Here is a 71,313-nt window from a genome sequence, read left to right as displayed (position 1 = left end):
TATATGCAGCTTCTGTGACTGCATGAGATGACACCACAACATAATGAATGATGTGAAGCATAGTCATGTGGGGCAAGCATATTTACATAGCAGATGTTAGACTTCATGGAGGTCTGCTACTTGAAAAGACCGTTGATTTACACTGACTGTCTCAAAAACATTAAAACAGGTCTACAGAGCACTGAAACAAACCAAATGAAATAGTTATGGTTGAGCTGGCAGTGAGCTCTGCATAGTCCAGTCAAAGAAAGTTCTCATTTTTAGAAAACATGTCATGGACACACTTTAGTCATTTGTGATATTTGGTCAAATTTCAGTTGGCCCTAATTGTGGCGAAGAACCACATTTGTCATGGTGGTTTTGACAACACTCGAATACTCGAGGGGTATTGGGAATTTCTGAGAGGCATGCTGACCCATTGCCTCTCCGGGGAGTTGTTAGATGCAGATGTGATGCATATTGGGCATGTTTTGTTTCTCAGTCACCGTGCACATGCTGTGGCTGGAATTCTGCCTCGAGAAAGTGAACAAAGTGTCTGTGGTCAGGCTCAAAGAGAAGATCCATTCCCCAGGAAACATCAGAGGAAGATGATGTCCCTTTCCTTGAATGTAAATGACACTCAAAACATTTCCCAGAATTTTGTTTTTGTAATATAAGACCTCTGGGCCATGTGAAACTGAAACACTTCACCTTCATTACATATTGATGACTGCGCTAAATTAACCCCGTCAGAAAAAATGTGTGTGGACTCTGAGTGTAGACGAAATTCGAAGCTACTTTGAGACCATTATAATCTATGTTGCATTACTTTTAGCAGATGAGTGGAAGTGGGGTTTTTTTTTAAATAAGATTAAGCATAAAATATTTTCAGGAAAGCTGAACAAAGACGAAGCAGATTACAGGCCTGATATCTAAAACCAGGCCAGTAATTACCAGAGGAGATGATGTGTTTGTGCCGTGGTGGTAGTGCTACAGAGAGGTCAATAACAACATGGGGGACTTGATTTTCCTTTCTTTTTTTCTTTTTGAAGAAACATTTGTGATGTGTTTGGTTCAGAAGACTCACGCACAGCTCCCCTGCAAAAGTATTTTTGTAGTCACTCAGAGTAGCAACTAAACTATATTCAGATTACGCAATCACTTAAATAGTGTTCATACCTTTATCTTCTCTTCTACTATAATGAGTGTAGCATAGTAACACTTATAGGAAAATGCTGCTGTCAGGCCTCATCTTATCAGAGAGCACTTCGCACTCATACTGTTGGCTTACTTGTATTTCCAATGTATTGAAAAGTAGAATGGGAGGCAGACCCTTCAGCTTTCTCCCATTCTACCAGCTCCCAGTTTGGATTCAGGAGACAGGCAGCCTCCACTTTTAAGATTAGGCTTAAAACGTTCCCTTTTGATAAAGCATATAGTTAAGGCTGGATCAAGTGTGATACATCGATGTGTATTTAATCAAAAAGTTATTATCAATCTCTGGCTGTCTTCCACAGAGTGTCATTTTTCTTGTTTCCTTCCCCTAAAAGGGAGTTTTTCCTTCCCACTGTCTCCAAGTGCTTGCTCATATGGGGTTGTGCGATTAATGGGATTTTCTTTCTATTACTGTAGGGTCTTTATCTCACAATGTAAACCAATTTGAGACAGCTTTTGTGATTTGTCGCAATATAAATAAAATTGATCTGAACAAAAGTAAAGAAGCAATGTTTACAGCTGTTTTTGCTGAGATTTAAAGCAATGAAAGTGGGCCGCAAAGTTGCATTTAAAAATGTTCAGTCTTCATAGAAAATCCTGAAGTAAATTAAATTACTTCATGGGGATTTTCTTTTTTCCTCATGCAAGTGAACAGACATATTTCATCATCAGAATTCATCATTAACTTGTCAAATGTGGTCATAGAAGAAAAAGAAACCTCAACCTTTTGTTAAAGTCTCCACCCATTTTTTTTTTTACTTCATCAAAGAGCCAACATTTGCATGCTGCTGTTTTCCCCCAATGCTTTGTTGATTATTGTTGTGAAATTTGTTTGATTATAAGGATCTTCTTATGACAGCTGGGATAGATACATAGATAAATTCGTTATTGATCCCACAAGGGAATGTGTTCATATATTAAAAGTATAACAAAGATTGTATCTGTGTTCTGAGGATATTTTTAACGTAAAGCACATTTACACAACAGAAGTTGACCCAAAGTGCTTTAGAGACAGGCACATTTACATTCCAGGTCCCCAAAAAGTCGAGTTTCAAAATACATGAAAGGCTGAAAGGTGGGTTTCATTGTGGAAGGTAAAAATCAAAGTGATTCACTGGTCACTAAAATGTGTTCAGAATTTGCAAATTGATCTAATAAAACATGACACACTATTGTCCCCTATAAGTTAACGTACCCAGCCAATGGCTGAACCTCACAAACAAATAAAAAATCAGCTGTGCAGCCACCAAAATGTGAAAATCAGTGCTTCCAAACACAATTTCAGAAACCAACTCCTGAAGTCATTGTGTCCATCTTGTATAAAGTGTGTACAGGGAGGCTCAAAATCTTTTTCAGACCTCAGACCATAAAACAATTTTCCTTTTAACTGATTACACTGTATTTTATTACACTTTTTAAAGTTTAGTGAGAATGACTCATTAAACATATCTGCACATTTCATGTTTAGTGCAAGTCATTACGCTGGAATAAAATATTTTAATAAAATTAATCGTTTAACCTTTTTAACAAGCTCTTTAAAGTGTTTATGAGCTTAATAATGTGAAGCTACGAGAAGCATCTGTGAAACAACCAACCCAGCTACAAGATGGTCCTACAATCACCTTTAAATCTCATAAAATAACAATTTATGTCGGTTTTACTTAATCCATACAAAAGTAGAGTAAATATGCAGAAAAATAAAATAGCATTGTGATTCTAAGAAAGCTTCTATACAGGATGAAGTCACTGTACGCCACAGTAACCTTCTTAATGTCCTCACTATCTGCCAGGCAACTTTATAATGTCATCAGGTCTCAATGAATTAGTCCACCCTCATTTCCTCTAAATACAATATCACAAGGTTTCACCTGTGTTTCTGAAATTATATCTGACTGAGCATGGCCGTGGCAAAAACACCAAACTCAGCTTCTGAGGGGAAAAAAGTCACAAAATCTGTTATTTGTTTATACAGTGTGTGATGTTACCGTGCATATGTATCTATGGTACATGTACACCAGGTGATAGAGTGAACACCTACCGGAGGTCCTCATCCTAAGGCTAATGCAGGGTAATATTATAATTCTGAGGTTCAGCCTGTGATGCCGCAAAAGATTAAACTGAGCCTCAGGCACAAAACTGCAACCACAGAGAGTAGGATAAATGCTCTCTTTCTGTGGAAGCGTAAACCAAATTACAGGTTAACATATTAATGTAAGCTCAATAAATTTTATTTGGGATGTGATGCATTACAGCAGCATGTTTGTTTTTTAGTAACCATGGAGAATACTGGGGAAAATAGGAACAGATTTCTTTGGAGGGATTTTGGTTCAAGTCCAAAAAAGAACAGTTGAACACTTTTTTATTATTATTAAATTGAATTGATTTTTGTACAGCTGTATAGCTTTTTTATGGTGGTGAATTCTTTTATTTATTATTTCTTAAATGTATTTATTTTTGTATGTGTGTTGGTGATACTGGAAATGGACCCAAATTTGCTGTACCAATCATCTCAAATGCTGTTTTCAAGTCTTTATCTCTTTAATTTACTTTGTCAACAAAATTAGATCCTATTGGCATTGATTTTTTTTGGAAAACTTCTGAAAAATCCAATTTATGCTATACTGGCTGGGGAACAAAATGCAGCATTAATTGGCTAGAATCTAGAAATTTCTCTTTGGACTTGGTAGAGAGCAAATCAGAGCCAAAATGAGCAGTGGGTTTATATTCATCAGTTTGGAGTTGTTCTGAACTTGTTGGTTGAATAAGCAAACAATCTCTGTCTGTGATGTCTGAGTGCTCATTTTACCTAAACATCTTCTGAAACTTATGAAACATCTTCCTACTTCCTAGTTTAATATCTGTTCCAGTGTGATGGTATCATCTGTAATTCTGACTCTGATTAGTTTCCAAAACAAATATTTTATAACTAAAATACAGAAACAAAAAACAAGTTGAGTCAATTTGGGTGGTGGTAGAATTGAAGAATATGATCTCGTGATGTAGTTTCACTGATTTTCAGGATATTAAAAATCAAAGTTTTAAACAAAGGTCGACTCAGAGCTCGGTGTTTCAATGACAACAAGGCTTTCTTTTACTCGTGTGGTAACAGGCGAAGGCAAACTGATCTGTGTGAGCAATGTGAAAATCTGGCCATGGAAATGTCAGGAGTATTTATCTTGAACTGCAGTGTTTGCTTGCAGAAGACAGTGAGCAACCCATCTCGAGGTGCATCATTACACGCTGGCATCTGAACACACCACATCATAAAATAATGACCTCCCTCAGGATACACATCTGATACTGTTGGTGGGTGCATAGTTCCCTCCCTGTGTTCTGAGGATGTTTTCCAATAAGAAATCAACTCAAAAGTTGCACAATACACTGCAAGTTTGGGGCCTCATTCCTAAATCAGCTTTGTTTTGGGTCACAGTAAGCTCTTTAGAGGTGCTGGCAAAGACATACTCTGCCAGCACTCACCATGTTTTTGACATGTCAAGAACCAGTAAACTTTAGTAGCTACTCAAACAGTACAAAAAGTGGCTACATAGCCGTGACTGCATATTAAACATTTTATCTCACCTGAAACTTCATCCTATTCTTTTTATTCTCAATATATTACTGTATGGAGTGAGATCGCAATATAGGCTTTTCAAAAACACCAAAAAAAAAAAAAAAAAAAAGATAAATAAACCTACATATTCATTGTATTAGACAAAGTAATCAAATACAGGCACTATTAGCATCACTATTTGATGAACACATTCCAGCAACTCCAAAGTGACACAGTGTGACGGTTGCCAGGAGAACGGTACTTGTCTGACCACATTGTGCCAAGTGTAAAGTTTAGTGGACGGGTGGATTATGGTGTGTGGGGTTGTTTTTCAGGAGTTGAGCTTCCCATGAAAGGATCTCTTGATGCTTTGGCATAACAATACATTCTTATACAGAAGCTTTTAGGACATTCTCATTAATATGGCGTCGGCTCACCCTTTCCAGCTATAACAGCTTCCATTCTTCTGGGAAAACCTTCTGCAAAATTTTGGACGGTCTCTGGGACTTTTCATCCAGTCATCAAGAAAACCATTTTTTAAGGTCAGACAGTGATATTGATGAAAGGGTCTGGCTCACAATCTCCTTTGCGGTTCATTTCAAAGGTGTTCAGTGTGGGTCAGATCGGTGCTGAAGTTCTTCTATGCTAGACTCATCCAACCGTCACTTTACGGATCTTGCTTTGTGTACTGGGGCAAAGTCCTGCTGGAACAGAAAAGGGCCTTCCCCATCCTGTTACTGTGACGTTAGACGCATAGAACAGTCCAAAGTGTCTTGGTAAGCTAAAGCATTGAGATTTACCTTCACTGAAAGGTGCCAAGGTCAACCCCAGAAGAACAACCCAACAGCATCATAACTTCCTTACCAAACTTTACGGATGGAGCAGTACAGTTAGGCAGGTAATGTTCCTCTGGCATTCAAGCCCAGACTCTTCCATCAGACTGCCAGAGAGAAAGGAATAATTCATCATTTCACAGAACTCATTTCCACCACTCTAACGTCCAGCTGGGGTTTTCTAAACCAAGCCATGAAAAGCTTGGGCTTGGTTATGTAAGGCTAGCATGCGGCTCCTTGGCCATGGAAACCCAGGCCATGAGGCTCCTGGTAACCAGATGCTATGCTGATGTTTATCCTGGAGAATTGTTGTGGTTACTAAATGCTAATAATACCACATACAGCTGATTGTGGAATATCTAGCAGGGGAGAAATTTCATTGTTTTATTTCCTTGTGTTACAGTGCCACGCTCAAATTCAGTAAGCTCTTTTGAGTGACGCATTCTTTAAACGTTTGTAAAGACAGACTGCATGCTGAGGTGCTTGATTTCATATGCATGTGGTAATGGCAGTGAAAGCACCTGAATTTATAGATTAAGAGATGTGGCCCAGTAGTTTTCTCCATTTACTGTAAACGGTGGTTGTGATTTCAAGAAGACAGGATTTAGCAGGTTTCTGTCTTTTATCAGTTTGTGTCACAAAATAAGTTTGCACTGAAAAATGCAATGATGCTAAACAAATTATTGCCATATCTAACAACTTCATCTTCAAAATCACTTAATTACTTTTACACAGATTTTGTATTTGACTTATACCAACATCTTTATGTTAATCTTGCTGTATTTGCAGCATTAAAGTATCCTTTTAATTCTTATCTTTGCAATGTAATGTATTTGGAAGTTTTGTGCTGATTGTAAACTTTTGTCCTGATCCTGATGTTTAGTATAACCGCTTCTTCCGTTAGCTGGTGCCAGTACTTATTTTTCCTGTTTGTTGTTGTTGTTCTGCTCCTTCTGCTGTGATGCTTCTCTGTTTGGGTTTAAAAAAAAATACGACATTCAGTTTCAGTGCCAGCTGCAAACTTCTTCAGTCTGGACAAAAGTTTACAGCATATGCACAGATTGTTTCAATTCCCTATTAAAACAAAGATATTCAAATGATCAAAAAAAAGTATTCAGTTTTTACAGGTTCGTCTTTTTGGTGGCACATACTGACATGTTTTTGATGATCAGTAAATTAAAAGTTTCGTGAAACCTCTTCTTTCCTTAAACAGCATGGCCAATCACCACTGGAAGGGTTAGAGCTCACATAATTAAAGGTTTTATGGTTATAAATGGAGAATTTCCGGAATTTCTGTCATCATATTTTTGGATAACCACAGTGAGGTTCTACTGTGGCCAGATGTTTAATTCACAGAGGTTCAAGATCTTCCAGGAAGTTACAGTGGCGTTTCACAGGAATCCTAATTACCAAATATTATCACGGTATGCACGCAGCGTTTGGAATTCAAACATGTTTGTTTCCTGTCAAAGGGAGGCTACGATGGACTTTTTGGCCTCAGCCTTGTGGCAAGTGGGGGGTTAATTCTACCCCCACCCCCCAGATAAAAATGAGTCACAGCTTGTTTTTAGTTTTGATTACTGCGATTTTCCAGAGTTTATCATGAACCATTTCCTGTAGTCAGGTATTGCTCATTTATTTGTGACTTGACCTTTGGAATAAAAGCTAAAGGAAGGTGAAAGGGAAGATATCTTTTTAGTTTCGGAACACCGATTCATTACCGCATCTGTACTTAAGTGATGGACTGCTAAGTGGCTGCATGCTGGTAGCTATGCAGCAAAGCCTGTTGTGGATGACAAGCATGAAGGCTGTACTTAATCAGGTCCATTTACTCTCTCCCACATACACTCGGCCCGTGTCAGTGCTTTTGTACACACTCTGGATTCTCCTGATCCAGCATTGTTTCCAGTGGGAAGGATAAGGCCTAGAGTAATTACTGCAATTTATGATCAAAGCTAGAACAACGTCCAAGAGAAACACAATGGTGGCATCGGGTAGTGGTGCGTGTGGTTATATGGAGCAACTTGAGATTTCCTGAATGAGCGGTGGCAAGGAGAGGGTGAACCCACATCACTGCACTTAAGAGCAAAAGCGTGTGGAAGTCAATCACTGGTACTTGTTATGTCTTTATGAGTCAACCTCATGAACTCAAAATGAACTGAGGCGCATGATGTGTGATTCCGAGAATAATAATAAGGGTCAGCAGCAGATGGGCCACACTGCAGAAACCTGCTAATTTGTAGCGTACGAGAATGGTAATTAGGAGTAGAATTTGTTTTCCTAACATCAAGAACTACAAATCTCATATCTCGTCATCACATAGTTTTTCCATTACTAGCTTGCAGTGTTTTACTTTTGGTGCTGTCTCACAGAATGGCCTAGAAATCACTGAGGAGTATTTTGTGAGGACTTTTAAAGGGAATTTTCTGCATGTAATAGGAAGCCAGAAATAAAGACATTGTGGTATAGTGATATGGGGGCACCTAGATGAACCCCCGAGAGTTAAAAAGTAAGTTGATGTGTCATTTTAGATACTGTTACAAGAATGTATAAGACGAAATAGAAGAAACTGTGTTAGCTTTGGCATTTTTTACAGATTCGGCTAAAGAAGTAGAAGGAATTTGTGCTTTTATGACACACTACAAGTAACAAAGGGTCTAAAGATACTAGCTTCAGTAGCTCTTTCCCATATCTTCATTGTATGGCTCCTCCCTGAACCGGGTTCTGCTGGAAGTTTCTTCCTGTTAAAAGGGAGTTTTTCCTTTCCACTGTTGCCACTGTTTAATAATAGCGGGCCATCTGATTATTGGGGTTTTCTTTCTATCATTGTAAGGTCTTTACCTTTCTTGTCGTTGTACATGTACACACATTGTACACGAACAAAACTGTGGATGCTCCACACAAACTCTGTGGGTACAATATAAAATTAGTAAAACAGCAGGAATAAATAACAATCATGAGAAATATATACAAGCATGAACGCTCTAGACAAACAGAAGGCATATGTACAAACAAGAGGAAGACACACATTAGAAGAACAGGTTGCAAAGTGCTTGGAAGTAGTGCAACGGAGGTGTCATTGGCGTACTTGACAGTCACATTGGTTGGATGGATTGGATTGGTGTACAGTCATGCAGGCATGCAGCAGGGGGGCTGTGGGGATCTGGTGCTGAGTGAGATTGGGGGGCTTTATATTGTAAAGGTTGCTTTACAAATAAAACTATTGTTGTGATTTGGTGCTATATAAATAAAATTGAACTGAACTGAATTGAAGTGAATTAAACTATAAAACGCAGATATGGAAAACACAGAACAATTTAATCCGTCAATATTCTTCAAATGTTAACACATACTGAAAATGTATACACCCAGCATTCACCATGTTATTTTGTTGGCTTTCAGGTCAATATACTGGATATTATAAGACTTATGAGTCCTGTATCTTCTGTTTTTTCATACATTAACCTCTTCCAACATGTGCAATCCCAAACCGAGTGATTCTCTGCCGCAATAAATCCCAGCGCTCTGCAGAGCAGGCTCTTTATTGCCAACACCGCAGCGCTTCCATCTTATTGTACTTATTGCAGCATGTCAGTGGGAAAATGGTCTGTATACAGAAAAACCAGCCGACTGTCAAAAACTGTCCAGGTTCAATAAACCATTTACTTCCAAATAGGAATTGGCATGAATAAGTAAACAAAACGGACTCATGCTGAAGCAAGTGACAGGTTTAGTCATTTTAAAACATATCCAAAAAACAACTTAAAAACAGAGCGTTTCCCACTACCGATTCCAATCACGTCTGAGCCAATGTTTGTTAAAAATTTAAACACTTAACACTGAAAGACAGAAACCAGAGTAGTTGAGGTGACAGTCTGACACAGACAAGAGACAAACCTTAGAACTACATCACAGGCCACAAAATGAAATATCTGGATACAGAAATATAGAAATGGGATTCTTCAGTGTTAAGTGGTTTGGTTTTCCAAACAGCAGAATAACCATGTGTTCTAATGTGAACCAAGTCATGTCCCATCCAGTTTTGCAAGAAAAGGTTTAATTAATTTAGTTAAATAGAATTATTTGTGGCTACTTTTATGTGTTTCAGATGTTGCAATAATAAAAATACTTTGGTCCTTACCAGATCTTAAAGTTGGGTAAGTACAACAGCAACACATGACATATTACAGCACGTAGTTATTTATTTACCAGAAACTGAGAAAAAATGCAGAAGAAGTGTGTGAAAAACTAAATAGACTCTTACTTCCTCCATAGTCTATAATCAAATGCAGTCAGTTGGTCATCAGCAAGTGTGAGCTCTTGTAAAAAGCAGAGGTTTTGGCAGTTTGCTGGTCTCGTGCATACAGGGATGCCTGTATGCTCGATGCAAAGGAGGAAAGACATCAGTGATGATCTTAGAGAAACAATCTGGGAAGTGTTATAAGACTATTTCCAAATAAATTCGAAGTCCATCACTCTGTGAGAAAGAATATTCACACCATGTGGAAAAAATTCAGAACCAATCTTCCCAGGAGTGAACGTCCCAGCAAATTCACCCCAAGGTCAGACTGTGCAATGCTCAGAGAAACTGCAAAAACCCAAGAGCTGCATCTCAGACTCTACAGACTTCAGTTTGCATGCTAAATGTTAAAGTTCATGACAGATCAATGACAAAACGACTGAGCAAGTATGGCTTGTTTGGAAGGGTTCTTCCCTCTATAAAGAACATGACAGCACAGTTTGCAAACCTGTATCTGAACAAGACACTACACAGGCAAGACCATAGTGGAGATTTTTGGTTTCTGGTGAAACCATAACATAGCATATCAGCACATAACAGCCTCGTGCCAGCTGTCAAGCACGGTGGTGGAGGGGTGATAATCTGGGCCTGTTTTGCAGCCACTTGTAACTGAGCTCCAATAAACAGCTCTGTATATAAATTATTCTAGACTAAAATGTTAGGCCATCTGTCCAACAGCTAAAGTTTGGTTGAAACTGGGTCATGCAACAGGACAATGACCCCAGGCACAGGAGCTAATCTAACATAAACTAGCTAAACGAAAAATAATCAAGCTGCTAAAATGTCCCAGTTAAAGTCCAGACCTCAACCTGACTGAAATGGTGTGACATTAAGTCAGATGTGTATAAACAAATACCCACAAACCTCAATGAACTGAAGAAAAGCAGTACAGAGTGGGCCAAAATTCCTCGACAACCATGTGAGAGACTGATAAATTCTTACAGCACATTTCATTATTTGTTAAACAAATAATAAAATGGTGAAAATTGTTATGTGTTGTTTTACACCTGGTTAGATCTCTATTACTTTAGAAGCTGTTAAACGTCAGGTGACTTTTATTTATTTAATACCTCAGAAATGATAGAGTGTACTATGTGTATTCACAGTGTTGGGGAGTAAATGGAATACATGTACTGGTGTCGTGCCAAACTAGGTATCCCCGACAGAATTTGTTTCCCCTGTGTCGGGAGCATGAACTGGCCTTTCAAAATCATGGACAAATGGTATCCCACATTTGTGATTTTTAGTTCATACACACTTCTTATAATGACTGACTACTCCAGAAATTTTGGAGATGTTAGCTCTTCATACAGTAAAGTTACAGTGGGATACAATTAATATCAAGCTGATCCTGCCACACTTTGTTCCCCCTGTCCAAAGACTTATTGCTCCTAAAATTTTGGAGGTTTTAGCTCAGTACAGTTCTGTACAGCTACAGAAGGATACAAATAATGATCAAAATGTCATTGGTTTATTTAAATAATCCCGTCCGATGTTGTGCCAAGGTGCCAACGCAGGGGAAACAAATTCTGTGGGGGACACATAATTTGGCATGACACCGGAACCCGATGTATTAGCCAGAAGTCCCTTTACTACGGTTCGGAGCCGCGGACCTGCTTTATATACACGCGGAACAGTTTTCTATACGAGATCGCTGCTCAAAGCAGCCTTACCTAATGTCCACCCTACTGTTACTCGTTTTATATTAAGATTTAAAAATGTAGTTGGTATTGGTATGGCGAGTAACCTTGAGTAATAGTAATAAATCACACAGCAATAGTACAGTCATGTAGCTGTAAAAAGCATGACAGTATATTAAGCAATCCAAAGTATTCAGACTACATTACTCTCATTGTGTAATGTAACGGAATATGTTACGAAATAAATTTTGGGGCATGTATTCTGTAATCTGTAGTGGAATACATTTTAAAAGTAACCTTCCCAACACTGTGTATTCATTATGGCATCCTTGAACAGTGGGGCCCATGGTACGTTCCCACCATACAGATTAAACAGGTCAGTAATCCCAAGTGGAGGAGGAAGGAGACCACCACTATAGTAATCCCCATTAATAGTTATATAACCTGCCGTGCAGTCTACGTTATTGCACATATAGCATAAAAAGACTAAGTGAACTGGACATAAACAATGATTTAAAGAATCTTTACCTTGATTTTCCTGATTAGACTCAATCAACTGTGGCTTTACTGTTCCTGTTCATTGATCAAATTTTAATCTACCCTACCGTATTCATACAGTGGCTTAATTTAATAAACAAAACCTTTCTAGGAGCATCATAGTCCAGAAACATATTGCTCCTAAATACGAGAACAATGCAGGATGCTAACCACATGTGAGAACTTCCTAAAAACCCACTTCGTAAAACAATATGTGAGACAGCTCACTCCACTGTCATCATCACCATCCAGATGGTCATAAAAAAAAGTGATTTCTGCCGATGATGACCGACAGCACACAGTCAGAGCCATCACTAAGGAACACGACTCTTCTTGAATTTTAATAGTGCTGTATTGCTGTGTGACACTTTTCAAAGTAAAGCTTGTTTTTGTCAAAGCTGCCTTTGAATGAAACTCGAACCAGATGGATGTAAACTGGAGATGAATGCAGCTTGATTCTATATAAAAAACAGAACCTTTTGGTGGTATAGGATGACATGGTAATGATATTACTGCATGTATGTATGCACAGGAGAAAGACTACACTGGTACAGTCTCTTAAGGCAGAACCAAGAATTTATATGGTGTCAGTGTTCAGTTGTTGACGTATATCGAAAGTCTTAAAGACACAAAAAGTGATGAGAGTTTGTTTGTTGTGTTTTAACTGTGTAGGAAAAAGAGATTTGGAGGCTAACACTAACAGAAACTGAATGAATTAGTTTTCTTTAGTCATTTTTATTAGTTCCATCTGAAATACACTCACTTTATTAGATACACTTGTTCAGCTGCTTGTTAACGCAAATATCTCACCAGCCAGTCATGTGGCAGGAACTGGTTAATCTCAATCAGAAGAAGGTGATAAGAGGTGAAAGTGACTTTGAATGTGGTATGGTTGTTGGTGCCAGATGGACTGGTCGGAGGATTTCAGAACCTGTTGATCTATACTGCCATTTTCCCACAGTAACCATGTGGAGTGTTTCCAGAGAATGGTCTGAAAAAGAGAAAACATCCAGTGAGCGGCAGTTCTCCGCGAGACAATACCTTGCTATTGCCAGAGGTTAGAAGAGAATGCACAGACTGCTTCAAGCTGTTGCATCCAAGGTATGCAGAAGAGCATCTCTGAATGCTCTACACGTCAGACCTTGAAGCAGAACACCACACAAGGTATCACCCAGGAACATGGAGCTGATGCTACAATTCACACAAACCAAAAGATGACAATAGAAATATGTTTACTGGTCTGAAGAGATATTTTCGTGGGACACTTTGGGCCCCCTAGTACCAATTGAGCATCAACGCTATAGCCTGAGTGTTACTGCTGAGTGTGTCCAATCCTTCATCATTACAATGAACCCATCTTCTAATGGATGCTTCTACCAGGATAACACACCATGTCACAAAGCTCAAATCATCTCAAACTGCTTTCTTGAACATCATAAAGACTTCACTGTACTCTAATGGCCTCCACAGTCACCAGATCTTAATGCAGCAGAGCACCTTTGGGACGTGGTGAAACTGGAGATTCACATCATGAGAGAAACTATCAGGACATTTGCACTTACTGGTACTGATTCCCTCCAAAACAGTAGAAACAATTCAGTTGTCATCTTTGTCCCAGATCTTAGTTCTAAGCAATACATCAAACATGCAGCTAAGTCTGAATTTTAATCACTGGGAGAATATTGTCAGAGTACAACAGTTTCTCTCTTGAGCCAATGCAGAGACATTGTTACACATTTTTATTTCCTTAGGATTGATTCGACGCCAGCTACCCCAATAGTCAGCTGCATGGGTTCTGACCAAGGCCATAAAGAGAGCACATGTAATACCAGCTTTAGAGTCTCTGCACTGGTTTCCTGTCGGAATAGATTTTAAGATTCTTATACCGGTTTTTAAGGCTCTTAATGGTTTTAATCCTGACTATTTATCGGAACTGCTTTTTAATTATGAGCTTATTAGAACCCCCAGGTCCCAAAAGGCAGAACTAAAACTTACGGTGAGACAACTATCCATGATTGTGGCCCACGTCTGTGCACCTAAGGACAGCAGACTAAAGCCAAACCAAAGACCCACATCTTTGAAACAGCTTTTATTTTAAATGATTTCCCCCTTTTACTTCTGCTCACACCTTTTATCTTGGTTTGTTTTTTTATCCTTTATTCTGCTTTTATTGTGCTTTTTTGTTTTTTTAAAACACTGTTTAATTTATACATTGTGCTTCCATATTTCATGTATTTGTTTAACATTTTTCATTGGTGCTTTTTGGTCATTGATAGTGCTTCCTCATTTGAGTTTTTAATGTTTTGTATGTGTTGTTCTCAGTTTTTTCAGCAGTAATTTAAGAACATTTAGTGTTGTGAACCTTTATACATGTAAAATAGTTTTGGCATATTAAAAACTGCTGAAATGATACAACCATACATGATCACTACACTGCAAACATATTTCATATTTACACAGCAGTGAAAATGCTTACCTCGATTCAAAAGAATATATTAAAGTATGCTTTAGCACATTAAACATAAGTGTACATATTGCAAAATCTACACCTCCTTTGAAGATGACACTAAATGTGTGGTTTAAAAAAAAAAAAAAAGTTGTACAATAGTCCTTCAATTCAATTCAATTCAATTTTATTTATATAGCGCCAAATCACAACAAAAGTCGCCTCAAGGCGCTTCATAGATACAGAGAAAAACCCAACAATCATATGACCCCCTATGAGCAAGCACTTTGGCGACAGTGGGAAGGAAAAACTCCCTTTTAACAGGAAGAAACCTCCGGCAGAACCAGGCTCAGGGAGGGGCGGCCATCTGCTGCGACCGGTTGGGGTGAGAGAAGGAAGACAGGATAAAGACATGCTGTGGAAGAGAGACAGAGGTTAATAACAGATATGATTCAATGCAGAGAGGTCTATTAATACATAGTGAGTGAGAAAGGTGACTGGAAAGGAAAAACTCAATGCATCATGGGAATCCCCCGGCAGCCTACATCTATTGCAGCATAACAAAGGGAGGATTCAGGGTCACCTGGTCCAGCCCTAACTATATGCTTTAGAAAAAAGGAAAGTTTTAAGCCTAATCTTAAAAGTAGAGATGGTGTCTGTCTCCCGAATCCAAACTGGAAGCTGGTTCCACAGAAGAGGGGCCTGAAAACTGAAGGCTCTCCCTCCCATTCTACTTTTAAATACTCTAGGAACAACAAGTAGGCCTGCAGAGCGAGAGCGGAGCGCTCTAATAGGGTGATATGGTACTACAAGGTCATTAAGATAAGATGGGGCCTGATTATTTAAGACCTTGTATGTGAGGAGCAGGATTTTGAATTCAATTCTGGATTTAACAGTCATACGAACAGCAAGTCACTCTGGCAGTTTGCCATGTAGTAACACACCTTCAAAAGGGTGAAAAATTTCAAAGCAAGATCTGATTATGGTGCAAGCAAGGTGAAAATGGACCCAGAAGTAAAATACACTGAGCATGCTACAACTGAGATAACATCAAGAGGTTATAGATACACACAGTAACAGACACCTGCATCACCCAGAGAGCACTGATCCTCTCCAGACAGTTAAAAGGACAACAGAAATCATAAGGCAATCTCCTTAAGAGAGGGGGGAAAAAAATCATTTGATCATTTTCCGTGTGAAAAAATAGCTCTGCTTTTGAAGTTGCCCCAAAGTCCCAGCTTGATTACCATTTGAGATTAAACAAGATCTGGTGAAAGGTGGAAAAACTTGCTGCTGACAGGTCTCTTCATTACATCTTGGAGCTGGGTTAGATGAAATATCCAGGGTCTCTCTGACAGATCTACTCTTCCCAGGTCTGGACTTAACCCTGCAGGTTCCACTTTCACTGCATCTGGGAGCCAGCTGCAGATCATTGTATACAGCGTGGAAGTGTGTTTAAGTTTGATTGGGGTCACTAGAAGGTCTGTCTTATTCAATATACAGCTCAATATACATAATGACCAACTGGGGGGTGAACTGACGTTCCAGCAGACAATGCTCACTAAGGCGGAGAAATGTAAATCTCCAGAGTTCATTGTTCATTCAGATGACCGAGTCGATTGAAAGCAAGTGAACGCATTTAGCTGCCAAAATATAAACAGCCACCGTGAGATAACAGTTAATTTCTAGAATAAACCAAATTCCTAGCTGTCAATTAAAAAAAAAGAAAAAAAAGAAGAAGAAATCTTTGAGAATATTTTATGTATATAAATCTCTTTGGTGTGCCTTAAGACGTGTTCCTTAATGTATCTAACAACTTAAGTTTAGAGAAAGAAAAAGGTACACAAATTGTTCTTTTGGCTAAAAATGATTTATTGGACAAGGAAAGATTACAAATCTGATCCCATGGTAAAGCACAATAAAATATTAGCAATACATGACATGGGAGAAAAAAAGTAAATAGATCTCAAAGCAGCAAAGCTACAAACACAACACACAAAAAAGCAAAATTAAAATGGAGTGATACGTTTTTCTACAAGTTTAAGAAAGACTGCACTATACGGTAAAAAAAAACAAACAAAAAAAACATAACCGCTGATCTGTTTTTCACAATTTTCTTGACATACTGGACCATTTCAATGTAAAAATACAACCAGTGATAGAAGAGGCAGGTGTCCAACTTCAATGTGAACATGTGAACTGACTTTGAGGACCAAGGCACTCAATTTTTACTTTAAACACTTGTGTACAGTAACATTTGAGCCACTACCACACCTGCGTGTATGCATACAGTAAAGAAGGAACAGCGTTAAGTCGACTCTAGTGAGTTGAGTAACATTTTAAATACTAGGACAAATTGTAACAACTTCTCCTGAATATTTGAGTACTGGTCAACAGTGACTCTTCATCATCATTTGGATGTTTAAAAACAACACTCTTAACCACTGATCAGAACTTACAGTTGTCATGTTAGTAAAGAATATCTTCTTAGTATACTGACCTGTGCTTCTACATTTCATAGTCAGAGGAGAGGTTTAGTTAAATAAAGCACATACAGCTAAAACACAGATAAGACTAAAACCATGACAGAAGCCAGAGTGAGTGAAGTTTGTGATAGAAATGAGTGAGTGGTCCCAAACCTCAGTAGAAACCACCACTGTGTTCCCATGTTTTTTGTCACGTTTTTCCTCCCCCCAGCTGAGACCTGACCTTTAGGCCTTCTCCAGTGACTTGTAGTACTCTTTCAACACGGCCCAGGCTTTGGGCGCCATGAAGCCGTCGGGAGGGTTCTCTCCCTCGCGAGCCATTTTACGCATGCGTGTGCCTGAGATGAAATCGTAATCTTGATGGCTGTAATTAAAAACAAAAAGACAGAGAGTGTGAGAGAGACACACACAAAAAGCAGGGGAGCTTTGAATAACAGATCTACTTCAATCAGTGAAAAGATGCCGATCAACGGCACGCCCAACAGAGCCAGCTGCTCTTTTACAATCAGTTGGATCAAGGAGCAGGCCAGTTAACATTTCTGCAAACCAAAAATGAAGCTTTTATGACACTCTCTTGTGACACATCCCACCCTGTGAAATTTGACATGATGATTGTTTGCATATGAGAATATATTTATGAATGACATTTCATATGCTGACCATTTCTCACAGCATGACATTCCTGCAAAATCACTCTGTGGCAGGAGAGATAATGTCACACGATCCGGCAAGCACCAGCATGCCATAGCAGTGGTGGCTGGAAAAGGAGGCCAGTGCAGCTGACTGTCAACATGTTGCGCTGTGATTTATGCGCCTGTGTTGTGCTGCTATCTGCCTCACGATAGCTGTTGCTGCAAACCATGACGAAGTGAGAGAATCTGCATTTCTTTAATCCTGGGTTTAAACTGGAAAAAGGCAGCTATGTTGGGGAAGCTTTGCAGAAAATACCAACATATAATCGCAGCTGCTTGATAACAGCAGTAACTGAGAAACGCTGGCTTTTATTTGGAGTCATATTTGTGTCCGCCTGGCCCATTGTGTTCATCGGCTAGACGATCTGATATTTGCAGTTAAGCCAGTTACAGTGAAAACAGTGGTTTTCTACAGTGAAAAAGCTCCATATGAGAGCAGAGAGAATGAATAAAAACAGCTGAAACCAGGAGGAACTGGTGGGACCTCTCTTGACTAGTGTATGGACAAATGCCGTGCGTTCGCAGGGGAAACATTTTGTATTTTATAATCAGATTTGATAGACCCTGTATTTGTGATCATGCAACATTCTTCAATGATTTGATTTTAATTGAAGCATCTTCTGAGTGAACTCACAGACCTCAAATGCATTTCCCACTGTTGCAGGGCAAACTGTGCTTACTGAGGTTCTAGAGCTAGATGCTACATGAACAGTATTAACAGAGTTTCCCCTGAGACCGCCTTGAAGGGAAGCACTGCATAAAACCTGCAAAAAGCCTAAATAAACAGGTATGTCAGTAAGCTGGATATATAAGGAAGTCTGGGTGTTAACCTAACTTGCATGTTTTGGACTTTTAGAGGAAAATGGAGTATCCTGAGAGAACCCACACAGAAAGATCCCAGTCGGCTGGCGGACTTAATTCAGAAACCCTTTTGTTGGTTTGTTCTTCCCATTCAAGAGCAAAAGGTTTAGTTTTTTTTAAAACAACACTGTCAAGAAAACGTTTTATGGTTTATATTATGATTTTGTTATTAGTTTAAAAAATTTTTTTTTTTTATTTCGTTTTGACTTATCTTTTTAATTCAGTCAAGTTTCCAGAGTGCATTTTACTGTTGCAGTTCAGTTTTTATTGTTTAGAAAAAGTTTGGTTTTAGTGTTGTTTTCATTAGTTTCAGCACTAGTTTTAGTTTTTTTTTTAAATAGTTATTGTTGCAGGTTATATGTCAGAGGCAAGATGTACATAAAAACTAACCGTTTTACCTCAATAATTTTATTGGAGTCTTCCAAGTTCACAAAATCATTTTTAATCTTTTTCAGTAGTCAAGTTTTTCTTTTTCTTTTAGTTAGCTAAAATGATTTTTTTTCTCTCCTAGTTTTAGTTTCAATTAACTACAATAACCATGATTTGTGGCACCTTAAAATGACAGTTATTAAACTTTTACGGTTTGCGGTTTAATGCAACCTTGACTGATTCTAATACAGATTTAAATTATTACAATTAAAGAAAAATAGTCTTTGGTCCTGGAATCCAGAGCCTGCTTAAGCATTCCCGTATTTCAGTCCAAAGACTGTTATGCATGTTAGGGTGACTCTAAATTGGCTGTAGGTATGAACACTGACAGACTGACAGCCAGTCCAGGGTGTAGCCCTTCTTTTGCCCGATCACAGTTGGGATAAGCTCGAGTCCCCTCAGGACCCTGAATTGGACGAGCGGTTAAGAAAATGGATGGATAATATAAAATAAGCATCACCACTTTTGGGTAACACACAATACAATCAAACTGTCAGACTCACTGTCTGCACGAAGGAAATGCTTTCTAATATTGAGACTGAATTCTCCTCTCCAAACGTTTTTTTTAAGTATCTTTCACACGTTCTGAGATCCTCTCCTTTATATTTTTATGATTGATGGTTTCTCGCTGCACATTTGAGGTCACATGAAAAGTTCTGAACAGCGCTGTGTGAAGCAGTCAGCCAAAGACAGTCTTCATCTTAGACCAGTGCTAAGTGTAGCCCAGGCTATCCTCATTTATAAATTACTCTGAGGGATAATCAAGACTTTAAACATCTTGTTAGCAGACATTCACACTTATCTGAAGTGGGCTCACATTCAGAGAGGGTCAAAGTTGTGCTATTTAAAACGCTAAATTGTTATCACATGAAAGCGCACATCTTGAGGCTCTGAAACATTAAGAAACAGTGAAAGTAAGGTAAAAGAGCTCCAGGCAAATTCTTCAGAGAACAAGTTATACAGTGTCAAATTAGAAACAGCCTTCCGGTGGTCTGAGCCATTGTGCTTCAGAGAAAGACTGAGGGGTGTTGTGATTAAAATGAGCGCCCATATTAAACCTAAAATGTGGCAAGGGCACCGTGCTTGAAAGAGTAGAAGATCATAAATCTAACTGAGTGACGACTGCAGATTTTAGAAGCTGAGCTGTGTTGAATGTCTGGCATTAGCATTAATATAAAAATGGACAAAATATAAAATATGAGGTAATATTTTGAAAAAAATAAATAAAATAAAGCCCGTTTGCTCGAGGCTTCAGAGAACAGTCAGCAGTATGGTTGCTGGAGGTTCCTGACAGTCATCAGGTAAAAATGCACTGTGTAAACAAATACACAGTGCTACTCCAAAAACCTCCTTGTCCTTGCACTGCTCGCTAACAGTTTGCTGCAGTACCACATAGTTTGCATGGAAGATGCACACGTTTCTGCAAACACCCACCAGCTACTCACTGAGCAGAAAGTGCAATACAAACAGTTCCTTCAAAGTAAAAGTTCCACATTACAGAAAGTGCAATTTTTCTGCAGACAGCGTCAAAGTCTGCAGCAAACTTTGACACGCTATGATGCGTACGGAATTGTTTCCATACATGTTCATTTAACAATATGTGGCAAGTTATTTTTTTCCCCTTTGGTTTTTTTCTGTTTAGGTTATAATATAAACTGTCAGATGCTTAAAATAATTCAAGCACAAATTCCATTTTAACACAAAACCTCACATTCTATTTATATAATCAGACAACAGAAATTTTCTGTCAAGTAAATGTTTCACATGCAGAGCACCAAGCCAGTGGTGTCACTTCAAAGCCAACGATTGCTTAACGAAATCTGCTGATAACATTTTAAAACAAACTATTTCAAGGAGGCAGCGTACTTCGATTCACAGAAGAACTAGATGTGCCTGATCGGCACTTCACTTTGGACTTTACATCATAAACATGCATCATGGAAAACAAAGGCAATCTTTTGATTAGTGCTGCAATATTTAGTTTTAACGCTGCTGGCTGAACACAACCCAAGTTGCACAACCTGATGGAACAGGCTGCATCAGACTGCAGGAAAGCCAAATAAATTGCATGATTGTTGTTAGTCACAACGTGCAGTGTCCATATACAGACTGTAATTAATGGCAGGTCTCTGTAATTTTGAGCAACATCAAAGCCCGTAGTGTTGCACAAAAGCTTTTAACTGTATACGAATGAAAAACAATTGCTGTTATTCTTGGCTCAGCTTTTTAGGGCACAGAGAGAAGAAGAAAGCAAGAAAGAAAAATGAGGATTTTTTTTTCTGCATACAAGACAGACCTAATGAGTAATTAATTTAAGGAATATAATTTCTGTTTAGGCTGCTCACTCTAATTGACCTAAATGTGAAGTATTACTCTGGACAAAATCTACAAATGTAATTTAATGTGAGTGAGCGCTGCCTGTGAACCATCTCTGTAATAAATTGATTTAAAACAAAGGAAACAAAATGGAAAAGTTTTTTCTTAAATGAAAAACCTTCAACAAAAGTACTCACTTTTTTGGATCATAAAAATCCATTGCCCTTTTGACCTTGTTGTAAGCAGCAACCTTAAATGGAACAATTTCGAGGGTGATGAGGCCCGGAGCCATGGTGAGCACCTTGGCTCCGTGAGTGGGCTCGTACAGGTCCTTTCCTGTGGCAGGGTGAGGCATGCCTGCAGGGTCACGACCAACAATGTAGAAATTGGCCCCGGCCACCATTCGTGCTCTGCAATGCCACTGAACCTGTGGACAGAGAGAACAAAGAAAATGCTATAGCTGTGAAACTAACACTGCTCCACTTGTGTGGGATTTATAAAGACACACAATATGTCTTTATGACAAGTGTGCAAGACTGTACTAAAACACAGCAATCTGGGTAATGAAAGCAGCAACAATGACACTGTTAATAGCTCAATCACACTAGAGTCAAAATAGCACGACAACCTTTCTGCAACTAGGAAAAACTGTTGGTTGCCAGGTGATTCTGGCAACCACAATCCTCCATCGCAAGGTGCGGGACGACTGGTTGGAGGACTGCAACATGTCTCCAAATGGTCTCAATCTGACAGAGACTGACTGCATTCACTCTCATGCAGGCTGATGAAGGTTTGCAAATATCTGCATTTATAAATGCAGACAGACTGCCAACACATTTCAATCCGAGTCAGTCTACACCAGGGGTCAGCAACCTTTAACACCCCAAGACCCGGTTTCCACGCAAAAGAAAACACTGGGAGCCGCAAATATCTTCATTTTAGATGTCAGAAAGTAACACTGTATATACTGTTTTTTACTTTTATGCTTTGTGTGAACAACTAAGGTGTGTTGCTTATGAAATCCTTGAAGTGCTACAGAGAAAATTACATTTTATTTATGTAATTGACACATTTTGAACTCTTAATGAAATATAGCAAAAGGAAAGACACCCAGCTGAACTAAAATGATCCATGTAGCAAACAAAAAGTGTTGTGAGCCGCCACCCTTATATCGCCTTTGGGCTTTTGGAGCCTTGACCTGACTTTTAAAAAATAATTGGAAAAAAAGCACTATGCTGCTAAAAGATGAAAAATAGATAATTGCAAAATTCTGCCTAAATATGTATTTTACCTGTTTAATGTGTGTGGCGTGGCGTGGTCTGCAGCGCCGCTGCAGGGGAGGCGACGCACCTGAGCGGCACCTGCAATCAGGCCTCGCTGCCTTAATGTCTGTGCTATCTATGCTGTTGTGTTGGTGTGTGTCGGGCTGTGAGCTGAAAAGCTACAGCCGGCTGTATGTGTACAGCAACCGTGTGTGAAAAGTGGTCAATAAAGAGATGCTGAAAAGCGTGTTCATGGAAACATCGTCGGGTCTGCCGTGATATGTTTACAATGGGACTTCTGCTCCTGAACCTCTGCGCACAGCGTCTGCAAATCGGGGCTGTACAAGTCACTTTCACCTTTACGCAGGACTGTAAGCTGTCATCTGTGAGGCGTGAGCGGTGTTTGTCTTTAACATAGTTCACGGTGGAGAAGAGCTGCTGACATAATGTAGATCCGAAGATCCATAATTGGCCTACCTGGGGTTGAAAGTCTCGATAAATGCACGGTGTTTCGGCGGGTATATCGGCTTCCGCGAGTGTGACGCTTATTTCAAGCAATGAAAAAATAATAGAATATGATTTTATTTTTATATTTCAATATCACAATAATCTTCCAATTTAGAACTACAAGTTAAAAAAGAACATAAATAAAATAAAATACACTTCAGCTAAATACTTCTAATTTATTTTCCCAAACCACACGGAGCCGCACTATAAGGACTAAAGGTTGCCGACCCCTGGTTTACACCAATAAGCACAACTCGACTCTCTTTGCTCTCGGGTGCTCAACTCAACTAGCTGCAGATTTTGATTATATTCTCATACAAAAGCAATGCTGCAGAGCACCATTTGGAGGAATTTCTAAATTATCATTTCAGAACTGTGAGGTTCTGGATTGACTCTGAACGTATCAAATGTCTGTGTATGTAGACAGCAACAATTGGTTGTTTTCACTGATTTATCATGCTTAATTGGTATATTATTATCACAAACAGATTGCATGTAATTGCCAACTTGACCCCATTCCCTAACTCACTGCACTGAAAGCAGACTGAGTGCAACACATTTTATTGCTGCCTTGATGCACCACAGTTACTTTGAAGGCAGCAACTGACTGCAAGTGATCACAAACCTGGTCCTTGTCTTCAAAGCAACCATTTCAAAGGTGATGGAACTGCACGTTTATTGCACACGGTCACATTAACTTTGGTTGTTGCTTTTCTCCTACGCTGTTGCTGTTTTTCATTATCAATAACCATCAGAAACTGGACTTTTTGCCTTGAAAATTACTATTACTACTGCCATTAGGTTTCTACATGTTCTACATGATTTTTAGATAAGACTGAGGTAACAGCAAGCCTTTAATGGGCTAAAGAATACTTTGAAAATTGTATTAATGAAGAGGAGGTTCTACATCTCTGTGGAAAACCAAGTCAGAAAAACTATACTCAGGTTGCGACCGTGCATAGTTTTCAAAAATCTCCCTTTCAGAATTAGAAACTGATTAAATTCGCAGGCTGAGATCCACCATCCTGCAATCTGCTCTCAATAATTTGTAACATATCTTTCTGATTATCATAAATGAGTGATTAAAAGATTCTCAGCTACAATCAGTCACACACAGAGGTTTGTGTATGGCATGAAAACGTTAAACAGAGCGCCTCAAGACAACTGTAAATTTCCTTTCCTGCCATTTTTCACTCTCAGAAATTTGCAAAGAAATCATGCGACAGCCCACTTCCTTTTCTGCCTGTTGTTATTATTCAGAGCTGCAGCCACGCTTTTGTTCTCTATCACGTTTGAAGCGAACCTGATGCCTTGTTTGAAGAAACCTCAAACATTCTTGATAATCATTACCTCAGTTGGCCCTGCATACATCATGGGTGAGGGAAAAATGGCAACAATGGTAGATTCTGGATTCAGAACGCCCTCCTCCAGCACAGCAGCATGCTGCTTCATTCTCCAAGGCAGTGGCACGTCATCATCTTTGGTCCAACCTCCTAGTGGGTGGAGCAGCAGAACAGGCCGACGGTAGCCTCGCTCGATCAGACGCTTGTGGGTGTCCTGCATCAGGAGAGCATGCCCGTTGTGGACAGGGTTACGCAGCTGAAAGGCAAATACAGCATCTAGACAGAGAAAAAGGAGGAAACAAGTTTGTCAAACGGCAACCAAACACATCTGCAAAGCAAAAGCAAAGCAAACAAAAGAAAATCATCTACACACAGAAATCATCTAGCTGCTTCATGCACATGAACCACATACAGTCTGTGTATTATTGATGAAGTGTTGAATAACACTGTAGTCTTTTCTCTTGGGACCTTCCTACTGTGATGCTGTTATTTATTTACCAAATAAACAAACAAGTGAGTGGACTGAAGGCACCAGACTGCTTAAAGTTTTCCTCTTGTTTTAAAAGAGAAGGAAGGTAGCTGTTTATAAATACTGGGGCATTACCATCACTCTCCCTGGTTCAGAATGTCATCACTGGGTTAATTTAGCTCTGACAGAAAATAAACAAACAGATATTGTTCCAATACCTGCATTCATTTCTTTGAACTTCTGTTTGAGCTCAGTGGGTGTCAGTCGGTATTGGTCGAGACCGTCATTCCAACAGATCTTGTCCAGAACCTGCAGGTCACCACCGACCAGCCAGTCCCCGCTTTCCATCACCATCTGAAATAGGAGCCACAGTGATCGTGACGGTGAACGCAACACAAACATAAACCAGATTTAAGACACCGCTCTTTAAAAGTCTCACTCTGTTGGAACTACTCCAGGGTGAATTCAAATAAACCCCTCAGTTATTACCCAGTTGCAAAAGGACAAAATGAAATAAATCAAAGTCTTGGTGAGTTGTTAAACAGCCAACAAAACTCTGCTGTGCTTTCCCCTCAGCATTTGTTAATTTCAATAACAGACAAAATCAGATTGCATTCCGCAACGAAACCTGGGGATGAGCTCATGACCACAGCGCAGAGAAATTTTCCCCTCGTGAGATTCATCCAACAATGTCACCAAAGTGCTCAGGAAGGATCCAGGCAAAGGCTGCTATTGTTTCAGGCAATATCTTCCACCTGCTTCCTGTGGCACTTTTGAGACTGTAGCTAGAGTTACTGAAAGCACTGGCCTGCACATTGTTAATGTGATACAAAGTGACAAATTTCAGACCAAGCAGCAAACGCAGCACAGCTCCAGCATTTAGACTGTGAACTGAAATAAGACCAAAAATAAAAATGAAAACAATAAGTGGACAAAAAAAAAACCTGTCTGTAATTATTTTGTTGACATGTAATTTATCATCCGAGTACGCTTTGATATCCATACTTTACAAACACACTGATTCCAGTTTGAGCTGGCAAGCTATATATAGAAATCTGAATCTTGTCAGCAGAGGAGTGTCTACGTGATGCGATCAATAACCACCTGCCCTCAAGTGCTCCAGCTTGTCTGCTGCTCACCCGATAAAAGTCACGACATACGCTTTACAGCACTGATAGCACTGAACAATAGGATAGGCAAATCACCACAGATTTTGCCAACATAAGTCAACAGAAAACAAAACGTCTACAAGGCTGTATGAAAGCAGGAGGTCTAAATCTGCGATGTTTACCCATTATAATTTCTCTATGACTTCATTTGTAAAAGGGGGCCCTAGCCAAATAAACCACACCATAGCTTCCAGTGCCGTGGATTTCATGTCTGAGTGACAGACAGGCAAACAGGAAGCGTGTGGATTAACAACATGTTCCGTGGAGCAGAAAAGAGCCTGGATCAGAACGTCGTAGTCATGAATGAAGGAGTGTGCTGACAGATTGGTTCTGGTGTTGGGAGTTAAACATTCACTCGTGTATACATACATACATTCTAATGAGTGAGAGCTTAATTAGAGCAGGCTGAACACATGATAAGTTAAAGTGGATAAAGAACGACGGTTCGGGAAACACAGAGCATGTGGCATGTGCCTAAATCCAGAAATGAGACATCAGGTGTTGACACTAAGGAGTCACGGCATCAATTCATGAAGCCTGCAGCTTCTAATACTAGAGATGGCACGATACCACTTTTTTATGTCCGATACCGATACCGATATCATAAATTTGGATATCTGCCGATACCGATATGAATCCGATATAGTGTTTTTTAATCAACAAAACTGTTTTTTAAATATCTTGCTGCATTTTGTATAAGTTCATACTCAAGTTTAAAACAACAACTACACTAAAGCTATTCTGTTATACCTGTATGCAAAAAAAAAATTTCATAGTTCAGCAATACTGATCAATCTAATAAACTTAAACCTACACCATCCTCCCTATTCTGGTATTTTAAAGAGTACTTAGCATAAATATTAAGCAACCTAACTAATAGGGTTCCAACTCCCAGCAACAACAAAAATAAATAAATAAAAAATAGGGAACCACCCCTCACACTCCACCTCATGATGCTTAATCGACGTAATCAACCTTAATTTGATGCAGTGTGAAAAAAAAATGCACAGAAATCAATTATTTTTCAAGAAATATTAAATAGATTCAACATCTTTCTTCAACAAAATTGCAGACTGCACAGATGGTACCTTCCCAAAGGAAAAAGTACTATAGCTTACCAGGGTATATATATATATATATTAGACTTAATAGTTACTATATACAGTAATTGACTTCTATTCATTTTACATCAAATTAAAACTTTGGGTGTCAGATAATTATTTATTAAAAGCTAGACATTTTAAATGAGAATAAGAAAGAAAAGTATGTCTTTGTGCCCCCTTTTCCCTGTTAATGCCCTATCAGCCCCCCTGGCTAAACTTTGCTAGATCCGCCCCTGCACAGTTACCAGCCGTCAGCTACATAGAAAAGATCCTCGAGTAGAAAGTAATATTAAATAAATTCTAACAACAGCTGATCAAGCTTAAACGTGCTGCTGTTGTTCAGCCGCTGGTTTCCTCTTTCTGGTGCAAAATGGGCCAAAAGCAAACTAGAGACACGGACAGAAAAGCCGATCAGCTGATCGTTAAGCAGTTTCATGATTGAAGTAGCAGCAGGAGAGGCAGTCGTTTGTTAAGCTTAACGCAGGAATGCTTTACAAACATTCAGAGATGGACTTACACACGTGCTTTACTTCTCTCGGGATAACTTTGTCGGAGATGAAATGCCGGGTTGCTAGCGAAGCTCCAAATGCTATCCAGACCACCGACAGGTCCCGCATGCCACAGCCGCTCTATCACGTGATGCATACTGCTCCGACTGCTAACGTTCTGAGGTGAGTTACGGCGTGTTGCAAGTTTTGTGAGGTGCTTTCGTGATATTTAATGGATCGGATTACATTTTTTATTTTTCTCCGATATCCGATCCAGTAATTTAGGTCAGTATCGGACCGATACCGATACGTAATATCGGATCGGTCCATCTCTATCTAATACATCTTAAAACACATTACCATGCCAGACTCCATTATGAATAAAGTGAAAGAAGGAAATCTTTGAAAATTAAAAAAAAGAAAACTGCCAATAGTGGGGCGATATTAAGAGAGCTGTTAAGCCAGAGGTTAAAAGTAAGTCTGACCCAAGAGTGCAAAATCACTAGACACCACAAAGACTATTAATTTTGACTTAAACCTTTGCCAATAAGCAGACTGCACTAATCCACAAAACAGCCACTTTTAAAAGTTTACTAAGGTGAAATTAAAAACAAACTGTGTCACCAACACCAAAAATTTCTGCTGCTTTCCATCAACCCATTGACACTTTAAGCCAGATCATTTCAGGACATTAGCACACCAGAGCGTCTACCTGAGCCCCACAGCGCTTGATAAGAGACACATGGAAACAATTCCTCGATCTACTTGGAGATGGGCTGGGTGAGCAAAAAGGTGGAAGCTGGCAAATGAGCAGTACAATCTCAAACACATTTAGTTGAAGGCTGAGCAAGAGACTCTGGATCCAACTATAACACCTGCAATATGAGGGTGTACCAAAAAGATCAAGTGATTACACTGGGCGTCCTGACAGACTGAGAAAAACTCCACTCCTCCGCCTATTCAGTCTTTCCATAAGCAATGCGCAAAGGCCAGCTGGGATCTGTGTTCTATCAGTGCCGAATCCAGGGAGGCAGTTTGCTTTCACATGCAGCATGTTTATCACACAGTACTCTGAGACAGACAGTCTGGAGCTCTGCAGATGGTCTTCAGTAGTTTCGCCAAGGCTCAGCTTCTATACCATTTCTAACATTCTAGCCCATATTGTAAATTCAATCTTCCCAGCAGGAGAGAATTCATTTAAAAAAAATGTTTAAAAAGCCTGAACAGCCAAGGAATGATCTTTGCATTTGTGCCTTTTTTTTTTTTTTCATAAAACATGTACTAAATGTTATGTGTATGCATTTAATAGTTGAGTGGTTCATGGGGTGTGAAATAGTTCTGGATTGAATTATGAAAGTCTCTTCATCTCTAATATGAATAGTTACACACTAAAACTTACAGGATGGTTAGCCTACTGTAGAGCTCTCAGTCAGAATGCCTAGATTTTGCAGCCTATCATTCAATCCAGACGGACAGGCTAAAAAAAAAAAAAAAAAAAAAAAGACTGCACGCTAATCTGAGCTCTGTTTTTGTTTGTTGATGGGATATTACTTTTGGCTGTGAGATAAGAAACTGTGGACGTCAAGTGAACAGGGTGTGTATCCCACATTGTTCAGGCTACCCCTGCTGGAGAGCAAGTGCTAGCTGTCTATGGATATTTGGCTTATGTCTTCTTAAAACAAACTGAGGTCACCCTTGCTTTTTCTTGAAAGTGATGCCATCCCTTAGCTAAAGCACCTGGTAGTGACAACCCAAGCTTCATGGGGTAGCCTTTTTTCTTTTGACTGTGTGCAATATGAGGATACCTGCACGAATAGTACAGGTGCAGTCTATTGGCACAGGCCCTGGAAAATATCAACAGTTTTACAAATAGTGTAATATACACACGGTAAATGCATTCACTATTTCACTTCCAAGGAAACAGTGTTGAGTGCCTGACGATGGAAGAAACTGAAGTTCCACAATAAATTTTGAGAACTGCTATAAACATCAAGAAGTAAATCAAATTAATCCTGGCTGCTATTGGAGGTGCGTTTCACCTGTCTCCACTGGCATTTATGAGACAGCCCCTGGACTTACTGACTGGGCTGTGCGATGCTGATGTGATACAAAGAGACAATTTTCTACAGACTAAGCAGCAAACACAGCAAAGCTCCCGTGCCGAGACAGAAAGAACCAAAACAGAAAGGCCACAAATGAAAAGCTGAAGATGACAAAGAGAAAACCCATGTTGCTTATTTTGTTGATATGTAATTTATCATGTGAATATGCTTTGATATCCATACTTTGCAAACACCCTGATTTCAATTTGGTCTGGCAAACCATACATACAAATCTGAATGTTGTCAGCAGCACGGGTGTCTACGTGAGGCGATCAATAACCACTTGGCTCTGTTATAAGATGTTTTCGGGATCATGTTGTGATTTGTTTTCCACACTCTAATTACTCCAACCTGTCCACTGCTGACCCGATAAGAGTCACGAATGATGCTTAACAGCCTTATTCTCTGGAGAGATCAACAGCATAGGAATGTCTGTATTGATTTTCCTAACAAAAGTGAATGGAAAACATGATGTCAATGTGGATAAATCAAAGGAGGGGGCCAACATATACATACGTATCCACTCTGTTTAACCCTCTTAACTGCCCCATAATTTCACATGTGAACACAGAGTTAGCCAAATAAACAGCCACTACAACACCACAATTCAAATGAATTCTAGACATTGCCAATATCCCGCCCTGCTTCACTGAGCAAAAACTGGAAGGTTGAATGCACCACTCCTCACAGGCACTGACCTTGATGTAAGGGTGGTCCTTGCAGGTGGTTCCCCACTGCCGAGCACAGCGCTCTTCTTTTCGATGTTCGTAAAACTCGGGATTACGAAGGATGGCCACTCGCCTACCCTCGTAGACCAGGGCCATAGCTGTCGCGCCATCCAAACGCTCTTTATCTGAAGTTGACACTGGCAGCACGATAGGCACAGAGAGGTTGATCACGCCACCTATGGGGTGAAAAATGCTGATTCATGGAAAAAGAAAGAATCCACAATCTGAAATAGCCTGAAAACATTTCAGATCATTTTTCTCGTCAAGGAGTTCAAGTGTGTCCTGGTCAACTGAATTATTGATGAAGCTATCAGTGTTAATAGTTTCCCGAGGGAGTTTTTCAGTAATTACAGGTGTTGTAGAAACCTTGTAAATGACTGATTTTACTTTGGGTTTTTGATAAATTTGGAACAAAAATTCTAAAAATAGTTTTAAATTGCCAGAAATGTAAATTGTATCTGCTTTAAAAAATTTTGAAAAGTCCAAAGACACTAAGATTAGGCAACACACAAAAGGCAGGTTAAAATGCCCAGAGACTGGGAATGTGCAACAAAATATCCCGACCATTCTTGTAAAGTATAACGTTGTACGGCTTCAGGCTAAATGTGGAATATATGTTTCAACCACTGAATACAGTGAATCTTCAAGGCTGCAATTTAAGAAGCTGGAGAATAAATACCCTTACTCTACACTCTACACTGAGTGAGACCCTCTCTCACTCATGAGTTAATCCGCAGTCTTTTGCAGCATTTATTTCACCATGCACGTTGATGAAAATATTGAGACCAGCACGTTTTTCACAGATCAGCTAAAAAATATAAAATAAAATAAAAATAAAAATTAAAAAAAAATGTGTAACTGTGACTGCTGCTAGCCCCAACTCTCCCTGGACCTTCCTTTGGTCCCCTCTGTCACAAAGTAGAGCTTACAGATGGTTCCAATAAAATGCACACACAAGCCTGCCAAATGTCCAAACGAGGGAGACACAAAATGAATATATTGGGGTTTCTGTTTTGTCAACTACTTGATTAGCAGAACTTTCAGTTCTATGCTTCCTGACCAGTTTTAGCATAAATTGTGTGTAATCAATCCTCCAACTGTCAAACCTCTGGAACATGGTGACAATGGGAAATGGCTGTGTGTAGTGTTGATCAATGCACAAGCTTTGTCCTCCACATTCCAGTCCTCAGGACTAACAGCAAAGTGACTCATAACTTCTAATCTATACACAAACTTATACAGCATGCTGAAAATATGTGTAAAATATGAATATTGTGAGCATGCATAAATACATTTACTATCCACTTCATTACATACGCCTTGCTAGTACTGTTTTGGATCCCCTTTGCCTTTAGAACTGCCCTAATTCTTCGTGGCACAGATTTAACAAGGTGATGGAAACATTCCTCAAAGATTTTGTTGACATGATAACATCACGCCGTTGCTGCAGATTTGTCGGCTGCACATCCATGATGCAAACTTCCTGTTCCACCTCATCCCAAAGATTTAGATTGAGATCTGGTGACTGCCGAGGACATTTGAGTAGTGATCTCACTGCCATGTTCAAGAAACCAGTTTGACTGGTCATAACAGGATGGTCAGCAACAACATTCAGGCTGTGGTGTTTGAATGATGCTCATTTGTTACAAAGGGACCTAAAGTGTGCCAAGAAAACATCCCTCAGACCATTACAAACACCACCACCATTATGAACTGATGAGTAGACACTTTCATGTTGTTTATACAAAATTCTGAGCACATCTGCTTCAGGTTTCCACATTCAGAGATGCTCTTCTGCACACTTTGGTTGTAATGAGTAATTATTTAAATTACTGGTTCCCTCCTATCAGCTTCTGAGAGAACTGCCACTCACTGGATATTTTCTCTATTTCAGTTCAAACAGAAAGCTATTTTCTGTTTTAGGTAATTATTGTGTCAGCATTAAACTCCACCTAATGCCCAGCCGCATGTTTAATGAGTTTCCTGTGAATATATAATAATCTTACCATCCAATAGGCAGTCAAAATGAAGACATTGCAAAAACTCTCTCTCTCTCATGAAACCATTGAGAGGAGTGGCCCAGCCTTCAGCCAGCACCTGTACCCACTGCATGTCCACCTGAGGATTAAACAGTCACATACATAAGAGAAAAGGTAAATCTATCAGAGGATACTCGGATAACAAAACGATTATCATTTAGCTTTACTTATTAAAACGCTTTGTGATATTGAGATATTCACCTTCCCAATCTGTACAGCAGGAAGTGTCTCTGCATCAGCTTTGGCCAGATCCAGTTTGTTCTCTTGAACGTACAGCTCTTTCACTTCATACGAAGCATCGACAGGAACTATATCCTGCAAAGTTTAAAATCAGGATATCAAATTAATAGGTATAAAGAAATTATTCCAAAACATCACACATAATGAAGATGCTGGTAAAGGAATTTGTGCATGTATGTGTGTATATATATATATATATATATATATATATATATATATATATATATATATATATATATATATATATATGAGAAACAAAGTGGAGATGCATTAGCATCAACATCCACACAAATGTGATACTTTCCTGCCATCTAGTGGCTCACAGAAAAACAACAGCACTGTAATGCATTAAGTCTGAACTTATAGGCTCCAGCTTAACCTGTGATGGTGGTGTAAAAGATGAGGGAGCTAATTGGTAGAAGAAAAATAGCATCAGCACCAGATATTTCCTCTCCTCACCCTCTCCTGAAGAAGGTCAACAAGCTGCTGTATGCACTCATTCACGTTGCAGGAGTCGGTCTTCAGCACCAGCTCTGGTGCCTCTGGCTTCTCATACTCCGAGTCAATGCCAGTAAAACCTGATTACCAAAAAGAAAAAAAAAAAAAGCACAATCTGAGCTCTGTTTTGTTTTTAAATAAAATATATTTACACCTAAGCAGCAGGTTATTTTTTCCTATTTTTATATTTTTATATGTTTGAGATGAACACAATATGAAATACAGAGCTCCAATTTAAAATTCATACTATTAAACACATCTGTGTGATAGTTTAGTTGTCAAACAGATCGATTAACCTGATAAGCTGAATCAGATCGTTTCTTATTTCAGTACAAACAAAATGCAAAAGCAAGGAAATGAGGTAGATTGAACATATTTCACAAGCAGTAGTCAGACTGTTGAAATATGTTGCATGCTTGCTTGCCTCCTGACCTAAAGAATAGTTGAGAGCACATTTTGAGCCAACATTTTAGCTCTAAAAAGGTACATGCATGAAGTGTTTCACACCAACCATACACATAACATACAATCATACAGGCAGGTAAAAAATACAGAAATGTAATATATAAATTCAAAAATTTATATCACTCAGTTAACATAAACCTCGTGAGCTACAAAAACAAGATAAACGAGTGAGCGCAAAGCTCACGCTTGGTGCAGAACTTACTTTTAAAGGAACAGTATTGTATTTTCTAAACATGTATTCTTTGTTCATTTTAAATATACTTTAAGAATTTTGTGGCGCAGTAAAACTCTGTAAAGAGTAGCATGCTAGATGTTTACTTTAAACATGTAAGTGTAGATCATAGATAATAGGTAATGATTTGTAAATAACTGACATTAATAAGTTGAGCTTATAATAAGATGTTATACTACATTATGATATTTTATATTTTATACATTTTGGAGGTCAACTTGAAAGAAAGCCTGGTGTAAAATGTAAAAGTGAGACCAGAGGCCAAATGTGACATGATATTTGGGTGCAAATTATAATGTTATAATTACAATTCCCATATATCATTCCCTACATGCCAGTCTGTTGTCAATACAAACAATGAGAGTAAGAAACATAGTTTTCATAAATAGCTCTTTATACTATTATCATTTTGACCTTGAAGGAGAGGTCAGAGGTCAAATGTGACATGATTATTTAAATCTTTATATGGTACTTTCTGTATGTCGACAATACCAGCCACACTTGTAAGACACACAGTTTCTAAGTTATAAGTCTTTTTAAAATGTTTTCTACCAATTAATCATTAAGTGGACCTTAACTTGAATTCATTTGAATTTAATTGACCAAAATTTATTGGACTCTTGACATGACGCAGCTCTACATCTGTACAAAGTTTTTTCTGAATTCATCCAAAATATTTCAGTGCCCATGTTTGCAGACAGAAATACACATATGCAAACGCAACCAAAAAAAAAAAAAAAAAAACTTCCTTGGAAGTAATCATACTGTACCTGTTATCTCCCCTGCTCTTGCTCTCTTGTAAAGCCCCTTCACATCCCTCTGCTCACATACGTCCAGTGGGGCATCCACAAACACCTCAAAGAAAGGTAGCCCAGCAGCCTCATGGATCTTTCTGGCATTGAGGCGATCCTGATGGATGATAATAACATACAAAACTATGTATAAATAGGAAAGACAAAAAGTGAGAGCAAAACTTAGCTTGGTGTACTGATGATGGTGACAAATTAAGAGCCTAATTTACTGAAATACCACTGAGATCTAGGCACACTTCTCATTGTCATCATCTCTTTGTCTCATTCAGCTAACGCCTTCTTTGAGGAGCTACTCACCCTGCTGTAGGGAGAGATGAAACTGGCGATGCAGACGAGCCCTGCATCAGCAAAAAGCCGGGCCACTTCAGCAATACGTCTAATGTTCTCTTCACGGTCCTCTGGGCTGAACCCCAGGTTTTTGTTAAGCCCCTGACGGATGTTGTCCCCATCAAGTGTGTAGCAAGGGATACCATGACACACAAGGTACTCCTCCAGAGCCATGCTCACTGTGGTCTTCCCTGCACCAGACAAACCTTTACACAGAAGAAAAACAAAGGGTTAAACTAAGAAAACAATGACATCTTCATTAAGTCCAACTTAAAATCTCTACAAATAACATCTTTCAGCCTACCAGTCAGCCAAACAGTGCATCCTCTAAAGCCTCCTCTTGTGCCCACAACCTGCCCACGCTTGTTTCGGCTTACATGATGAGCTTGATAGGTGACATTAGTTGCCCGTTGCATTCCCTGAAATAATACAGATTTAATGTAAAGTCAGTGGAGTGAATACAAATTTTAAAGAAAAACTATTATTTGAATTATTTTCAACACCTTAGATTATGGGATAGGTTAATTGGAAAATCCAAATTGCCATTAGGTGTGAATGTGCGAATGAATGTGAGTGTGAATGGTTGTCTGTCCCTGTGTGTTGGCCCTGCGACAAACTGGCGACCTGTCCAGGGTGTACCCCGCCTCTCGCCCTATGACAGCTGGGATAGGCTCCAGCGCCCCCCGCGACCCTGAAAAGGATAAGCGGAAGCGAATGGATGGATGGATGGACCTTAGATTATGTCTTAGGCAACATCATTAGAAGACATAGCATAAATTTTCACTGCTATGCAGATGACACCCAGCTCGATCTGTCCATGAAGCCAGATAACACACACCAATTAGTTAAACTGCAGGAATGTCTTAAAGACATAAAGACCTGGATGGCCGCTAACTTTTTGCTTCTTAATTCAGATAAAACTGAGGTTATTGTACTCGGCCCTGAAAATCTTAAAAATATAGTGTCTAACCAGATTCTTACTCTTGATGGCATTACCTTGGCCTCCAGTAACACTGTGAGGAACCTTGGAGTCATTTTTGACCAGGACATGTCCTTCAATGCACATATTAAACAAATATGTAAGACTGCTTTCTTCCATTTGCGCAACATCTCTAAAGTTAGAAATATCCTGTCTCAGAGCGACGCTGAAAAACTAGTTCATGCATTTATTAGGGCTGAACGATTATGGAAAATAATCTAATTGCGATTTTTTTGCCCCAATATTGCGATTGCGATGCGATATGCGATTATTTTTTAAGGTCTTTGTCTTCTGTATTATTAAACAAAGACAAGCAATACATCATATAGTATGGCCAATGCTATATTACATTAATTTTAAACTGTTCTTTCCTGGAAGACAGACCTCTGTTATGATGACATGAGGTGATGCATGAATTGATGACTGACATTTTTATTTAACTTCTTCAATCACAACAGTATATTTGAACATACACAATAGTTTATTTTTAGCTTACAAACATCTGAGCATAAAGTGCTGACAAGGAACCCTGGTGTAAACATTAAAATGAAAGTCAGTACAATGTGCAGATTGCAGAAATATACATAAACAAAATCAGTGGCTTTACCACACTCAGTTTTTCGACATCTGTGAACTACTAGACAGTCATTCAATTAAAAAATAATATTAAATAAATAAAAAATACACACATCTTACTGATCTCTGCAGTCAGTAACATTACACATAAAGTGCAAACATAATAGCAATTGTATAAACACACACACAAACACGCCTTTAAAATTTAAAGGCGTGAAATTGGACGGTCTAGTTCTGATTAGCGTCACCGTTGTCTCGGTGGAGTTTAATAAACTCGGCCGTCTGCTTCTTGCTATCTAAAATATAACCAGACACTGGCGTAAATTCTCGACTGTCTCATACTTCTGTTTAATAAGTTTTCTGTTTGACGTTTAGTCAGCTGTGTGAAAACCAAGGAGGAACCCACCCGGGGGATTAATAAAGTTTTATTTTATCTAATCTAATAACTTTAATCTCAGCCAAACCGATTTACTCACGAACAAACAAAACACTGAAAAAAGCCCAACAATAACATTTTTAGGTTGTCTAAGTGACTTATATATTACATTTAACCCGAGCAGCGAAACTCCGCGGTGATCTGAAAATGATGTGCCGGGAGTTGTGCCGTTCTCGGCCGCATCAGTAACACTCGAGCTCCCGGCTAGCTGTCGAGCTGGTGGGTAGCAGACGCCTCTGAAAACGTCGAAGCACTTTTGCAAATATGGGATATCTTGATAAACCGAGCAGATATTTGATGTTTACACAACTACTTTCTCGCCTGAAAATATTTTAAAAGTTTATTTTGTGACCCAGAAAGATTAGTATGAGTAATTTTAAAACTTAGTAGCGGCCGCCATTGCTGGAAACTGGAGTTTGGCTGGGCCGCGCTATGAATTCTGGGATATGGTAGTAATTTAGACAGCCTTCGGCGCGTCGCTGTGACGTAATCGGTCTACAAATGCGGCCTCAGGAGGATGCAGCCCATGAATTTGGACATGTCCAGAGTATAATCGCAGCCTTTGCGGTTAGAAAATTGCACTTGATCATGTCGCGATATTATCGCAAATGCGATATATCGTTCAGCCCTAGCATTTATTACTTCCAGGCTGGACTACTGTAATTCATTATTATCAGGATGTCCTAAAAACTCACTGAAAAGCCTTCAGCTAATCCAAAATGCTGCAGCAAGAGTCCTGACAGGGACTAGAAAGAGAGAGCAGATTTCTCCTGTTTTGGCTTCCCTTCATTGGCTTCCTGTTAAATCCAGAATTGAATTCAAAATCCTGCTCCTCACATACAAGGTCTTAAATAATCAAGCCCCATCTTATCTTAATGAGCTTGTAGTACCATATCACCCTATTAGAGCACTTCGCTCTCGCTCTGCAGAACTACTTGTTGTTCCTAGAGTATTTAAAAGTAGAATGGGAGGCAGAGCCTTCAGTTTTCAGGCCCCTCTTCTGTGGAACCAGCTTCCAGTTTGGATTCGGGAGACAGACACTATCTCTACTTTCAAGATTAGGCTTAAAACTTTCCTTTTTGCTAAAGCATATAGTTAGGCCTTAGTTATGCTGCAATAGACGTAGGCTGCCGGGGATTCCCATGATGCATTGAGTTTTTCCTTTCCAGCCACCTTTCTCACTCACTATGTGTTAACAGACCTCTCTGCATTGAATCATATCTGTTATTAATCTCTGTCTCTCTTCCACAGCATGTCTTTTATCCTGTCTTCCTTCTCTCACCCCAACCGGTCGCAGCAGATGGCCGCCCCTCCCTGAGCCTGGTTCTGCTGGAGGTTTCTTCCTGTTAAAAGGGAGTTTTTCCTTCCCACTGTCGCCAAAGTGCTTGCTCATAGGGGGTCATATGATTGTTGGGTTTTTCTCTGTATCTATGAAGCGCCTTGAGGCGACTTTTGTTGTGATTTGGCGCTATATAAATAAAATTGAATTGAACTGCAGAGCAGGAGGTAAGGATGATTTACATTATTAATCAATGCAAAAACTTTCCTAATTTACTAAAAACGGTGTGGTCTCAGAATCTCATCTCTGCTTTTCGTGGATGATGTGGTTCTGTTGCCTTCATCGGGTGACTGTTCTTGTTTATCCATTATTATTGTTGCCACATGTTAAGCTGCAGCTACAGGATACACACTGCTAGTACCATGCTGTGACAGCGCTGCAACAGTGTGTGACATTCAAACCAGATAAACCTGCGACACACCTCCACCTCGCTTCATTTTGTCCACATTTCCTCTCAAAACTTCTTATTTCATCTTGAATACATCAGAAATTTTTAAAGATGAAATATTCATGCTGCAATTCATTTCCCGGGTTGTCAATCAATCCAGTCCTTTTCAGCCACTTCAAATATCTCTACACGACTGTGGCATTTTATACTTGTTGCAATTTCTGCTGCCCTTTTGGCTAGAAAGAAAGGTGTTAAGATTGTTCTTTCTGGCTCAAAATAACTTTATAGCATTGATGTTTGAGACATGTTTGACAGATTATAAATTATTTGCAGATTACAGATGACAGATTATTTAGGCAATTATTTAACAATTCAGAAGCTTTAATAGAAAATTTCGGGTTGTTGTGTTTTTTTGAAATTACATTGTGTGTTCAAATGTGGAAGACGGTGATGAATGACAATACTGTGCTGCAGCGTTATGTAGCAGAGAAATTACACAAAGAAGCACAGCACAGTCTGCCTGTACCACCAAGGTAATGTTATCACACCGGGAAATGCTGTAACTCAAATCAGTCAAAGCCCCTGCATTCATTACCGGGGGTGGTAGCAGCTGATTCGTGATTACTTTTATTACCCAAAGCTTTACTCGTAAGACTAGCTTTAGCTTGCAACTAACGTGTGACAAAAGTGTCGCTAACTAGCTTACTGAGCCTGTTAGGCAGTTAGCTCAGAAGAAGCAACTTGTTTGTGGATGTGGACGGATATAATGAAACGGTGCGTTGAATTAACACATCTTGGGAGAGAGAAAAAAAACTCACCCAGCTTTCAGCAGTGTTGGTTAGCTTCTGTTTCTTGTTCGAGTTGCCGAGAGTCTCCATGCCTGGCAGCAGTCAGCAGCTAATTCAAACGGTACCTATTTAGAAAAATAACCAAAAAAAAAAGCAAATACAACACCTAACCCGGTTTATTTACTTGTAGAGGTATCTGTTCGTGGGTCAGGTGCGTCTAGCGGATGGAGGAGACCGGAGCTGAGCAGCCTATCTAGCGCAACAACCGGGAAGAGGTATTTTTCCAAGCTGCCACGTCACCATCGAAGAAGTGACGCGTTTCCTCCGTCTTTGGTTGGTTCCAGAAAAACTGACCTGGTGTCAGTTCTGCTTCGTCATCGTCTCCTTTCGCGCAATAGCTGACTCGGAGACGTAACTGATCCGCAACCTGCAAGTGTGAAAATACATTAAAAAAAAAACAATGTAAAAATAAATAAATAAAAGTAAATAGATGTTTTCGAGGAGTCATTTCAAATATTTATGTTTAAAAAAATAAAATAAAATCTGTAGGTTATTATTACCAACCTGGTCATGTGTGTAATTATACAAATAACAGCGCTGGCAACTGGAAAAAAAGAGGGGTTTGTAATTAAAAAGGTAAACTTAATAAAAATAGAACAGCTATTTGCAGTTGCAATCAGCTACAGGGTGGTGCGTACGCTGATTATAGGACTGCTGGTGTGATTTGAAGGGGATGCTGGGCAGGAAGCTGCTTACTGAGGCTGAATCAGTGTGAGAAATACGCGCAGCATCAGGGAGGAGCGCTCCCTCAAAAGCGAGCGGCTCTGTGGCGTAATGTAACAGACCAGACCGAGAGGAGCGGCGAGCAGACAGCAACGGGGATTTAAGGAACTGCAACTCCGGGAAGAGGCCCGAGCAAGGCAGGTATGATGCTATGAACTGTGCAACATGTGAATCTAAATACAGAGAGATCGCATTCTCATCGTTAGCCTATATGCTGGCTTAGATGTGTTTAAAAGGCTACAGTAATTGTGATGTTAACAAGCTATGTGGTGTTGGAATAAATGAATATTGCTTTAGTGATGACATTTAACTTTTCCCCCTTTTCTTGTTTACAGCTTTAGAAATGTACTGTAGGTATGACTCCTAGTAAACGTACGTGGACTGTCTCTGATGTTGTATATAGTATAGGTTTCATTTATTTCCATATATTGATGCAAAAAGTTATTTTCCGTAGATCGTTTTGCATGAGCTGGAAGGCTCCGCTTTTATATGACGATGAAACATCAGGTGACATAGGCTGCAGTGAAAAAACCAAGTCCACACAATGCAAATTAGGCGGCCTATTTTTGAAGTATACAAAGTAGTTTTGGCCTCCTTGCACCCTTGGCCTTGCTTTAATTCTATTTTTAATAATTCACTTCTCTGTTCCAAGTTGCATTAGCTTTGACTTGAAACGACAAGGCTTAATTACAGGACGTGTAATGACCTGTTGCCCCACCCAGTAGCCTTGTGTTTTAACCTAGTGTTTCAAACTGTGTGTGGGGCCACTGTGCTACACCCCAAAAGTAAACTTCAAAAAGCAGCTGTGCCGCACACATCACATGTGACAGACTGCCACCCTCTTATATATATATGGGAAGCTTGGGAGACACCCAGTCCCAAACCTGACATTACTGCCAGAATCCACCCCAAATGTGGCCAGGCAAGCCAGAAAAGTACTCTGAGGCTATTTTTACATGTGCTCTGTGGAATAGGATGTGTTATACCAGAAGTAAAACAACAATGGCTTGTTCTGTTAGTAAGAAATTAATACTTACGTGTCTCGGTGAGCAAACTGAGATGTTAAACTAGTGCTGTTTAGTAGTCGTGAGATCTATTACAGGACAGAAATGTTTCAAACATTTGCTCTGTGATTAACATTATTGGGATACCATGTTTACTAGGAGTCAGGGAGAGAGATACAGCATAGTATCACAATATTTATCTTATTGGATAAAGTAAATACTGTCAAAGCTTAGCTTTAAGGACGTTATTTGCAGTTGACAAAAGGTGATAAATTGCAATATAGGTTATTGCTATGCTCCGCATATTGCAAAATTTAAAAACAAATGGCAGTAATAAGATATCATGAGTGAAGTATTGTAAATATTAAATACTGTAGCGCCGGGTCTCTGATGATTCGCACATCTATCATCTATAGATAGATATGTACATGTTGTTAATAACTAATAGTTTACAATAACATCGTTTATTCTAAAGAAGCTTTCTTACATTTTTACAAACTTTCATTTTCCCTTCATTTTGATTGTATTTCTCTTACTTCCCAACAACAGTCATCTTAAAGTTTTTTGTACTATAAAGTAAAATCCCTACATTCCCCTGTGAGTAAGCAGTCAGCAATGGTGGGGAGGAAGAACTCCTTTTTAGCAGAAGCAAACTCAGAGAGGTGCAGCAATCTGCTGTGACAGGCTGAGGGGGAAGAGAGAAAAAAGAGGAGAAGAAATGTTCAGCACATCATTGGAAGTCCCCCAGCAGTCTTACCCTGTAAGAGCACAACTAAGGGATGGTTCAGGGTCACCTGATCCAGACTAAACTATAAACTTTGTCAAGACTTTTTAAAGGCTAGTTTAAGAAGTAGAGAGGGTGTCTATCTACCCTATCTGAACCCATTTGACATTTACTTTACTTATTCTCTCTTACTTGATGTTACACATTTCAGCAACAGAGAACTCAGTTATTTTTACTTTATTATTTTTAGTTAAATTAATTTAGCTAATAAGAGTTTATGTCACACATTTTGTTACTTCACACATTATGAATTTGTATATTGACCGTTGCAAAGCGAGTTTGTTTGGGGGCACAGGTACTTCTGAGGCTGAAGAAGCCCAGTTACCCATTAATGCATCAATACTTACAATCAGATAAATATTAATATTAATAATTAACAATTTGGGACCATTTATCTGGAACAGCAAAGACTTGAGATATGAGAGTGAGTAAATACTTAAAGAGTATTTAAACATTAATTCCGTTTGCTCATAATATTTATCTGGTTTTATCTAGGCATGATGTTGAAGGCAGTATTTCTTTTACTTCCAGTATTGAATTTTTACTCTGAGTCTGTAGTATTTCTACTCTTTTTAAAGAGCAATGAATTATTGCTATTCCAGCTACCAGTACTAACTTATATTAATATTAATTATTGTTGCAGTGTCATTATTGTTGTTTTTGTTTCCATTATACATCAGCAAATACCTTGGGAGTTTCATCAATAAGGGAAACTGGTATAAAAATAAAAACAAATAAAATATGTAGAGTTTGCTGTAGATACCCCCGTGTGAATGATTAGCTTTTTTTCCCATCATTGCAAGCCTATCTGGACATTTCTTTTTTATCATAGATTACTACTACACACAGATTATTACAAAATCTCAACTATATGAGATACTTCTTTAACACATTTTTGTGTTCATGTCCCGAAACAGTAAAGCTAAAACTCCAGAAATGCTTTACTTCTGAACACAGAGAAGCGTTTTAGTAACTTCATAACATAAAGTTAACTCCCTGGTCTCGTCCCTTCCTACAAGGCAGGGCCGCCGCTTTCCTTTATTGAAGGCTAGCTACATGATGCACAGACAGAAATGATTGGACAACAAGGCAAGCATATCATTATGACGGGCCCAAAATGGAGTTGAAAGCCTGGTTCCCCTGGAGTAAAATACAGCCTTTGAGACAACTGAGTGACTTGTCTTGAAATAGCTTGGGTGAGTACTGGCGGCCAAGTTATCCATCATGGCTTGTGACCATGTGGAATAGTTTTTTGATGCCAGGTTTCCATCACCACCCATCCCATGAGTGTTCTGGTGCTCTGGCCAGTGGGAAAATACTGTCCTTGGCACACTGGGGAGGGAAGGGGACAGGAAAACGGGTCCGCTGACACCCGTGTGCAGTGTATATAGTGCAATCGTCTAGGAAACAGAAAACCACATAAAAACATGTGTCACAGATAACAGCCCCCCTTTCATTCTTATAACAAACAAACAAACAAATAACAACAACAACAGCATTTAATATGTGTTTACATTGTTGTTTATTGACACCTGAGACTGCTTTAAACTAGAATGAATGAATAGTTCCTTAGGGTTTGTGCTCAACCACACTGCCTCTAAATGATACAGTGAATCACGTCTTGCATTATACCAAACCAAAAGATACATAAAGCCTTGTCACTAACATTACGATGGTCTTATAATGTTTGCTTTGTCGTGTTGACCTTGTCCAGAGTCTACATTTTCATTTCATTTTCATTTTTCATTTATTTATTTATTTCACACTTGGTACAACAGATCAAACAAACCAACCACACTTTCTATCAACAAAGCACTACAACCATGTGTGAAAAGGAGCAGGAAGAAGAAAATATTCTTATGAAACCCTGCCCCCTATCTACAATCCAACTTATATTACAAGTGGGCACCAAAAATCAGGGAACAAACTAATATTAACATTTCTCTCCGGTCCTAACCCAAACCAAACAACAAATTTACAATCAGAATATACCACTCCACATAGTAACAAGGAGAAAAATAAAATTAAATAAATAAAACAAAAAATTATAAAGTTGCAGGTTATTTTTAGTGCAGTGTTTAGTGAATATTACCAGACAGGCTAAAGGCTAAAGGTAGAGCTCACTTTACTTAGAAAATAAATGCAAGAAAGAGAGGACAAGGGAGGTAATGACTGATTGGGGGAAATTATAGTACTACTGTGGATAATTAACTTTACATGTAAAGTTCAATATAGTTTACCCATCCGCAGGAGCGATGATCGAGTCTCCTTGACCTCTCAGCAACTTTTAATCATCATTAGTTTGTGCAGTACAACCAGCCAAAGACAATGAAACTTATAACTTCCTTTCTGTACTTCACACATTACAATATCATGTGAAGTGTGACAGATCGTGAGCCAGATGAGTCAGTGTCTTTGACATTCTGGCTTCAATCAGACGGTGAATTCATACATCGCGTGTCGCTAATGTGACTTGGTTATTTAAAAGTGAAAAATGCCGTTAAATGATTAAAAACACATTTAATGTTAATCCAGGACGATGACCACAGGCTAAACTCGGTAGTTTGCATAACTGTGATGGACTCTGGACTCTTGTATTTGTGGACGCTGCTATCTTAGGTCCTGGGTAGCAGCCGAAATATTGTGAGGGAGAAAGAGACGGAACTGAAAGAATTCCAAGCTGAAATATATGGGATCATTTTTTAAGAACCAAAGATGGTGGAAAAATGTGACTTCCAGAGGGTGAAAGTTTTTTCAAGACATGCTGTTTTATGTTCCAGTTAACCACTGAAATGACAGTAAATTTAGCTGTAAGTGAATAACTGTGTTTAAACTTTCAATTTGGATGCTTTGTTTTAATAGAGCTTACTTCTAGCAGCACTTTAATCCTTTGAATGTAAGAAAATGATGTTCTTTACTGGGACTTGCCAAATTCCACATTTATGCTAGCTTTACACCAGCTAAGGGCTGGAAAGCAGCTGTGATAGGTCAGGTAACATCTGCTTTTATAGAGCAGCATCCAGTTGGCTAAATCCACAAAGAGAAGTAAAGTTTAGAATCACCAGTAGCAGGTGAGCTGACCAAAGCCTGTCCATGAAGATCACAAATCTACTGGAGCTCATAATACAGATTTTTATGTGACTTATTTGTGCTGCACAGCAACACCAGAATTTAGGGTCCCCCCAACCTCCAACTGTTAAATCCCACTATAACCCTTTATTATAAACCATTAAAGCCTGTTAGACTTTGTGTTCTTCAGACCTCCATCAGTTACATAACACAGACTGAATCCTGTGTGGGTTAGTCAGAGGGCATTCTGCTCTAATGCTTTCTCTCCAGCAGTAATGTTTTCCTCAAAATTGATCCGAGGAAACTGATACTTTGGGTAGGCCTCCTGTATCCAGCCACGCTCTATTTCTATCCCATGTTTTATCCTACTGATAGGTTTCTAAGTAAACATAACATCATGTATGTATCCCAGATGACTTTTATTGTGATGCATTTCAGGGCTGATTGCAATAACCTCCACGTCCATTAAAGGAGCTGTTACCTTTTGGATGTCAAAGGATGAAAATGATCAGTGCTGTAGTGTACTCTCACAGTCATTAAGTGAAAATAGCCCAACAACAAACACTTCACTAACTCTTCTCCAGTTTTGCAAACAACAAGGTAATGTTTGACCATACACTGACCGGAATGACCATAGCAGTTGCTCGCTGAGAAAAAAAAAAATCTACAGCAGTGTAATGGAAAGACTTTAGAAGTACTAAAAAAAAAAAGGATGATTGAATGTCCAAACAGAAAACTGCCTGAGTGCTTCTGGTGAATGTCCAATAAATGGAAAGTATAACTCGCAGCATTAACTCATACAACCACATTTGGCTTTGTGTCACAAACTCCAAAATAGCTTTTCAAGATTAAAATGGACGTTTTATCCAGTGGAATCCAAGACTTTGTGTCAATAAAACATTCATGTCTTCATTGATTACTCCTAAAATAAGGAAGAGCAAAAATAAACGTAAACCCGAGTGTTTTCCAGCTCTCGTTACTTGTTTGTACTTTTCTGTCTTGTACAAATGACAGTTGCACACGCTTTCCGAACCTAACCGCTTGTCAGTGTAATCCTTTTGTTTTCTCTCATCACAGCTATAAAGCCTCAGCCCAGAGCCACATTGTCTGTGCATGGACAGTGCAGGCACCCATGGCATCACAGGAGCTCGTGGATGCGAGAGACTCAGCCGCTCATAATACGAACCCAGGAATGGAGGGTGCCGCGGTGCCCAACGGCGGTAAAACTTGCCCCGTCCATGCAGCGGGTGGAGAGGATACAAAGAGGAGCTTTCGGAAAGGCATAGGCAGGCATAATGATTACGTGAAGATCTCCCTGCCGGAGTCCAAGGTCAATCGTCTGCCTATGGAGTGGTGGAAGACAATAATCGCTTTCTTTTATGCTGGTTTTAATTTGGTCCTGACAACAGTTGTAATCACAGTGGTCCACGAGAGGGTTCCACCCAAAGAAAGCAGCCCGCCCCTCCCTGATAAGTTCTTTGACTATGTTGACAGAGTCAAGTGGGCATTTACAGTAACAGAGATCAATGGGATGGTGCTGCTGACCATTTGGTTGATACAGCTGTTCTTCTTTAGATACAAGTAAGAACCAACAGCATTAACTGTATGTTGTTTTCTTTTATTTGTTTTCTCGTTTCAATTTGTTCACGATTGCTGTGTATACTGTATGTGACAACCAACCCTTGAAACTTGTCAGCGATCTGCGCGTCTGCATGTGTGATGAACTCAGGAAGTTCATCAGATTACTGAGCCTTCTGATCAAATCAAAATCATTTTCCGGCCGTTTCAACACTGGAGTTTCCTCTTGTATGGCTGTTCATTTAGAAAGCAGTCTTTGTGATTTAAAACTGAGTACAGGCTAAGTACCAGGCTATAATCATTTTAATCCAGCTGAAAAATGATGAATTTACATCATGTAGTCTTCTACATGAAATTACTTGTGGGAACTAAGACATAATTAAATTGACAGTGCAAGTAAAATCACAAGTTTTACCGTCACGGCTTAACCTCAGTTCAATTGGCTGAACAGGAGCTATCATATTTGATGCGTTGATTGATCATACGGAGTTAAATTGCCTCCAGTCATTAGCATTTTGTATACTTTGATAGATTTTTCATTTTTTATCAAAGAAGTTTACCTTTTCACAATTAATACCAGTGACTGTAAAAACTGTATGTATCAGGCAGACGCCATCATTTATACCTCTGTGTCACACTCTCTTCTTGTAGGTCAATAGCATGTAGACGGTTCTTCTTCCTCATTGGCACCCTGTATTTGTACCGCTGTGTCACTATGTATATTACCACCTTGCCTGTACCTGGCATGCACATGAGCTGCGCTCCGAAGGTAAGAAGCATGCAAGCATCAGAGTGTTACTCGTCATTTCTCGCCTGTGCACTCTGATGCACTCTGGGACTAGTTGTCTTGCACAGCCACTCTGGAAAAGCAGCTATAAAAAAAAGAAGTCATTTTAGGTTTTTATTGCCTTGAGACATCAACAATACTGAGGTGCATTAGTGTCTGAACAAAAACATCTGCTCCTGGCAGTTGTTTTGGTTGGATACTGCAAAAAGGTTTGCAGGTTAGACAATTTAGTAGTTGTTCTTTTCCTAAGAATTGGGAATGTTGTGGATTGAGGGTCAAAGCTGTCAGCTGTCTTTAGGAAGGGAAACATCCTGCATAATTTGAGCAGCAGGTCTAACAGAAAAATCTAATTTACATTTACATTTATTTAGGTGTGGTTGTTGGTACTTCCTGGCTTGTGTAGCCACTAGGTAACAAAAGCTCAACACTGCGATTAGCATCGTGGAGCACTTCTGTTGTGTTTTGTACGTGTTTTGGAGTTTTTACGTGCTTCGGAGTTTTTACGTGTTTTGGAGTTTTTACGTGTTTTGGAGTTCGTACGTGTTTTGGAGTTTGTATGTGCTTTGTCTCTAGGGGCCACCGTAAATATACTTCTATTTATTCACTCCACATAAAATGTAAAAAATATATCACATAATATAAAAACCAACTTTTTACATTTCAACTTTTAACTATTTACATTTTCAGCTTTTTTTGGAGAATTTATCCAATATTTTATCTATCAGAAAATATACACTCATTGTTAACTTTGTTGGGTACACCTAGCTAGGATCAGGTTGGACCCTGTTTTGCCTTTAGAACGGGCTTAGCTCTTCGAGGCACATATTCAACTGGAAACATTTCTCACAATTTTTCATCCACATGGACTAGATAACCTCACACAGATGCTGCAGATTTGTGAATCTTGTGTCCCACCACATCCCAAAGGTACTCTGCTGGATTGAGATCTGGTGACTGTGGAGCATGGTTGAGTGTAGTGAACTCACTATCACGTTCAAGAGATCAGTTTAAACGCCAAATTCTGAACTAACTGTCTGAGAAATTTAGACTTACAGACCAGGCAAGCTTTTTCCAATCTTCCGTAGTCTCAGTTTCCTGTTGTTACGAACAGGATGATCTACAGCACTACGAGAACAATGGTCTTTAGTGCAGTAGCCAATGAAGTTGTAGCGCATTCGGAGATGCTCATTTGCAGTCTTTGGTTGTAGAAGGCGGTTATTTAAGTTGCTATTAGCTAGAAGCAGTCTGGTCATTCTTCTCTGACCCCTGGCATCAACAAGGCATTTTCAAAAAAATCCTATAGATAGTTGTGTGGAAAAGTTCCAGTGGGTCAGAAATTTCTAAAATACTCAGACCATGCCATTTGGTCCTATCAACCATATCATTTAATCACCTTTCTTCCCTATTCTGATGCTCAGTTTGAACTTCAGCAGGTTATCTTAATCATGTATACATGTCTAAATGCACTGGGTTGCCTCTATTTGATTAGAAGATTATACATGGGTGTTAATGAGGAATTTAACATGTGTACCTAACATAGTGAATGGTGAACATATATTAATACTAATAATAACTCTCTTTTTCTAGGTTCTCAAATGTGAAGATTAGCTTATTTTTCCATTTCACATTTATTCTGTAGTGAAAATAATTCCTCTGTCTCAATATTACCTCTGATCCTGTGTTTATCTCTCTCGTTACATCATCAGCTTCACGGAGACTCCCATGCGAAAATTCAACGAGTCCTGCGGCTGATTTCAGGTGGAGGGCTTTCCATTACAAACTCCCATCTCCTGTGTGGAGACTTTCTTTACAGTGGGCACACTGTGATGCTCACGCTCACCTATTTGTTCATTAAGGAGTGTAAGTACTCAAAGTAATGCTTGTTTGCTTCCGTGTGTGGGAGAATTTATGGGATTTCTCTATGAATAATACATGAACTACATTGGACTCATTCAGCTTTTATGAAATAGAGCGCTTTCTTAGCAGGAGCTAACAGGCTACATATAACTGACAGTTGCTGATTTGTTGCTTGCTTTAGTGTTTTATTAAAAAGTTTGACCACAAAAACAATCAGTATATGTTTTATTTTAAAGCCGTGTATTTCTGGATATGTACTGTATTGGTAACTAAAGGTTGATAAAAATGTGTTTGGCCAAAAAAAAAAAAGGGGGGGGGGGGGGAAGTCAAATGTTTCAAAATAGCATGTGTCTTAGTTTTTACTGTTACTAAGATTTTACTTATGGAAGCAAAATAAATAAAGTCAGAATTTTAGCAGGACAATGAAGAAGCTGTTCTGAGATTAAAGTCACAAGAAAAAACTGCAACCATACTTTTCAGCACTTTGCAAGAGCAGATCAACATCATTACATTCAAAGACATTAGTGAGGAGGTGCAACAGTATACTAGATGTAAACAGTGGTATCTTGGCATTTGTCCATTGCAATTTGCTTCCTAATGAACAAAAAGCTACCATGTCATCCATCTCAGTATATTATTCTGAATAGTAATCTCTCTTCAGGCTCTGGATGTGTATGATAATATGGTGATTCCGGTATAAAGGCCCGTTATTTCATTCTACTGTAAGCAAAATATGCAACATGCTGTATCTTTGTGGTGTGATGATGTTAATTCAGCCTTGCAAAATGAAGCAAAGATGTTCTTTGGTGGGAGGAAAACAAAAGCTTCTCCCAAGTTAATTGCTTTAAATTCACGGAATATGAGAGATCTTTTTAACCGAATACTATCCATCACCCTTGGCTCTCTAATGTTTTCCTACATTATCTTTGATAAGACTTCAGTAAATTGAAAAAACAACATTTTACAAATAAATACTGACAGCAATCTTGTCTTTCCTGCTTCCCCCGAAGACTCGCCGCGGTCCTTTTGGTGGTACCATCTCGTTTGCTGGCTCCTGAGTGCTGTGGGCGTGGTGTGCATCTTGGTGGCTCATGAGCACTACAGTGTGGATGTGGTCGTGGCATATTTTATCACCTCCCGTCTGTTCTGGTGGTACCACACCATGGCTAACTTACAGGTTTGATCAAAAGACACAGGACTCCTCAAGCATGGAGGACTGTTTTCCTAATGGCACTGGGTCCACTTTGTTGTGGGGGGCAGTGGGGAGCTATTAGTTATTACTGCTTTTGTTTATAGGAAATGATATATATTATTATATATGCTTACAATTCCTCAAGTATTTTTAAACTGTGCCAAAAGCATCTGGGTGTAATTCTATGTCATTGCACCATTACAATGATACATTACACCCTCTAATGGACAAATTTTAAGCACTGTTGATGGAATTGATTAATATGCTTGGCACACTGACCACAATTTATTGTTGTTGTTTGGCTCAAGCATTATGCTTTCTCCCTTCAGGTCCTTCATTCATTATATATATATATATATATATATATATATATATATATATATATATATATATATATATATATATGTGTATATATATATATATATATATATATATATATATATATATATATATATATATATGTATATATATATATATATATATATATATAAATTTTAAACTGGAAATTTCAAGTTACTTTTCTCAAAATTTTGAGTTAATAACCTGAAATTTCGAGTTAAGAAGTCGAAATGTTGAGAAAATAACTCAACATTTCGAGAAAGTAACTTGAAATTTCGAGTTATGGATCCTTTTTTTTTGTGGCGGAAACGGGCTTCATAGACATCAGACAATCTTCTGTCACAGACATTTGGGTGACATAATGATGTTACTCTAATGTGAACTTTTTTTCGGTCTTCTCTTCAGACCCTGAAGTGCTCACCCAATAACTACCTCACCAACACCTGGTGGAACCCACTCTTTAACTTCTTGGAGAGGAACGTCCAGACCGCAGTGCCGTGTTCATACAGTTGGCCCATAGCCTGGCCTCCTTCCTGCCTGAAGAATCCCTGTAAGAAGTACTCCATGGTACAGAGCACACGAGAGGAGTAATATGACCCGGATATGGCAGCAGTGTTGCTCGATAATCCACCGAGGTGGTATTCATTCATCAAAGTCTTGCCTACTGGGCAGAAACATTGATACCAAATGTGTAGATACGAGTATGTCTAAGAAGATAATCATACCATCTCTGTTTGTTGTCACTGTGATTTATTTATAAGTTCAAGTCCTGTAAGTTGTTTTTTTTTTTTTTCGTAAATGATAAAGTTGATTTTGCTCCTGGTCAATTTCTTTTGATAAATGGACAGTTTTTATGATGCCTACTTGCAGTTTTGTTGCAGTATTTCATTTGGTATATGTACATTTTGTCAGGGTTTCTCTCATTGTGATATTAATGTGCTCAAGTCACAAGGTGCCTTAGTTTGTTAAATGTCTATAGGTGTACCAAAGCTGCCATTATCAGTCTAGGTATATTTGTGGTTTTTTTTCTCTATTATTATTAATTTTGTATTAATTTAAGTAGCATTGACTGTGTATCCCAGCTGTAGTCTTATCATTGTAACTTTGTATTAAAATGTACCCTAACCAAAGCATAAGAGTGTTGCTTTTATTTCACTGAACACTTCATCAGAGGAGATTGTTTAAAAACTCCAGGTTAACAAAAAATACTTCCTCTGGGCACATGGTAATTAAATCAAATCCACATTAAAAACAAAAACTCTCTTGTTTTTGCAAACATGAAAAATTTGAAATTCAACTTTCTGACTGATGAAAAATTAAAAAGAAATAAAATTTTTACTGTCAGACAAAGGCTGCTACGGAGCCCCGCAGGGGACATGGGAGAGAAAAAAATTAGGGAGAAAAAAAAAATTAAGACAGACTTTTAGCCGCATTCTTCGGAGGCCGCCAGCTCGAAGCCGACCGGGAGGTCGAGGCACGATGTGCCGGGAAAGCGGTGTTCCTCCCGGCTGTAGTAGGTCTCGACCTCCCGTTAGCTTCAAGCTAGTGGGTGTCAGATCTCCAAAAACATCGGAGCACTTTTGCAAATATGTGTTGTCTTGTAAACCGAGCAGGTATCTGACGTTTACACAACTACATTCACGCCTCAAAATATCTTAAAAGTGTATTTTGTGACCCAGAAAGAGTAATATTACAACTAAGTAGCTGCCGCCATTGTTGGAGTTTTGCGAGATCTCGCAAAAGTCCGTCTTAATTTTTTTTTCTCCCTAATTTTTTTTTTCTCCCATGTCCCCTGCGGGGCTCCGTAGGCTGCTAATACTTAAGTACATGTTGTGTTTTTATTTAAAAAAAAAAATTTTTAAATAAATTTGAATTACAAGAATTACTTTTTTTTACTTTTCATGATGAGGTAGTGTGTGTAGAATCTTGAGGTGGAAAATGAATTGAACTCACTATGGCATATGGCTGAAATATGAGACTATCTGGAGCTACTTTCTAGATGCCTTGCATATAAGTGTTGACAGCGCAGCTCTTTGTATACATTTGATTTACTTGCCAAAAAAGTGAAAAAGTATTTTTTTCTTTTTTTTTTCAAGTAAAATAAAATGAAAAATAAAGCCTCAAAATGGATAAAACCGAGAATTGTGCCACTGCCAAACCTGGAAGACAGAATTAATGGCTCTAAAGGCCAATGACCGCTGGCCGCCAATCAAAATAGGAGGAAGCACTGTCAGCCAATAGGAAGCCAGTAGCGGTACCACGTTGTTCTTGGACTGCCACAACAACACAGGAAGAGCGTGAGCGTCTGTCTGTAAAACAAATAAATAGCAGCTTCGTGGTGTCCGAGTGCTCAGTCCTGGACATGTATTATCAACTAACAGCTTTGAGTTAATTTGAACGCTGACGTCATGATTTCGCTCTCAGGCCTGAACGACTCCTTGCTGTTAAACGCAAACGTTGCGGCTTTAATAATAATCGCGTTGGCGCTGGTTGCTCTTTATCAAAAACAGCGGAATTTAAGATATAAAAACATTCCGCCAGGTCCGAAGCCATGGCCAGTGGTCGGAAACTTCGGCGGCTTTCTCGTACCCTCTGGTATCCTCAGGAAACGGATCATAAACCCCACTGACGGTCTGGCAGAATTGGCTAAAGTTTATGGTAACATATACAGCCTTTTTGTAGGGAGTCAACTTATCGTGGTGCTCAATGGCTATGAAGCGGTCAGGGATGCCCTCTCAAACCATCCGGAGGTGTTCTCCGACAGGCCAGACATCCCTACCGTCACTATCCTGACTAAACGCAAAGGTAAGCAAGTTCTTGTATTAAATTAAGCAACTGTTATTGTAGGTTATCGGTTGAATAAGGCTATAACCGTGTAATAATAACCCATAAAAAATCTAGTAATCGGATAAGCGTTAGAATAGAGAGGTTTCACTGCCTTTGGTTAGTGTAATAAAAGTTTTTGTTTTTTGTTTGTTTTTCTTGACAGCTGGTACAGTGTTGGAAAGCCTCACTGTCACATTCATATGTGTATGTAAACTTCTGAGCACAACTGTAATGTCTCCCCCTCAGTGTTATTACATTATGCCTAACAAAAAGTAATTACACACTGTGAGATTGAGTGCTAGTTGCTTTATTCATAAAATTATAGAATATAGCTGATCAGTTGTCTTCAAATTGAAGTTTCTCTTTAACCTTTAGGATTCACTGGAAGTATATTGCATTTACTGCAAATCTACAATTAATATGCATGAATGCACATTTGAACTTGATAAGCCTGTAACTTAAACAGGCTCTATTTACCACATTAAATTCTCCAAGCGGGATTGAGGGTCAGTCTAAACAGTAGATTTGATAGTCTCCTCCATAACTTACGAGATGTAAGTTTTTAGGTATTCTACAATTTTAAGAGTCTAGTTAAGTAGCCAAAATAACAATGACATACACGCTGACATAAGCTGTCCTTTTTTTCCTGGTATAACTGAACTTCAGGGATCGTCTTTGCACCTTACGGGTCAGTATGGCGAAAGCAGCGCAAGTTCTGCCACACCACACTCCGCAGCTTTGGTCTGGGGAAGCTAAGTCTAGAGCCTTGCATTAAGGAAGGCCTTGCTACAATCAAAACAGAGCTGCTGCGGCTGAATGAGGAGTGTGGTGGCGCTGGTGTGGACCCGAGTCCACTAATTGGCAACGCTGTGTCAAACGTCATCTGCACACTGATCCTGGGTCAGCGCTTCCACCACGAGGATCGCGAGTTCCGCACCATGCTGGACCTGATGGCGCGAGGACTGGAGATCTGCATGAACAGCCCAGCAGTCCTCATCAACGTTTTCCCGCTGCTCTACTGGTTGCCTTTTGGAGTTTTCAGAGAGTTGCGTCAGGTGGAAAGAGACATCACCGTGTTTCTTAAGAGGATTATTACAAAGCACCGCGCAACACTAGATGCCGACAATCCAAGGGATCTCACAGACATGTACTTGATGGAAATGCTGGCCCAGCAAGATGCTAGAGAGGAGGACAGCAGCTTCACAGAGGATTATCTCTTTTATATCATAGGAGACCTCTTCATTGCTGGCACTGACACCACCACCAATTCGGTTTTGTGGACTCTGCTTTATATGGTCATATACCCTGATATCCAAGGTAAAAATGGCAGCAATTAGTAAAGTCCATCCTTTGCAAAGTGCATGTGTTTGTGAAATCAAATCATTTCATTTGGACTCCACAGCAGTTTTGGGAAAATCACATTTAGTGTCAGAAATACCACTTTAAGTGTGATTTCACTGATTTGAAACAAGTGGATTTTGATAAATGACAGTGGCAACATATGTAAGTATTGTGACTAAATTTTAGGTTGCCAAACAAACTTTTATGTGGGGGGAATTGGGAATCTTCTGCGGGAACCCACGTCTGGGACGCTTTTTGGTTTCAATACATGAACATGTCTGGCCTCCTTGTGTATTTAACCACTTCTCCAATTGTTGCACGTGCACATAGATTGGCACATGAAAATATGCATTTACTGCTGCATTTTACTTCAAGTTCAAGTTCTAATAAGACCGTTTTTTTTCCTGGTTTGATGTGATGTGGACTTCATCCTTAATCCTCCCTTTCTCCTGCTGTGTTGATTCAAGACAAGGTCCATGCAGAGATTGATGAAGTAGTGGGCAAAGATCGGGTGCCGTCTCTGACTGATAAGGGAAGTTTGCCTTTTACTGAAGCCACCATTATGGAAGTGCAGAGAATGACTGTGGCAGTTCCCCTGGCTATTCCTCACATGGCCTCACAAACAACAGGTAAACAGTAACTGTGACCCTTAATCTCCACATAACCTTCATACAGATCTGCACATAACTGTTCAAGCACCCTGGATCCACCCTAGCAGATGCCTGTTGCCAAATTTGTCTAATTCCCAAGCTCTAAACAAAGTGTCCTTCTTTTCTTTTTCAGAGTTTAGAGGCTACACTATTCCTAAAGGGACTGTCATTTTGCCCAACCTGTGGTCTGTCCATAGAGATCCCACTGTGTGGGATGATGCAGACAGTTTTAACCCAGAACGCTTCTTGGACAATGAGGGAAAGCTGCTCAGGAAAGAGTGCTTCATACCATTTGGGATTGGTATGCCTTCTTACTTATATGATCCATATGAGTGAAACATAAACACTGATCCATAAATTTGATTTCACTGTTGTGTCTCAGGTCGCAGGGTATGCATGGGTGAACAGCTGGCAAAGATGGAGCTGTTTCTGACGGTCACCAGCTTACTGCAGGCCTTCAAATTCAGGCTCCCAGAGGGAAAGCGTCCACCTCCCCTGCACGGACGGTTCGGACTGACACTAGCACCTTGCCCATTCACTGTGTGCGTGACTGCTCGCAACAGTGAAACTGACGTCCTGTAACAAGGAAACTCTGATGAAGGACTTCACAAAAAGTTGAAAATATTTTGATCTTATTCTCCTGGAGAGATCTAAATATATAGGAAGTTTATAGACACATTTTTTTATTAGAGAAGGGTGCTCCTGTTTGACTGAAATCCCAGATAATTTATTTTTTCATTACCATCTGGATTATGTGGATGATTTAAGCTGTTGCTGAGTGAACAGAAATTTGAAAAGTAATAACTGATATTGAGACTGCAGTACTAAGTGATGGCTTATCTCATGTAAAAAAAATATTTAAATAAGGTCAGTGTTGCGAGATGACTCTAATTTTAAAAGTCATAAGATAATAACTGTATTAATATTTATCCTTTTATTGCATGATTTGCTTTGCATCATAGAAATTAGCAAGCATAAAGCAATGTGCAAAAGTCTTGAGCCACCCCCCATTTCATTATATTTTGGTAGGGAAATGAATGCAAAGATTTAATTAGAGGTGTAAAAAGAAAGTACATGGAACAGCTGTTTATATGTAAAAATGTAATATGTACAATTCTAGCATCCTTGAAAGTCAATAATTGACAGGACCACATTTATTCTTCAACACAGTCTGAACTCTTAGGCAGCTTTCTTGTTATTTCTTTAAGTAGTCTTCACCAGTCTTCTCCAGGCTCCTTGAACGACATCCAGAGCTCTTCTTTGGATGTTTTTGCCTTTTGTTCCATTCTCTGTAAAGTTGTACATCTCTTTTGACAACCTCATATTGGTGATGGTTTGAACTAATTATTTCAAATTTGTTACCACTGATTTTCGGTCCAGTTCTTGTGTGATTTGGCATACGTGAGCCTATTTCCTTTGTTTCTATTTCATAAGAATGGCTTCTCGACAACCAGCTTTCCACTGACAACATTTCTGATGAAACTATGGCAAACAGTGGATGAAATATGATGTGCCGCATCCATCTCTCCTGTGTCAGGTCTTAGCTGCATTTGTTTCCTGTTTCTTAAAAACATGACTTTCAGATACTATTCATCAGATGTTTTTAGACCTGCTGCTTTATTTGTTTGTTTGTCCTCAGCGTGTTCATTTTCCTTATTTATTTATTTTTAAGAATACACTGCACGCCATGCTACGATATGTCAAGTTTTAAGCTAATGGCTCTTTGGGAATCACCTTAGTGATGGAAAATACTATTTCTAATGTCTGTCAAACTCTTTTACCTTTTCCATTTTTCATAGATTCAGCTAAAGAAATGGGAAAAAAATATGTATTGTTACTAACAGTGCCTAAACTTAGGAGAGAACCAATTTAAAATGTATTTTTAATAAGTCGTCTATTACATGTAGCTATAACACTGGTTCGTTGAATAAGTTAGATGCTGTTTTTTTTTTTTTTTTATCATTTAATGATACATAGGTGAGTGTTAGGTGGCTTAACAAAAATAGAAAAACACACACACATTCCACTGAAAAAGGTCGGGTATAAGGACTGTTTGTTCGACAACCACAAACTCTGGACTCAGGAAAACACAATGTGAGAGTTCATTACATATTAAATTGCTAGCTGGTGCCTTCTTCTTCGTTTGCATAAATTGAGAAATTTAACCCATAAACTGATAAACAACATGTAGAAATTAAGAATGAATGATACAGACCGAGATCGTTTCTAATGTAATCAAACCCAGAAGATGGCAGTAGTACAACTCCACGATTGCAAGCGGAACCGGCTGTGATCACGTGACCGCCAGCACTTCCGCTTGCCGCACATCTCTTTGGAAGGATGCGTTAACACAGTCGCCATATTAGTCAGGGACAATTGCTATTACTGATTAACACAATATAATTTTCAATATTTGTTTTCTGACATAGCTTTAATTAAAATACACAATTTATTTTTATGGCATAATGCAGCTTTAAACTGAGGCACGTTTCCACCAAGAAAACATCCCTATTTTTTTTTTTTTATCTTGAATTAATATAGTTGAAATTTAAGTCAAAAGTTTAAAATTTTACTAAATTTTCGATTTACAAAGTTCCTTGGAATTACAGGGTCTCTAGCTAGTTGAATAGGATACCTAATTCGAAATTTTGAGTCATTAACTCGCAATTTCCGAATTAAGTTGGGAAATAATTAACAAAAAAATAACAAATAGAAAAAAATAAATAAAAATGAATGGCGGACTGGCAGTTTTGGGTGAGTGCGTGTGTGTGTCACTTAACAGAAATGATCGTTACTTACTGTAAAGGGTTACTCACCCTAATAAATCTAATTGAAGACTAAAATGTGCTTAGATACTCTATAGACTTGTGAAATGTATTAACTGTTGCTTAGGTTTCGCATTTCTTTTTTTTATTTAAAAAAAAAACAACAACCAGCAAACACACAAAAATTTGACATCAAACTTCTGAAATCCACAGTCTGACCCCGGAACAAGATGGCGGCGGTGCAGACGGATCTCACTAGTCCAGCTAGGGGGCTCCTGTGCACTGATATTAGTGTGTCCTTCACTTTGGACCCGAGCGGACACCGGTCAACATGGCTTTCGCAGCTTCTCAGATCGTCAGAGGCTTCTCGTCTTCAGCTGTCCGAAATGTTGTTATTAAAAATGTAACGATCATCGGAGGTGGACAGATGGGTGCTGGGATTGCACAAGTGAGTAAGCGAAAAAGGAGCAGTCTGGCCCGTGTTTAGCTAAGCTGCTAGCTAATTTCAATGGGTTAAGGCCAATTTGGCTGTCTGCGTTATACGTACGTCATATTCGCATAGTGGCACTGTGCAGGTTGTCTAGCACTAGTTATTCAAAACTTGTTATTGTCCTCTTTTATCGCCACTTACGCTTACAGGACACTAGTGCATGCAGAGTAAACACACCGCTTTGAATTTCAGTTTGTTGAAAATATAAAAATCAAAGTGGACTTTGACTCTGTGCATTAGAGTTTTTTGCATTCTCTCATGTTTACTCTAAGCTGTGCTGTAAACACAACATCCTGCTTACGTGGAGTTATATAGCTTGAAATAAGGTACTGGGCTCAGAGCCACCTCTTGGCAAGATTGTTCATGAACTGTTTAGACAGATGCAACTTGGTGGAGAGCATGCAAAGACCCTGTTACGTTTTTGTTTGATCACTTTTCTTTTAGATTCTGTTTATGTAATTTGGTGATAGTTTTCCGGGATTTTTCATTTTTATGTTACACATCAAGGTCAGTAAAGTTACCATATAAAGGATCCTGGTGGCCATTAAGTGAACTTTATATTTGGGTGTAGTTGGCAGGTGTTCAAGTATGTCTGCCTAGCCTAGTCAAACTAACCCACAAAGAGTTTGAATGTGTCGGATTCAACCAAAACCGATCCCCCACTGGTGGCTGCGTTTGGAACAATCTTGAAATATTTTCTTTCTTTAAGGTTGCCGCATCAACGGGCCACTCTGTGACACTGGTGGACACGTCTGACGACATCCTCAAAAAGTCCATCAAATTAATTGAAGGGAGCCTTAAACGAGTGGCGAAGAAGAAGTTTTCCGATAAGCCAGAAGTGAGAGGCTGTAAATTTACTGACAAAATGAGCAGCAATATCAGCCACACCATGAAATTTGAGCAGTTTCTTAAAAATGTTGTTTGGTTTGTTTCAGGCAGGTGAAGAGTTCATCAAGAAAATTGTGCAGAAGCTGTCGACCTCGACAGATGCTGAATCTGCCGTTCAGGGCTCGGATCTTGTGGTGGAGGCCATTGTTGAAAATCTAAAGATCAAGCAGGATCTTTTCAGTAGGCTCGACAAGTTGGCACCATCGTAAGCTCTCCTTCAGTTCTGTTTATTTGTGTAAAGTGTAAAGCTTTTAGCTCTTGGCTTAGATCACCTAACATACAATGATGTGCAAAAGTCTTGAGCCACCCCTCATTTCTTTATATGTTGCTTGCAAGGAGCCAGACTTTCCTGTCATTTATTGAACTCTCAGTCTGGTGTTCAACTAACCCTGTGAACCCACGATCAAGGAGACGTAGGGTTTTCAGATTCATACTATAAGGCCTTTGACCTCAAGATCGGAGAGGTCATGATTTGCATTTCAGCCAGTGGTGTTGGAGATATTGTCAAAATGAATTATGAATGCAGAAAAGTACCTGACTGGCACCAACTTCATTTTTCTGCATGGCAATGATCCCAAATACACTGCCGTGCTGTAAAAGCATACCTGGATAAAAAAAATACACAGTGGAAGACTGTCGTGGATCGGCCTCATATTATTGTAGCAGTGTGGGATCATCTCAGCAGAGTACAGAACAAAAGGCAGCAAACCTCCAAAGATGAGTTTTGAGTTTCCTTCAAGAAGCCTGGAGAGCAATTCCTGAAGACTACTTAAAGAAATGACAAGTAGCGTATGCACGTATGAAGACTTTTGGTGGCACAAATGTACTTTCATGGCATTTATTTTTTAAATTAAATATATAGCCAGTTTGGATCTATTTTCAACTCCCAAAGGCAATTACGCAAGCAAACTTGATGACACCTCCCACCCAGATCCAGCAAAACAAATTGGACCAGACTGATTTAAGATTGTGTGACCAGACTTTTTCATGATTGTGTGCTCCCTGTCTTTTCTATGCTGACTTATCTCTCAGAGTTCAGCATCAGCTTGCACACTCTGCCTGAATGTGAACACCTTTTGGCACAGTCAGAAAGACTTGTAGGATAGTGATCATTAAAGTGTTCACCATTAGCTTACCATGGCCAGTAAGGGGGGAATTATTCAGATGTATGCTTTAGGAAAAGCAGCAGTACCACCTTATAAAGATACACCCCACTATAAATAAAATGTTGTAAATATTATTAGCAGGTTTTAAACAAAGTATAAAAATTAAAAGAGAAAAATATTCTCCATTAGTGTAAGAAGCAGGAGTAACTTCACAGACAGCTGATTGTTTATCCACACTGTGTAATCAGTCAGAAAATACTTGTCTCCCAGCTTGCCAGGGTCTACTTTTGTTAAGAGGACTTGGAAATGCTCAAAAAATGACAAACTGTAGACTCCAATGGCTTGTAGTCAAGCCAGTGTCCAGAGACAGTACCCAGCTGTAGCCACAAGATGGCAGTAATTTACATAATGGACACCAACACGCAACACGCCCAGACGTTGCTTGCCTTTCTTGTAGTGACCATGTTACAGATCAAGTAAGTTAAGTAAGTTGATCATGGCCTTGTTAAAGGCAATAAAAGGCGTATTTCTGCTTTATCAACTGATGTCTGTGATATGTGTTGATTTCTTTCTTTAGGCACACCATCTTTGCCAGTAACACATCCTCGCTGTCTATCTGTGACATCGCCAGCTCCACCAACAGGCAAGACAGATTCGGTGGCCTTCACTTCTTCAACCCAGTTGCTATGATGAAGCTGGTAGAGGTAGGGTCTTAAGAAAAGAATCATTATTAGCACGCTCATTTTCTTTATTTAACAAGATACAACACAAATAAACATCTTTAAATACCAGGAAGTAATATAACACATTTATACATGTATATCATGTATAATTGGCTCATATAGCTGAATCCTGTTTGCAAGAACAATAAAAGAGTTACTAACAGGATCTGTCTTGAGTTTTTTGTGTATTGTACATCATAATGCACGTAGTGGCATGCAGGCACACATGTCTTTATAGGATTACTATAAGTAGCCTATCCTATAGTTACGATAGTATAGTGATCTTTGTTTAACTTTACTATAGTTATAGAATTACTATATCTTGGGCAAACCCTGTATTATTAGAATTGCACTATTACAACAAAAGCTGCTAAAGTCTCCATCTTCCACAGGTGATTGGAACTCCTGCAACAAGCCAAGACACTTTGGATTCCCTCCTGGACTTCAGCAAAGTGCTTGGAAAAACACCAGTGTCCTGCAAGGTGAGGAGTTTTTGCCTATAGCTTAAGCAATAAAGTTGCTCATTTTGTATCAGTGGCTCACGTTAAGGTCTGGGATGTGTTGTATTAGATGGTAAGAAAATGGCTTGCACATGCTCAGTGTATTGGATTGCTGTGGCCGTCTGTGTTAAATCTTGAAGTCTTGGTACCAGATACTGCAGGTCTGCTTCAAAGGTCGGTTCTGAGCTGCTGTGTTGACACAAGAAACATAACCTGTTTTCACTACACTGCACTAAACCTTACCCAATATTACCCACAGAACTATGAGGTTTGATCATAAAATTCTTCAACTCCACCCATTTAAAAAAAGACAGTCAGACTGTCAGCACTAGTGTAACTTCATGCAGCTGCTGACGGAGAACATTTGGCCCACACAACCTGAGCTGTGGTGTGTGCCACTGTGTTTTCGCCACTCCAGAAGCAAAGCTTCGCTCACCACCCTCGTTGAACCAAATCCAGCGTGCATAGCAGACACACAAGTGCAAGTGGTTACGATGAGGCCGACAGCAGCAGCTGGAAGTGGTGCAGAATTTATAGTTTCCCAAAATACTGTAAAGCAAAATGTGGTTAAAATTCAGTAAATAACAATAAGGGATTCAATCATGTCAAGCTATTTGCTAACATGCACACTGTAGTAATATGCATGCTTCATGAATCCAAGGCTGAATTTCACATGCACACTTATTTTGTGTGTATTTAAATGGACTTTTGTAGTGCTTGTCTACTCAAGAAAACACAAAGTTTTTTTTGTTTTTTTTTTTTGTTACTACAAGTCTTATTCACCAAACACCAAGCATGTTCATTCATAGTTTCATCTATACCTAAGTGCTTTGTCCAACATTCACACACACTCACGCTTGGGGCATAAATAAAAAAAATAAAAGGATGCATTGAGCCAGGTATTGATCCACCGATTTGTAGATGACCTGCTCTACTCCCTGAGCCGCAGGTCACAAAAGTCTTAATAGGGACTTTTAGTCTTCCTTTTTCTGCACACATTAGTTCAATTCAATTCAATTTTATTTATATAGCGCCAAATCCAGTGTTGGGGAGTAACGGAATACATGTACCGCCGTTACGTATTTAGAATACAAAATATGAGTAACTGTATTCCGTTACAGTTACCGTTTAAAAAGGTGGTATTCAGAATACAGTTACTTTGTTGAAATTAATGGATTACACTGGGGTACTTTCCTGTTTCATATTGTCGCGGGTCAGGACTGTTTGGGTTTTGTTTGACAGCTACGTTCTTTCGTTCCAGGCGGCAGCGTTACGGTTGCCATGGTTACAGGGCGACGCTCTCTCTCTCTTTCTGCGACTGTGTGTTTCCTGGGTGAGAGAGCGCCTTTTCGTTGTTGTTGTTGTGCTAAGCTAACAGGCAGAATGCTACAAGCATAGCTCTAAAGAATGTAGCATCATGGGCAGTATAGTCCGTGTTGCAGGGAGAATGGACTGCCAATCACGTTATGTGTCTGTGAGCGCGAGGAGGGAGAAAAAGGTACGAGTTGTCGTCGAGGAAAAACGGGAGCTGGAAGCATGTAAATATAATAATAACCACTGCAGCCAAGAAGAGTGCCTGACGAGCCCAGTTGTAAGTAAGCTATTAAGACTCGACTGTACACCGTGTTCGTGTTTTCCTCCGAAAACAATAAGTTCCGTTGGAGCAGCCTTTCAACGCCTCTCTCTGTCTCTGCTAGCAAAGTTGACCCACACAACAAAGTAAAGCTAGTTTTCGGCTACGAGCCGACAGGGACCCCGACGTATTAGTCAGAGGTCCCTTTACTACAGTTCGGAGTCGCGGACCTTCAGTAATAGTAATAAATCACACAGCAATAGTACATTCACGTTGTTGTAAAAAGCACGATAATATATTAAGTAATCCAAAGTATTCAGGATACGTTACTCTCATTGAGTAACGTAACGGAATACGTTACAGAATACATTTTGGGGCATGTATTATGTATTCTGTAATGGAATACATTTTAAAAGTAACCTTCCCAACACTGGCCAAATCACAACAAAAGTCACCTCAAGGCGCTTTATATTGTACAGTAGATACAGAGAAAAGCCCAACAATCATATGACCCCCTATGAGCAAGCACTTTGGCGACAGTGGGAAGGAAAAACTCCCTTTTAACAGGAAGAAACCTCCAGCAGAACCAGGCTCAGGGAGGGGCGGGGCCATCTGCTGTGACCGGTTGAGGTGAGAGAAGGAAAACAGGATAAAGACATGCTGTGGAAGAGAGACAGAGGTTAATAACAGATATGATTCAATGCAGAGAGGTCTATTAACACATAGTGAGTGAGAAAGGTGGCTGGAAAGGAAAAACTCAATGCATCATGGGAATCCCCGGCAGCCTACGTCTATTGCAGAATAACTAAGAGAGGATTCAGGATCACCTGGTCCAGCCCTAACTATATGCTTTAGCAAAAAGGAAAGTTTTAAGCCTAATCTTGAAAGTAGAGATAGTGTCTGTCTCCCGAATCCAAACTGGAAGCTGGTTCCACAGAAGAGGGGCCTGAAAACTGAAGGCTCTGCCTCCCATTCTACTTTTAAATACTCTAGGAACAACAAGCAGGCCTGCAGAGCGAGAGCGAAGTGCTCGAATAGGGTGATATGGTACTACAAGCTCATTAAGATAAGATGGGGCCTGATTATTTAAGACCTTGTATGTGAGGAGCAGAATTTTGAATTCAATTCTGGATTTAACAGGAAGCCAATGAAGGGAAGCCAAAACAGGAGAAATCTGCTCTCTTTCTGGTCCCTGTCAGCACTCTTGCTGCAGCATTTTGGATCAGCTGAAGGCTTTTCAGCGAGTTTTTAGGACATCCTGATAATAATGAATTACAGTAGTCCAGCCTGGAAGTAATAAATGCATGAACTAGTTTTTCAGCGTCGCTCTGAGACAGGATATTTCTAACTTTAGAGATTTGTTTGACAACTTCTCTTTCAAGGATTTTTGATATGAAAGGAAGGTTGGAGATTGGCCTATAATTAGCTAAGACTGCTGGGTCTAGAGATGCTTTTTGAGTAAAGGTTTAACTACAGCCAGCTTGAAGGCCTGTGGTACATAGCCGATCATTAGAGATAGGTTGATCATATTTAAGATCGAAGAATTAATTAATGGCAGGACTTCTTTGAGCAGTTTTGTAGGAATGGGGTCTAAAAGACACGTTGATGGTTTGGAGGAAGTAATTATTGAAGTTAACTCAGAAAGATCAATTGGAGAAAAAGAGTCTAACTTAACATCAATGGTACTAAGAGTAGCTGTAGATAATATTACATCTGTGGGATGATTATGGTTAATTTTTTCTCTAATGATTAAAATTTTATTTGTGAAGCAGTTCATGAAGTCATTACTAGTTAACGTTAAAGGGATTGTTGGCTCAAAAGAGCTCTGACTTTTTGTCAGCCTGGCTACAGTGCTGAAGAGAAACCTGGGGTTGTTCTTATTTTCTTCAATCAGTGACGAATAGTAAGATGTTCTGGCTTTGCGGAGGGCTTTCTTATAAAGCAACAAACTATTTCTTCAGGCTAAATGATGATCCTCTAAATTTGTGACACGCCATTTCCTCTCCAGATTACGAGTCATCTGCTTTAGGGTACGTATTTGAGAATTATACCACGGAGTCAGGTACTTCTGATTTGAGGCCTTAGTTTTCACAGGAGCTACAGTATCCAGAGTCGTACGTAGTGAGGAGGTAAAATTATTAACAAGATAATAATTTGGTTGATGGGGTAGTATTCAGATAGCTGCTCTGCTCTATGGGTACTGAAGATGCTAACAGTGGGTGGATTATATTCTTAAACTTAGTTACAGCGCTTTCAGAAAGACATCTACTTTGATAAAGTCTACTCTCCCCTGCTATGTAATCAATTATTGTAAATGTAAATGTTATCAGGAAATGATCAGACAGGAGAGGGTTTTCAGGAAACACTGTTAAATGTTCAGTTTCTATGCCATATGTTAAAACAAGATCTAGAGTGTGATTAAAGTGGTGGGTGGGTTCTTTTACATTTTGAGAGAAGCCAATTGAGTCTAATAACAGATTAAATGCCATGTTGAGGCTGTCATTTTTAGCATCTACATGGATGTTAAAATCACCCACAATAATTATTTTATCTGAGCTCAGAACTAAATTAGATATAAAGTCTGAGAAATCAGAGAGAAACTCTGTGTAAGGCCCAGGTGGACGATAGATGATAACAAGTAAGACTGGTTTCTGAGTTTCACAGCTGGTGTGGACAATGTTAAGCATCAGGCTTTCAAATGAATTAAAAGTCTGTCTTGGTCTTTCGTTAATTAATAGGCTGGTGTGAAAAATTGCTGCCACACCGCCCCCTCGGCCTGTGCTTCAAGGTTTCTGGTAGTTAGAATGACTCGGGGGTGTTGATTCATTTAAACTAACAGAATCATCCTGCTGCAACCAGGTTTCTGTAAGGCAGAGTAAATTGATTTGTTGATCAATTATTAAGTCATGTACTAACAGAGACTTGGAGGAGAGAGACCTAATATTTAATAATCCTCAATGTTTTACTCTTTGGTTCAGATGTGGATACTGTATTGTTCTTTCTTTGTAATTTTTTTATGTTTAAGTTGTTTGTTGCTGGTTTTTAGTTTGTTTTTTGTCTTTTTGGGAGCTGACACAGTCTCAATGGAGATGGGTTTTGGGGGGGGGTAGCAGGAGGAGAGAAGCTGCAGAGAGGCGTGTAAGACTGCAACTCTGCTTCCTGGTCCCAACTCTGGATAGTCATATTTTGGGGGGTTTAATAAATTTGTCCATATTTCTAGAAATGAGAGCTGCTCCATCCAAAGTGGGATGGATGCCGTCTCTCCTAACAAGACCAGGTTTCCTCCAGAAGGTTTGCCAATTATCTATGAAGCCCACATCGTTTCTTGGACACCACTCAGACAGCCAGCAATTTAAGGAGAACATGCGACTAAACATGTCACTGCTGGTCTGATTGAGGAGGGGACCAGAGAAAACTACATTGTTTTGGCAATGATTTAACAGAGTACACATGTGAACAACTCTGCTTTCTGTCTTTAGTGTGGAACTAAAACCTTAATCATGTTGAACCTCTCTTCATTCAGGATACCTCTGGATTCATTGTGAACCGTCTACTTGTTCCATGCATGATGGAGGCCATCCGGTTGTATGAGAGAGGTGTGTGTACCTGCTGTTTCTACAGCTCCTTCAAGCATCCTTCAAGCTTTTCACCGATTCCTCTAACTTTGTTGATATTCTGTTTTTCTAACCTCTCAGGCGATGCATCCAAAGAAGACATTGACATTGGTATGAAACTCGGCGCTGGTTATCCCATGGGGCCATTTGAACTTGCTGATTATGTAGGACTAGACATAGTAAAGGCTGTTATTGAAGGTGAGTAAAAATCCATAGACACTGTAGTTGTTTATGTGATTTTGATTTAAACATGTGACAGCCTGTGATGAGATGGGACCGTCTGTCTGTATGTCTTTAGCCTTCAAGACAAAGGATCCTAAGAACCCTCTCTTTGATTCGAGTGACCTGCTGAACAAGCTGGTTGCAGAGGGCAAACTTGGCATAAAGACAGGAGAGGGATTCTACAAGCACAAGTGATCTGCTGTGAATGTGTGCATTGATCACTGAAACTAGCTCAACAACTGATCAGACACTGGAATAGATAAGTGCCTTTGCCGTGTGCATTAAAGAGCAACTGTTTGCTAAGTCAGCCTGTCAGTTTCCTTTCAGTGTCCAGCGAATTTTAAAGCTGAATAAAGAGATTTTTAAATACTTGCTGTCTGTTGTTATTTTTAGAGTGAGAGATATCGATGACTTATTGGATGTGCAGGTATCATATTTATGAGCATCAGTTAAAAAAGGAAAACATTTTAATGGTAATAGAAGAATGATGATATTGTTAAGACAAAGACTAAAATATAAGTGGTTGTGCCATAGAAGGCAGCCCTCAAACTAAACTTTTGAAGTTGCTATGATGGATACTTTCATACTGGACTTTCAAGTCAACTCAAGTGGCTTTATTGTCATTTCAGCCACGTGGAGTGGCTGAAATGACAGTGAAGCGAGACAGCGTTCCTCCAAGACCACGGTGTTACATATAACAGACAATCAGCACAGGACTACATAAAGTGCAAGTGTGCAAAAATTGCAAACTGCAAAAAAAAAGAAAACCGTGCAACACAGTCGTGAGTCATCAAAGTGAACAGCAGTGGGCTGAGCACACAGCCCTGAGGGGCTCCAGTGCTCAGTGTGGTGGTGTTCCTGATGCTGTTACCGATCCCAGCTGACTCAGGTTTCTCCGTCAGAACTTTCATGATGTATCCAAAAGACAAAAGGTTTAAATAAAGCTTTGTTTGCTAAAAAGTTCATAATATCATTTTAAAAGTTGATAGCATAAAAGTGTTGTTTTCACACGGTCTTTGACACTATTACTAGTGATTGCTGTGTGCACAGAACAATGAAATAAATTATAGAATGATTATTATAATAATTACAGTAACACTGCTTTAATGTATTTTTTTTTAGGTTTTGGGGTTTGTTTTAGTAACAGACATAAAGCCACTCAACCTTTGAGCAGAGTCTGACTCTGTCTGCCCTGACTGGTGCAGAATTCATATGAATTCATACTTTTGGATCCTCAATTCTCTTTTATGGACTGATTTACGTTTTTCACAGCAACTTTGGGAACAGAACAGGTATCTGAGATGCTTTCAGACATTTGCTGTTATGACAGCGGCCAACTCTCATTAGAAATAAATGCTCATAATGTGCAACTTTGCTCTGCGCACACAAGAATTACAGTATGCACACTGATGAAAGAAAGACATAGGACTTTTTAATTCTACTTTTGATTTGGAAGTTGGATGAATAAAATATACTATTCACAGAGAGGACATTTTGTGTGAAAGAACTAAATTATTTTTGAATAATTTCATAAAACGGGCCTGAAAGACAGCTTCAGGCTGGAGAACTATTCCTGAATACTGCTCGAAGAATAGATGTGATCATACCAAGCAGTAAGTCAGCATTGGGTAAAACATAAAAAAAGATCCTGTGTTGCTCAAGACTTTTGTACACTACTGTATAGTGTATAGGCTATTCCTACAACAAAAAATATTCTGGGAGTGTGAGTCACTGATAAGTGGTGAGAAAGGTGTCAAGAAAAGAAGAAAGTTGTGAACACAGCACTTCAGTAGTAACTTTTTTCTTACAGCTAGTCCCAATCACTTGCGTTTTTTTCCTTTTGTGTTTTCACCACTAAACAGCTTTGAGTTGTACTATAGATTTATTTAATTATTTGATTTCACCAAATGCTTCATTGATCCCCAATCATGATCAGGATTTGTTTTTCAGACCACATTTCTTCGTCCAAGATAATGGTTCACTTGCAGGGTTTTTTGTTTCCAGGTAGGCTCTTTCTATTGTTGTTTACCCAGTAAGCAGCACTGGAAAATATGTACACAAGAATGAACTGGCAGTGTACAACTTATGTCTTTGCAGTTCCTGTTGCTTTCTTTTTTAAGAAAAGGGAAGCTATTTTTCCTCTTCTGTGTGTCCTCTGCATTCTACAGAATTTAATCTACATCATTTTTCAGTGCTTACTCTTGTGTTCTTATGCTTTGCCTAAAGTAAACACTCCACACGGTGCTTCAGTTGAGTTCTCCGCATGCTGTTTGCTCAAAATGCACAGCAATCTGCTTACATGGTGTTTGTATATCTGCACAGTGCCATCTGTCAACAAGGTTATGTAAAAACAACTAAGACAGATTTAATGTAAAGGAGCCATGAACTTATCATCAAGGTCACTTTTCTTCAAAGTTTATGGTTAATGTTATATTAATATTTATGTTGATCACGTCTCCTTCCAAAAATAACAAGCAGCGATGGCTTTGAAATGATCTTGAACCGTTTTCTTTAAAGGTTGCCACATCAACGGGCTACTCTGTCACACTGGTTGACGTGGGTGACAGCATCCTCAAAAAGTCCATTAAAACAACTGAAGGCAGCCTCAAGAGTGGCGAGAAGAAGTTTAAGATAAGGCAGAGGTGCAGTTAACAGGCTACTGTTCACTGGTTTCACCAGACTTAAGCTACTGTGCAGAGGTCTGGGGCAACAACTATAAAACAACATTACATTCACTTTTTACTCTTCAAAAAAATAAAGCAGTTCAAATCATCCACAATGCAGGTTATAGGGAACATACAAACTCACTATTTTTGCAGTCTGAAATATTGAAAATTGCTGATCTAGTGAAATTCCAAACCCCACAAATTCTATTCAAAGCAAAAAAAAAAATTCAGAGTATGTTTTCTTTGAAAGAAGTAAGTTATAATTTAAGGGGGTTTTGTGACTTCAAAACAGGGAAGGTACGTGCTACAAGAAAAAGCTTTTGTGCTTCTGTTCATGGAGTGAAACTGTGGAACAGTCTGAATATGGAACTAAAGCAATGTCCAAACATGAAACAGCTCAAAAAGAGTTATAAAAATATGATCTTCTCGAACTATAAAGAAAGGGAATATTGAAATTGAGTGAATGTCTCTATTTAAAAAATTTCATGATGTGATATTATAGTATATAGTATATATTGTATTCAGATATCTGTTCACTATTTTTATTACAGATTATATCAGTAAGGAAGCTGACTAAATATTAACTGATAACTTATGGCAAAGGGGTGGGATTAAATAAGTGTGTACTTCTTCCCACTCCCTTTCAACATGTAAATGAACCAGAACGGTAGAAATATTGAAATGTATTGATTTTGTATAGTATTTCTTTTTTTTTTATCTCTTATTTTCTTTACCAAATGTACCTGTATATTGTTTACATGTTTGAAATAAATTAACAAAGAAACAAACAAGCAAACATGAACAACCAGATCATTAATCCTGTGAAATGTGTGCAATATCTGGATAACGTTGGGTTTGGTTTGTTTCGGGCAGGTGAAGGGTTCATCAAGAAATGTCGTTGCAGAAGGTGTCGAGCTCCACAGACGCTGCATCTGTGGTTCAGGGCTTGGATCTTGTGGTCGAGGCCGTTGCTGAAAACCTAA

General features: G+C 39.1%; 4 protein-coding genes across 7 annotated transcripts; 3 read left to right on the top strand and 1 right to left on the bottom strand.

Annotated features, from left to right (window-relative positions):
• Positions 1 to 16,348: 16,348 nt before the first annotated feature.
• papss1 (3'-phosphoadenosine 5'-phosphosulfate synthase 1) lies at positions 16,349 to 39,881 on the bottom strand. Of its 2 annotated transcripts, XM_085276682.1 has the most exons (13): positions 39,605 to 39,881; positions 35,572 to 35,759; positions 35,373 to 35,487; positions 35,039 to 35,274; positions 34,700 to 34,838; positions 33,194 to 33,312; positions 32,696 to 32,809; positions 32,462 to 32,573; positions 30,426 to 30,631; positions 25,084 to 25,219; positions 24,404 to 24,672; positions 21,482 to 21,711; positions 16,349 to 17,350 (listed from the first exon to the last, which is right to left on the bottom strand). In XM_085276682.1, exons 3-13 carry the CDS (start codon positions 35,482 to 35,484, stop codon positions 17,212 to 17,214), a joined length of 1,812 nt encoding a protein of 603 aa, XP_085132808.1. In that variant the 5' UTR covers positions 35,485 to 35,487; positions 35,572 to 35,759; positions 39,605 to 39,881; the 3' UTR covers positions 16,349 to 17,211. The 2 variants fall into 2 exon arrangements, with proteins under 2 accessions (XP_085132808.1, XP_085132807.1); XM_085276681.1 differs by lacking the exon at positions 35,572 to 35,759.
• A 173-nt stretch (positions 39,882 to 40,054) lies between these two features.
• Positions 40,055 to 52,097, top strand: sgms2a (sphingomyelin synthase 2a). Of its 2 annotated transcripts, none has more exons than XM_085276684.1 (6): positions 40,055 to 40,494; positions 46,292 to 46,795; positions 47,444 to 47,561; positions 49,286 to 49,439; positions 50,447 to 50,613; positions 51,373 to 52,097. In XM_085276684.1, exons 2-6 carry the CDS (start codon positions 46,347 to 46,349, stop codon positions 51,556 to 51,558), a joined length of 1,074 nt encoding a protein of 357 aa, XP_085132810.1. In that variant the 5' UTR covers positions 40,055 to 40,494; positions 46,292 to 46,346; the 3' UTR covers positions 51,559 to 52,097. The 2 variants fall into 2 exon arrangements, with proteins under 2 accessions (XP_085132810.1, XP_085132809.1); XM_085276683.1 differs by having other exon boundaries at positions 40,166 to 40,498.
• A 1,155-nt stretch (positions 52,098 to 53,252) lies between these two features.
• Positions 53,253 to 57,375, top strand: cyp2u1 (cytochrome P450, family 2, subfamily U, polypeptide 1). The gene is made up of 5 exons (XM_085276685.1): positions 53,253 to 53,772; positions 54,460 to 55,110; positions 55,602 to 55,763; positions 55,918 to 56,085; positions 56,167 to 57,375. Exons 1-5 carry the CDS (start codon positions 53,376 to 53,378, stop codon positions 56,364 to 56,366), a joined length of 1,578 nt encoding a protein of 525 aa, XP_085132811.1. The 5' UTR covers positions 53,253 to 53,375; the 3' UTR covers positions 56,367 to 57,375.
• A 1,387-nt stretch (positions 57,376 to 58,762) lies between these two features.
• hadh (hydroxyacyl-CoA dehydrogenase) lies at positions 58,763 to 68,033 on the top strand. 2 transcript variants are annotated; one of them, XM_085276687.1, is made up of 8 exons: positions 58,763 to 58,997; positions 59,749 to 59,877; positions 59,975 to 60,132; positions 61,611 to 61,737; positions 62,148 to 62,237; positions 67,352 to 67,424; positions 67,524 to 67,640; positions 67,741 to 68,033. In XM_085276687.1, exons 1-8 carry the CDS (start codon positions 58,881 to 58,883, stop codon positions 67,857 to 67,859), a joined length of 930 nt encoding a protein of 309 aa, XP_085132813.1. In that variant the 5' UTR covers positions 58,763 to 58,880; the 3' UTR covers positions 67,860 to 68,033. The 2 variants fall into 2 exon arrangements, with proteins under 2 accessions (XP_085132813.1, XP_085132812.1); XM_085276686.1 differs by having other exon boundaries at positions 67,352 to 67,640.
• The last annotated feature ends 3,280 nt before the right edge of the window (positions 68,034 to 71,313 follow it).

Source organism: Mchenga conophoros, linkage group LG6 (assembly GCF_057382185.1).
Source record: "Mchenga conophoros isolate Kocher_MC1m ecotype Shallow Benthic linkage group LG6, M_conophoros_male_GT1.1, whole genome shotgun sequence".
Lineage (NCBI taxonomy): Eukaryota > Metazoa > Chordata > Actinopteri > Cichliformes > Cichlidae > Mchenga > Mchenga conophoros.
The sequence above is the reverse complement of the archived record's forward strand: the minus strand, read 5'-3'. Positions and strand labels throughout refer to the sequence as shown.

What these genes read in the sequence shown, in the direction of transcription:
- sgms2a (XM_085276684.1), top strand. Translation starts at nt 46,347, where the DNA reads ATGGCATCACAGGAGCTCGTGGATGCGAGAGACTCAGCCGCTCATAAT. An exon ending in CTGTTCTTCTTTAGATACAA is followed by an intron (nt 46,796 to 47,443) that starts GTAAGAACCAAC and finishes CTCTTCTTGTAG; the next exon opens with GTCAATAGCATGTAGACGGT. An exon ending in ACATGAGCTGCGCTCCGAAG is followed by an intron (nt 47,562 to 49,285) that starts GTAAGAAGCATG and finishes TTACATCATCAG; the next exon opens with CTTCACGGAGACTCCCATGC.
- hadh (XM_085276686.1), top strand. Translation starts at nt 58,881, where the DNA reads ATGGCTTTCGCAGCTTCTCAGATCGTCAGAGGCTTCTCGTCTTCAGCT. An exon ending in CTCGACAAGTTGGCACCATC is followed by an intron (nt 60,133 to 61,610) that starts GTAAGCTCTCCT and finishes TTCTTTCTTTAG; the next exon opens with GCACACCATCTTTGCCAGTA. An exon ending in CTATGATGAAGCTGGTAGAG is followed by an intron (nt 61,738 to 62,147) that starts GTAGGGTCTTAA and finishes CATCTTCCACAG; the next exon opens with GTGATTGGAACTCCTGCAAC.
- papss1 (XM_085276681.1), bottom strand. Translation starts at nt 39,664, where the DNA reads ATGGAGACTCTCGGCAACTCGAACAAGAAACAGAAGCTAACCAACACT. An exon ending in TTTTGACTGCCTATTGGATG is followed by an intron (nt 30,632 to 32,461) that starts GTAAGATTATTA and finishes TTCACCCCATAG; the next exon opens with GTGGCGTGATCAACCTCTCT. An exon ending in AGGACCACCCTTACATCAAG is followed by an intron (nt 25,220 to 30,425) that starts GTCAGTGCCTGT and finishes CTCCTATTTCAG; the next exon opens with ATGGTGATGGAAAGCGGGGA.
- cyp2u1 (XM_085276685.1), top strand. Translation starts at nt 53,376, where the DNA reads ATGATTTCGCTCTCAGGCCTGAACGACTCCTTGCTGTTAAACGCAAAC. An exon ending in CATATACCCTGATATCCAAG is followed by an intron (nt 55,111 to 55,601) that starts GTAAAAATGGCA and finishes TGTTGATTCAAG; the next exon opens with ACAAGGTCCATGCAGAGATT. An exon ending in CATGGCCTCACAAACAACAG is followed by an intron (nt 55,764 to 55,917) that starts GTAAACAGTAAC and finishes TTTCTTTTTCAG; the next exon opens with AGTTTAGAGGCTACACTATT.